Here is a 72,089-nt window from a genome sequence, read left to right as displayed (position 1 = left end):
TTCTTTTGGCATCGAAGGTCCCCGAGTCCTGCGGCGGAAGTACATGCACCTCGGCCCTCCTCGCCTCGGGGGAACCCCCCGGTGTTTATGAATCAAATATTTGATTTGGAAGCACTCCGGTCCTCGCCGTTGCCAACCACCGTCCAACAATAGAAAAAGGTCACAGTGAAGCCGGCTTATCAGTGCGACTACAAGGCCTGTCCACTTGCAGCCTGCTGGACCCGGGTCCTGCTGCTGCTGCTGCTGCTGCTGGTGGTGGTGGAACGGGAGAGAAAGAGGAGGGAGAGGGGGAGAATGGATGAAGGGGAAAAATGAAGGAGTAAAACATGGGGAGGAGGGTGAGGGGGAGCGTTCAGCAAAGCTGTCGCCTGGACATATTGTGCTTTGATGGGTTGGCTTTCATTTTTACTGCCGTTTTTCTTTGCTGTGGAGGAGCAGTATTAAAGTCTTCAATCTTTAGCTGATATTACAAGACTCACGGCAGATTGTGATAAACAGCACGCCGTCTTCCCGGGCCCTTCCTCTCTGAACATCTGTTGGAACATCGCACGGTGACAAAAGCAATGTAATTATAACGTACCACCTAAACCTACAAACCACACAGCACCTCACGGGCTCTTTGAAAATGGGTGTCGCTTTGGCAGATGTACTGTCAGGCAGGCAGAGGAAGTGTGTGTGTGTGTGTGTGGGGGAGGGAGGATGCACATAGCTGTGTGGGTGTGTGTGTGTTTTTTGGAGCTTACAACATTTCCAAATAACTGCAGTTGAGTCTTTTTACATGTTGTGCCATGAAATTACAGCTCTGTCCTCCACAATCAAGTGGGCTGAATCACATGCAGGTTGACGTTACACAATGGAACATACCGATATTTCGACACCTGTCCTTGATGTTGCTTTGCATTCCATAGCATCAGGTAGGGAACTTCAGGAAAGTGGCACTTACACGATAACCATCACATTCAACAGTCACCTACAATAGAGGGCAGCCTGAGCTGTCCTGCTGGAAATGGAGGGAGATCGCCTCCACGTTGGGCCTGATTTGAAAATTCAAGATTTAACCTAAATCTGAAAGGGGGTCTTCAATGGGGAACAGCATCCCCTTCCCATCAAGTGAAAGTGAGTGAAACACAAACTGAGAACAGCTTAGAATCCTTCAAATGAAAAGTGCCCACAGACAGGCTCTAAAAACATGAGCTTGAACTGTAAAACGTGTGCGAATGAGTGCGTCACTCATATCTGGGCTTTACTGGGCAGAATGATGTATGTGCAGAGTTTGACACGCTGAAAGACTCTCACCTTAAATCTGGAGTTAACACGCGTATGCCGCAGCAGGGTTTTGCTCCAGTATGCACAAGTCTTTTATAATGAATTAATATAACAAGTTTTTTATATTTATCTTGTTTATTCTATATTGTCTATGTATATAAGTACAAAGAGAGTCAAATTCCATGTATGTGTAAACACACATGGCCAAAAAAGCTGTTTCTAATTCTGATGTGGAACTTGAAGCCTGCAGGGCAAAAATAAATACATAATAATGGACTTGACAATGTGCTTTTCACACATGCACTGCAACCCTAAAATGATCGAGACGTTACTCCTGTATGTGAGAACCCTAATGTCTGAATCCCAACAATAGAGTACATAATAGATCGTAATTTTGTCCGTCGAAGTCACAGCGCACGAGTCGGTGTGTTGATGATGTTTCCGTCATGCGGCTAGAGAGAAAGCTTTGGAAAACAAACAATCGAGGAAGAAGAAGAAGAAGAAGAAGAAGAAGAAGAAGAAGAAGAAGAAGAAGAAGAAGAAGGGTCGTTTGGTGCTGCACTGTCTCTCGGTGCTTTAATCACATCACATACAGTGAAGCAATATTCAACTTCCGTGAAACCGCACACCTCCGTACGGTAACGTCCGTCCTGTCTCGCGCTGACGACACACGTTGTAGAACTTGGTGTGCTTTTACGTTTACCCGCCCGCTACGGCGAAACACAATAGCTCTTGGTTAACGTTGCACAACCCAGTGCCCTGAGTCAGCCCATGGTGCAATAGTGGAGATCATGGCTTTCATCACTTCTTCCAACAGCAGGAAGGTGTGTGCCAACATTTACAGTCCCAAGTAGATGATAAGTCTGCGTCCCCTCCTTCAGGCCACAACTCTTTCTTGCCGGGGCTCAGAGGTCAACATGTAAATGCACAATGTAATCTGCAGACCAACAGCCCCGCCCTCGGCACAGTCATCAAGGTAATTGCCGAGCGTCTGATAGTTGGCGTCTGAATGCGCATTTCAGTCGATCGTACACCGCGCCAGCAGTTATTGCCGCATACCTCGTCTGGGCCTGCTGTTTGCGATGGGAACAACCCCGTGATTAAATTCAAGCCACACATTCTGCGACTTGGAAACGCCACGCGGAGGACGGGTTACCGTCAAGGTTGTCGGCCCGGTGGCTGCAGGCCAAGACTGGGAGACAGATGGAGAAATGCTGGGAGAAGGGCAAAGACAGAAAGGGAGAGGAGGAGGAGAAGAAGAAAGACAGCGCAGGGCGAAAAAAGAGACGTACGAGACCCCCGCAGTGAATGAGACTGCCTACTTATCAGCCGTGAGCGTGATGTGCAAACAGAGGCCTTTCAGGGCTGCCAGGCACACAATAGCTTTGTTTGCTATGCAATAGAAACCAGTTGTTCGCTGCTGAGTCAATATTTACTGCCTAATGGAATGTGTGCTCTGCTACTACCCCAGCTCGACAACACCAGATTGGAAGAGGGACTCATTACCTCCCCTTCTCTGTCTTTCACCCCCTGCCACCCTGTGTCCCTCTTCGTCCTTCCCTCCCTCTTCTTTATCTCACCCTTCCTATCGTCTCGTCCGTCTACTTCCTTTACTCCCCATTCATCCCCACAGTCATTCCCTCCCACTTTTCTGTCAATCCCACGTCATATCTCTTGCATCGGCACCTCCCCTCTGAGTAACCAGAGTAGTGGAAACTCCATATAAGGTTTTTTAGGACTGATTGAGAAACCTGCGCTGAAACAAAAACAGGACATCCTGTATGTTCTCGTTGTCGTAGTAAAAGAAACGAGAGGAGTAGGTGAACAAAACAAATAGCAGGAGTGGACAATCTCCTGTTCATGGAGGCTAAAATCCCACCAAGGCCGCGGCTCTAGCAGCGAGAGAGAGATAGCTCAGCGATGAGATCACTGTGCTGACAGAATGATCCCTTTGTGCTGGAGCCCGATGGTAGGCAGTAAACGCATCACATGTGGTATTTACACCGGGCTGCTGATAAACCGCAGCTGATAACAATTTTCTTAAAGGTGCATGCAGGCAATTGCAGAAAAAAAAGAAGAAAAAAGTCAACAGTCTTTCTGCTCCCGCTTTGCATTCGATTCTGAGTCTTGCCCTGCCACCCACACACACACACACACACACACACACACACACACACACACGCACACCTTTGGCCAGGTATGGAGGGATAACTGGAGGCATGACACACTTGTGACACACTCCTTTTTTCTTTCTTTTTTCAATCGCCACTCCGACAATCCATCCCTTTCAGTCATGCTTCAGTATCATTTCCTTACAGCCCCGAGGATTACTGAGGAGAGGACAGTTGTGGAAGTAATGGTGGTGTGTGTAGGTGTGCGTGTGCGTGTGCGTGTGTGTGTGTGTGTGTGTGTGTGTGTGTGTGTGGGAGGCGAGGTAAGGGGGGGTTTCCATAGTGACACCAAGGCAATGAAAAGATTGGACCAGTGGAGTGTGCAATGGGTGCCAGTGTGTGTGTGTGTGTGTGTGTGTGTGTGTGTGTGTAGTTGAAGTCCAGCTCTATAGCTCTAGGTTGAGACACAGAGGAACCATTCATGATCTACTATCTGGCCCCCGATGGCCTTCACTCCTAAATCAGAGCCAGCATGCAGAGCTCAGGTCCCGGCAGGGATTTTTCTTTTTGCACCCAAATCCAAAAGCACTGCGTTGTATAAAAGAAGAAGAAAAAAATGGTATTATTCGAAAAGTGTTTCATGTATTCTGTCATCTTTCCACTCCTACTCATTACAGTCCTTTCAATATCCGTCCCACAACTTCCCCGATGTGCCGAGGTCGTATTTAATGTCGCTGTCATAAAGGAGAGAAATCGATGGCTCGGGGTTGTGTTTGTTAATGGTTTCACGCCGGGCCGAGGGATAAACAATTAGGATGAGACATATTCATCGTCTCTAATTATCCTTTCTGAGCGCAGATTAAATGTTTCAATAAGTTTGGCTCCTAACAAGCCGAATCCTCTCCACATCGGGGTTTTACATCTGTCTGCATTCTGAAACAGAATCACTTAGCTGCAGCTGTTATCAACTCGCATTGCGCCCCGAGCGGGATTCATCAATACTATTTAACCAGGGCAGTTAGCGCCTCGTCTAATCGCATTTTACAGCTACTTTCCAGTGAACCTGACCCCACACTGGGTCCATCGACGGGGGCACTGATTGTGCTTCGGTGTGGTCAAAGTACATTTAGCGATAATTTATCAAATGAAATGACGTTTTTTGTGTAAAGATCCCCCCTTGTCTGCGCTGAGCATACATTACAAGAGGAATGATTTTCAAAGGAGCCTTGATTGTGCGCAGCCTATGGTAATGAAATCGGTGGTCCTTCATAGAACTGACAGTTAATGAAGACTATAATGTGGGCGCAGACGTCCTGAAAGAAACCGCCTCAAATTAGAGCTGGAATTCCAAATCTGGTGTAATACCTTGAAGAGTAATTTAAAGATAAGACAATTTCTCATTTGGCATGTGAAATAATTAATTATCTCCTTCGTAGAAATATCTTAACAAGGCTACTTAGTATGCATATACAATTTTCGATTTGTAAAATCAAATTAGCATTATTAACTTATAGTGTGTTAGATTGCATCTATTCTCTTTCAAAAAAGGTCCCTCGGAGTTGAATTGATAATTAAGTAATGAAATGAAAATGTACGATCTAATCAATGGCAGTCTGTATTAGCGGTAGCAGCAGTAGTCCTCCTAAGGTTTCAGGGAGACGAGGAGGCGGCGGCTCGAGACCCTGGAAATGACATAAGCCCTGAAGAATTGAGTTACAATGGCGATTTATTCGCTTGGAGGCCTATTGTATGGAGCTCAAGGCGGCTCGAACAAAGCCGGTTTGAACCTCACGGCTTCTTTTGATGGTCGCTTTTCATTATAGCGGTTGTCAATACATCGGAAAACCTACTTAGGCCGCTCAGGCACAGTGGAGCGTTGAGCTAGATGCAAAACACCTGCGTGCTCTCAGTGAGGGTGCGGACATGAGGATGCTAACCATCGTAGCGTTTAGCGTGCTATCGTGTGCTAGTTAGCGCTAAACTCAAAAATGTGGCTGAGGCTGATGGGAATTGTCATTAGTTTTGTATTGGAAAATGTAAATGATGAAAAGTAAGGGCCTCGCCAAAGCCAGAGGGAACCGTGAATGCTATGAACCATCTTCTGGGAACCATGAATGTCTTTGCAAAATTGCAGGACAATACATCCAGTAGACTTCAAGGGTTACATAGCCTAGGTGAAAGAACGTTGACAGCTGGTAGCACGGGAGGAAAAGTCATGGCATCACCAAAGTCAAAAGGATTCATCTTCTGGGAACCATGAATGTTTCAATGTTTACTCTAAATTGAAGGCCAATACATCGAGTAGATCTTGACATATTGCTCTGGATAAAGGGAGACTGCAACTGCTGGTGGCGCAGGAGGAAAATTCAGGGCATCACCAAAGTCAACAGGACTCATCTTCTGGGCACCAGGGATTTGTGTTCCAAATTTCATGGCAATCCATCAAACAGTTGTCAAGATATTTCAGTCCCGACCATCCTGTGACTTTGGCACCCTTGACCTGATACAGCGAGATCTGAAAAGCAAGGCTTACTTATTAGCATTTGTTTTATTGTAAAAACCAAGAGAGGGTTGCGTCCCCGCAGCTGGTTTCAGTCCTTGGTGGTTTTGTCCATATATTTAAATATTTGGCCTGATGCAAGCAGACACGGTGACATACAATAAAACGAGAAGCTGTGCTTCGGCTCCACTGCCTCATAGCGGGTTAAATGGAGCGGAGGGCAATGAGCAATCCTCACACAATCCCTCTCCTCCATGCCGCAGGTTGTTCTCCCTCCTCCAAACCCATCGCTTCCCGGCTTACAGCTCGAACCCCGTGGGGTCCCGACAGGCTGCGATGAAACACAAGTGGATGCGGCAGGTTGCCATGGGAACTTAATAACCCAGCGGTTGTAGTGAGAGAGGGAGTCAACTCCAGTACCCGGCGAAGCGTGCGTCTGAAGGCAATAAATTGAATGCTTTGGAGGGGAAGGAGACAGAGAGGGGGGGGGGGGGGGGGGGGGGGGGCAACAGGGACCGTGTGTTACTGCGAAATAACCTTTTAAGTCTGAATTAAATATTTTGTCATCTCTGAGCCGCCCCTCGCTCTCTAAAGCGCCTGCCGGGGGCCGGAGGTTAAACGGCTGTCTGCGTTGTCTCCAGGATGCGACCGAGGCCGCCTTCTGCTGCGTGTCACGACCGCTGACCGAGGGACGCCTGGCTGATTTTATTTCGCTTTTCTTTTTTTTTTTCTCCTTCTTCAACCTCACCTACAACTGTCATTGCTTTGACTGCCGGGCCATTACGCACACTCGTCTCCAGGGCGCAATTGATGTGCCCGTCGGCTGTCGGGGCTCAAAAGCCTCCAACACGCCGCCTGATTGCCAAGCATCCTCTATGCCGCGTAAATCTTTCATTAACCGCCAATCTATCATTAATTATCGGCTCCTGGCATTTATGGATAGGTGGGGAGATTGATAGCGGGGTGGGGTGTCGGGTTCAGAGCTGCTGTTGACTGTTTCTGCAGCCAATCCATAATGACTCCCGACAAGGAGGAGCCCTCTTAACTTTTATTTATAAGTGGGGGCCCTGTTCGCCACTCGCCAGAGGTGTTGTTCATCTTCCTAGCTAACCCGATAACATTAGTGCTCACGGCGGCTGGAAAACAGCTTTATCTTCATTCTCGCGTCTCTCGCGGTCCGTCTCCATATGTTTACGGACAGCTCGATGATCATCTCTCTTTAGCTCCACGGGCTCTTCGGTTGTTGTTGTTTTTTTTTTCCCAGCTCCCTTAAAAGAAACAAATGAATTCCCCTCTGAGGCTTAAGCGCTAAACCAACCAATATGTGTGTGTGTGTCTGTGTGTGTTGACCGTCCACTTAAAGATGAGGTATCTGCTTTTGATTCAGCGGCCGGTTGACAGCTCCGTGGCCCAGAGAGCCTTCTGTTATCTGGCTTTGCATGGGATTAGCTGTCAGCTACCTGCTGCAGTAAACAAACAAATAGAACCGGCCTAATTATAAGGGCAGTGTCCGCGACATCCCTACGCTGGCACGGCGCTCAATAAAACCAGGCCCCGTGCGAGTCTATAAATCATCGGGAAAACCTTGGCCTAAATGTGCCAGCGAGACATCTTTCTTTCTCTCTTTACACCCTAATTCTCTTCCCCCCGTCGCCCCTGCTCTCCCCGGACCTAACACTATTTACAGCTTCTCAGATGCTTAAGCCACCAAAATGTAGCGTCGTTTTATCTTTAGACAAGTCGATAAGGCAGCGTATTGGTTTTCTGCTAAAAGCCACGGATTGTGCTGCACGTATTGAATCATCAGCCGGGCAGTTCAGACTACAGCACAGGGAGGCGCATCCACACACACACACACACACACACACACACACACAGAGTCCTCAGTTTGCTTCATTCTCTGACACACAAAGATATAAAAATCTTGGGTAACACAATGTAGCAGGAGAGGGGGAGCGAGCGAGGAGAGATGGGAACGGAGACATGGAAGGGGGCGGGGCGGGGTGAGACGGGGGAACAGGAATAGACGTGGAATGAACACCCCTCCAGAGTGCTTCATCCTGCGTTGTCACGCTCTGTTATCCCGGCAGTCGACTTGATATTTAGTGACAAAGACTAGATTAGAGGGCGGCCTCCCTATCGCTGCCGTCCCCACTTCCTCCACCCCGCTCCACCTTCCTCCTCCCCGAGCTGCCGAGGGTGAGCCGCATCGAGGCGGAGGCAGAGTCGGCGGCGCTCGAGGTCTTCCAAAGTGCAGAAGGTCAAAGCCACGGCCAGAAGAGGAGGAGGAGGAGGAGGAGGAGGGGAACCGGGCCTGCAGACGGACGGACTGGTCACGCTGGTCACACTGGTCATTATTCCAGTCACATGTCACGGTGGAATGGGAGAACTCAGCAGGTTCCATTAAAACCCCACGCTCGGCCGCGCAGGCAGTCGACCGGCGGCTCTGTGGATTGTGGGGAAAGCTGAATAGGGGGTTATTGGAGGTGGCTGACAGAGGATGACCTCTGTGTGTGTTTTTGGCCTCTGTGTTGTTCCGCTGAGAGCTCACAGAAAAAAGGGGGCCGGCCTGGACTGAAGCTCGGTCTATCGGTTTATCACGGGGTCCTCACGCCGGTCAGAAACAGCCCTCGAGTGACAGCCATCGTGGACGTTTGGACCGAGCGAGCGGCTCGCTTCTTGTTTCTTGATTCACGCTCGCGCTTCACGGCGTTCAGACGAACAGTGTCTCCCAAAAGATGATCAGCCTCCACAGACCTCTCTCTCTCTCCGTGTCACTCCGCTGGCAGCGCTCTCCTGCGGAGAGTTCCCCGTGTTAACCGAAAGGGGAGACAAGTATTGAGCTCTCGGCAGAGACACAATAACAGAATTAGGATTCATGTAGCGTGGCTTTACAGGTACTCTTCCAAATGACTCCGCGGAGCCCTTCAGGCTACTGTCAGCCCGAAAACCCTCACTGGAGACGTACAGCTAATGTGCCCTTGGTGTTCCACAGCACAGGAGCAGATGGTTATGATATGGATTACGCTGACAGTAAGTCAATAAGACCCAGATCCTGGGTTCGCGCCGGATTAGCCAATTGTTTCTGGGCCTCCTTTTATGATTTTGTTTTTGCTGATTTGCTCGCGCCTCTCTGCGCTTTCAGCTCCGTTTGAAGCCGCGCTCTGCGTTCTCCTCTTCGGCGTGAAGGTGTAAGCGAGACGTGAAACTTTAGGAATAATTGTGAAACGATGCTCCGAGGCTTGTCGAGCGAGCAGAGGACGCTCGCTCTCAATCGTGTTTATTGCTCCCACGCCATATGTTACACGTCCGCATGCTTTACTCTGATATATGATGCGCGGGGACCAGCTTTGGTTACAATTAACTGATGCTCCATCCAACCGGAGTGCAGCAATTAAACACCGTCCAATCAAATTTGCGTGACAACCCGGCGCCTTTCATCCCAGCAGGGGTCCAGACGGCTCCTCGCAGCCCACCTGCCCCCAGCGCCGTCTCAGAGATGGTCTTGAATAGCTAATGAGGCAGCGCCGCTGCAGCGTTGGGACACTCAACGCCAAACCAATACGGTGAAAATTCTGCTTGATCTCGTCATCAAGCCTCGCTGGGGTTTTTTGTTTTTTCCATGTGTCAGCATTCTCTCTTTTGATCCCTCGTCAGCGCAGACATAGGAGCGTTTTTGGTTTGTTTTAACTGTTTCACTGGAGTTTGCAGGCACCTGCTGTGCACATCGCGCTTTTCAACTGCAGTCCCACGCAGGGAGCCGGGGGAGGGGGGACATCAAAATGTTTAGAGGTTTTTTTTTGTAAACGGCGGACTCGTCTGCGCTCATCCGTTGTCATGTTGTTGAGAGAATATTCAGGAGGTGATCGGCGGAGCAGCTACACGGCTTTGAGCTGCAGGAAGCGCACTTCAAAGAATGTGTCTCAGCTGCAAGGCTCTTTGCTTACACCTTTTTTTGGGTTTTGTTAAAACGCAATCCATTTTTAGCGATTGTTCCAGCTTTTGTTCGTGCAAAAGCAAGGAGAGGGGGGTTATTTTACCACAGCTGTGATAGAAATATACATATATATATTTATAAATTAAACAAAAGCATTGAGTGCAGACAGACCGAACTCTGTTCGGTCCTGATGCGAGTGGAGAGGAGAAGTGTTGAGTACTCTCACAGCTGGAAAACAATACCACAACAAATAATGCATGAGGGGCCAGCAGAGGGGGAGCACACCGCAGCCGACACAAATAGGAATTATTCATTATACATGCACTGCTCACCGAGTATGTGTGCGCAAGCGGGCGAGCTCAAGCCGGTTAATGCGCGGTGTTTTCCATAAGTCAGGTGGGGCGCCTCACCTTTGGCGCCTGAGAAAAACTGTCTGAACCCACCTCTCTTTAGCTTTCCCTTTCTATCTCTTCTCCTCCAGATTATATTATGAGAACGGAATTTGCTCACAGTCGACAAGTCGAAATGCTCTTTCTTTAGACGTCTTCTGGCCTTGATGGGCCAAAAAAGGAAGAAAAAAAAGCGTACGTTGGGCCTCAAACCGAAGCGCTCATCAGTCATGACATGCCATTAGTGTTCAAAAGGCCAATTACGAAAAACCTACAAGGCACTCAGAGTCACTGCTAAACGCCAGACTTCGATTGCAGCTTGACCTCACCGCGATTTGCGTGCGCAGCTGAGCACCAAATAATAGATGGAGGATCTTTAGCATAATTACGCCCTTAATGGACGGCGAAGCCACGTTGTCAAAAAAATTGGTATGCGGGGGGCCTCGGCGGCGTTTGAGGCGGAGATGGCAGAGCACATTTGTCTCCACGTCAAAGGGAGACAAGGGGGGTTGACATGTTGGGACGGCACCACCCTCTGTAAGATCATCTCCCATCAGGCAATGCTGTGCTTTCTCGTCTAATTGCAGTGAATCCCCCCACCCGCCCACCCCCTTAATCATAGCACTGCCATTCTGTTGACAGAGCCGGATGAACTTCTGGCGGCCATATTAGCAGCAATATTGACCAACTCCTCCAAGGTGACCGCCAATAACGGCGGTCAGCTCCAGTCTGCTGCATTTAGCAAAAGCTTTTTTTTTTTTTTCTGTGAAGTCAGCCCCATTAAGTCAGGGATAATTGTGTGTGTGTTCTCCATGGTGAATATTTGATCTGCTGTTTGCCCTTTGCTGGCCACACAGTGCAGAATAATGGCCCTCTTTGAGCGGCGCGAGGCAAAACCTTGGGCTCCTTCGGCCCAGGAAGGGTCCAACCCAATTACTCTATCAATTATTAATTCATCATAAAGGTCGTCCCTTTGCTCCATTATCCACACCAGTCTGAGCATGCCAATGTCACGAGTGTTAACAGGGCCTTCAGGTCAAAGAAACCACCCAGACACAGACGGACGCTGCAGAACGCTTAGGAATTAAATGTGTGTATAATTAATGAGGGCCGGGAAATTTTAATATTTTAGAATGGGGTAACGTTGTATTAAAAGGTTACAATGAGAATTTCATTGACCTTAGCCTACTCTTCCGGCTGTTTTGAAACCTCATCACACTCTTTGGAGAGAACCCAATTTCTATTTTAGAGCTGACAGGCAGTCAGATAGCTTCGACTGGCTCGCCACGAGCACTCGTGGAAAACTGAAACCAGAAAATACAAACAAACTGCGTGTAGCTCTTTGATATTGGTTGGATTCACATGTAATGCCTACTTTTGTCACTTTGTCACAGATCTGTTGACATTTCTGGAAAGTTGTTCACCAAGTAGCAGAGCTGTGAATTTGACTGGATTAGGCCTGCATCGAAAATAGCCCCCTTTAATAAATAAATAAAAAATGCTTAAAAAGTCCTTGGAACTCAAATGAACCACAAAGCGCTGTCTTATTATTTGACCAGATGTTTGTTCAAACTAAATGTAACCAGGATCTTCGTGCTTTGTCTGAATGGGATCATTTGAACTGTCTTGCGAGGCTAATTTTGGAGCCTACAAGCTACTAGATTACAAAAAAACAGATCTCAGAGGAAAAGAAAGTTCCAAATGGTGAACTTATATACGTGCATGACTAGTTGTAAGACGGACGACATTGATTACGTCATTTATTTATGTTTAATTGCTATGAATACTGCTTAAGAAACACTCGAGGGCCCTTGAATTTGGTTACGTAAAGTCTGTATGGTTCCCAGTCACTCCAAATTAAAGTAATCACAACGAAGCTGACGTGACGTCAGCCTTTCACGACAGATCCCCACTAGTTTAGTTCTGTGACTTTATGCCTTTCATCTCATACAGGCGCACAGGGCATCAGTCCATCAAAGTCAGCGGCCCCTCGCTGAAGGGACCACATGGGCAGATCGATGTCCTGTGTGGTTGCACGTCACTGCCGCTCCAATGTTGAACGTGTCGACTGGTTTGACCTTTTTAGCTAATGGTGCTGGCCGGCGCTCCTTAGCAAAGGTCGCCGGCTGCGTTGCAACCAATCACCGCTCAGCGCATTAACCGGCTGCGTTGCCGGTGGATGAACGAAACAAACCGCGGAGGATCAGAGCAGAGCGCGCAGTATTTGGGCCGCGCCGCAAATAATAATGTGGTCAGCGACGGGGTTAATCAGTCCCGTGGTGAATTTGATAGCGTGGCACGACGTGACCTTTTAGCGGGCCCCCGAAACGCGTCGAGGAACCATTACAACATCAATATCTATGATAATAACACCAAAGTGTGTTATCACCCTCTCCATCTGAAAAGCACCACCTGTACTGTTTGTGCTGTCGACGCCGACGGCTTTTTCACACGTTTTGGTGCAAACGCAGGTTTTCAATTACGATGCAAAGCAGTCCACTTTTGGTAGATTATAAATTGTCACGGCTGTCTTCATTAAATTACAATATTTGTCATATTAGCATTAAGTGCATAATTGAATACGATTATCTGTAATTATTCCCATAAATTACATTTAGGCCACTGATCACCAAGGACATAAACACATGAAAGTGTCTGTGGTATTTTTTATTTTTCCCTCCACATTGCCTGTTTAGAAGCACATCCCCAATACACAGAAAGCATTAATATTCTATTCCCACAACTCCCATCTGTTGAAGAGTTTACTAAACTCCTTTCAAAACTTTCCTCGTCTGTTGACAGTGTAACACATTAATATGTTGCTGCAGAAGATGCGGAGCAATTATGAAGAAGGGGGAGCACAAATCTGTCGACAGCTTAAATACCAAATGTTATTTTTATGATTACCCCTTCTTGAGCAATGTGAACATGAGGGTGTAAGTAACATTTATGATATCATAATTCAACGGCGAGCATACTCGTGTCGAGGGTGAAGATGATGCCGGGGACAAAAGATGTGTGTGATAATCACTGCTTTGACAACAGAGACAGAAACCTGCACGTCTCTTTCAAGTCATGCGCGTCTGCTCGTTTGGAAACGGGAGACGGGGGCATCGTCATGCCGCGTGTCAGATCGTCATGGCAACATGGTAAAAGAAAAAAGGCAACCAAAAAAAAGAAAATGAAATGTGCCAGATCTTTTTTGTGGTCTTGGTGAGGTGATGGAGCGGCCTGCCAGCCACCGGCGGGGGAAACAAAAGTGTGAAGGCGAGCGTGCACGTTTGTGTGTGTGTGTGTGTGTGCGTGTGTGTGTGTGTGTGTGTGTGTGTGTGCGTGTGTGTGTGCGTGCGCTTGAAACTGCTGACTGGAAAAATGTGGGTTTCTTCAAGAGCTCACAAAGCCATGAAAGCATGTGATGACAGAGTCTGGTGAACACACTCAATCACTCATGTGGGAACACACGCCCCCCACCCCCTCCACACACACTAACACACACACACAAATGCACACTCACTGAAGGCTGTCACAGCAGATGGAGTCACTTAAATTTTGTTACAAGTACCTGCCTGGAATATGATTGTTGGAATCTGTGATATGATCGTGGAGCCGATGGGTTTTGTAGACAAACTGTGTTCTCAGATTATATTGCAGTGATTATAAAAAAAAAGTGTTTCTGTTAACATACGCAACAAAAGCCGTGAGTACAAAAGGCTCACGGACGTGTTTCTGCACATATTATTAAGTCTATTAGGGCAAATTCATCAGCGCCTTTTGTGGCTATTTCTTTCACTTGGATGAGAATAAATGTTAGTACTCTGTTTGTGTCTTGGTCGGCTGAGTATTCCTCGGCGATGGGTTGGCTGAGAGTGCCACTTTACATGAAAAGCCCTGAGAATCCAGTGAGTGGCATGTCGCAGGAGCCATTTTTAATAATCGAATCCCCCCGTGGCTCGAGTAAGAAACACGTGTGCCTGTTCCTGTTCTCATTAGGCTGCACACTACAGGGCCCTGCTCGGTGTTGTTTCCTGTACAGCCCATTACTGCCGCCTGCCCCCGGGGTTGGAAGTCGAAGCCCGAGACAAACAGCGAGCCGTGTGCGGTAAAATGCACCCGGGAGATTAGCGCGGCGAGGAAATCGGGTTGTGTGTAAGAGGGGTGAACTTAAGGTTGAGTCAACCTGAGGCCACATTAGGCTGTTGTGGAAAGGCGATTTCCAGCCCGGGCTTTTATTGTCGGGGGCAGGGGGCAAAAACGGGTGGGGGGTGGTAATGGTATAGGGGAAGAAAATTGTATGTAATTTGATAAAGAAAATACAGAAAAACATTATTTTAAAATATCATACACTTTACCCGAGAGGACTGCACAGTATGGGGACATTATTTTGCGCGACAACATGGAGGAAGCGATCGCAAAGTCCAAACACGATCAATGTTTTCAACAAGATTCAGGCTGGACACAAAGTCGGTTTTCGCCTTTTTGTCGTATTCATTCAAATGCATGTTTAGCACCAAGTCTACAGCTGTTGGCTGCAGCTGCGTAGCATTTATACCATGACTTTGGTAGACATAGGCGCCAAATTAAATTCAAGTGACCAACGCAGGTCTACCTTCCAACTCGTCTGACACTTTCGACAAACCCCATGTATTAAGACAGAGACAGCAGTGTTTCCCCTAGCATTATATTAGGGCCCACTTGAAGGTCGAGTTCACTTTGTTTATTTGAATTTTCTCTACAGCGCCAGATCACAACATAAGTCATTTAAGGTTGTTCTTTTATTAAACAAACTAAACTGCCGTATGTTATTTATGTCATCTACACGACGGCGTGTCATTACTGTGTACTTTTGGTATTGCGCAACTCCCACTAGCGGACGGAGAGCGTTGAAAAATATGTTGCGTGAAAAGCAGAATGCTATATCTGCGTTTGAGACGCTCGGTGGTGAAGATGGCAACAGTTAATGTAATTTGCAGGTCAAGACAAACATCCGCAACAGGCTGCAAGGAGCCCCTCTGCAGCTCGATAAAAGGGCCACACGTTTCTTACTGGCTCTGGAAATGTTCTTCCAAAAGCCCCGAAAAATACACTGCAGTGACAAAACCTGCACCCTTTGTGGTTGTCATTCAAAGAAATGGACACCATGTTTCCTCAGTTTTTCTCAAACTGGGGCGGTATTACAGAAGGCTGCACAAGAGGAAATGCAACGTACACGAACTAAGTCATTAATAAGTACATCGCAAAATGCCTGTACCTTTGGGTAACTGTTTACGTTACGCTGTTAACAGGTTGCGCTTTGCAAATGTGCGACTCACCGATGCTTGGCATCTTGCCAAAAGCTGATTTCCGTGAGGTCCCCCCGCCCCCTAAGTTATAAACCGAGAAGAAACACTGGACATTCATAGTGTGAAGCTCAGGAGCCCTGACTAAGCGTCATATTTGGTGACTTGAAGTGACTTCAGGGCGCTTTCACAAGTCACAGTTCGTTTGGCTCGTCCAAGTCATTGATACGTTTGGTTTGTTGCCAGTTTAGTCCGGTTCGGTTTCACGGCGCACACATTAAGCGCACGAGGGGGTCGCTTGGAAACGGTCGGAGCTTTTGTCTTTCGGTCTGCATCAAAACTGAACGAACCTCTCCAGAGTTTGATTAAAACGGACCACGTGTTGGTGCCCAAAAGCGAACAAGTGAGATGTTTTGGTGCCGGATTGGAGATGTACATTGTATTTAAAACAGTTCTGTGGAGCACATTGGTATCTGAATGGTTACGACTCGTGCCTCTAAAGAGCAATGTCAAGGGCGAGAATTCCGGCCTTGAGGCCTTTGTTGCATCATACCTCTCTCTCTCTCTCTCTCTCTCTCTCTCTCTCTCTCTCTCTCTCTCTCTCTCTCTCTCTCTCTCCTCCATTTCTAGAAGGTCCTTTGTTAAACAAAGGCAAAAATGATGTAGAAAAAAAATTTGAGCACGTCAGTGTTAAACTAGTGTTAAACTATAGCTGTAACAGCTTTGGCTGTACAAATGATTGTGCACTTGTTATAGCCACAGGTTTTACTTCACAGATGAAACTCTGCTCTGTCCGATCCTTCCATTGGTTTCCCCCGTGGGTGCTCACTAGTGTCCGTGTGCCTGAGCACCAACACGGTATCTGCCTCTACGTCAGCCGGACGATGTCGACCTGCAGGGAAGAGGTTGACGTGGAGAGAGAGACAGAAAATCAACAAGTCCAATCTGCCCCATGCTTTTTTTTCCTCTCTTCCTGTCCACCAGCAGTACTTCCCATCCATGCGATTGTAGAAAAGGCCGGTCCGTCTGTCTGGCGGGACTCAAGCCCGACTGCGCCTTGTGTTGTGCCAATTGCAATTTAGCAGGTGTTGGTCGGGGACGTCTCACACTGATACTGTCAGTCACCGTGTTTTCCAATTACCATAGCCCGCCTACCAACATGATTGCCTGATTGGCAGCGTTATTTCCGTGGCAATTATTCTGATTCTGATTATGTCAATCATCTGGCTCCCTGCTCCACGTGGCATCGAGTCACGGTAGCAGGAGCCGCTCGCTTTCCTCCGCGTGCGTCTGATGGCTGTTTGAGGTGCATTCTCTCTTTTTACAGTAGAAAAACTTTTTAAAAATTCATGCTCTGTTCGCCTCTAGCGCTATTACCTTTTGAGCTGGGTAGCTCATTCTAAGTTTCTAACGGCCTGTATATGGTCCCCGTAATGATCATTTTCGCTCTCTGTCAGTAATAATTGTGAGGTTAGTTCTATTTTAGTGCAAGCTCAGGGCTTCTGGTTTTATCTCGCTCCTTCTTGTATTATTCATGTCATCCTCGTGTCTTTGACTTTTCCTACAGCGCCCTCCATTTAAAGCGCAATTACTACTATTACCACCTCTCCACTCCTCCGCTGAAAAAAAAGAAAAAGGCATTTTCTTCATTATCATCGTCACGGCCACCATCATCATCTATTTACTACATGATTCAATTAGTGAGCCATCAGATAAAAGGTCACGACTGTAATCAGTCCTTTGAGAACTTGTTTTTCTTTTTTCTCCCTGCTCTCTCCTTTTTTCTTCCTTTGCACCTTTCCACTGCGCCCGGCGTTACATCTAAGGTCGGCTAATGACCTTGCACTTTTGAACCGTGCGGCTGCGAGGGTTTCATTTGCTCAGAATCGGCGGAAAAATGCAGTGAGCGGCCTGGCTTCATTTGCGCACCAGGGGATCGCGTTTTACTGATTTCTAAAACGTTAGTTTACTGCGGCCCGCTGCAGAGTAAACGCGCAACATCCGAGCTCATGTAGGTCCACATGCTAATGCACCCGGTGATGGCTGCTTAATCTGGCGCGCTGCATCTGCTGAATGGCATCGCGGTTTGATATTTGCTGTGCACAGGTATGCACAGATTGCTTTTAAAACCATTAGTAATCCAATCCCGGACACACGATTTGCATCCAGATACTGTAGCTGCAGCGTAGGCCTTATAGTGCGGACTGCACGGCTATCGCCTTGATTTGCATCCCCCACGGACGTTTTGCTTCCTGGAATCCGCCCTCATGTTGTCGACTGAGCAGAACTGTGGTTTTCCAACTAATTTGATTTGATTGTGGCCTTAACTGACATTTATCCCTTCCAGAAATGTGGCTGCTCCAGTCAGCCCACCCTCTTGGTCCAAACCATCTAAACAGCTATTGAATGGATTGCCTTTCAAATGGTGTTTAGAAATGCATGTTTCCCAGGAGATGAAGCCTAAAGGCTTTAGAGACCACCTGACTTTTCCCTCACCGTCTCCATAAGGGTTGACATTTTGTTTTTTTTACTGACTTGACAACTTGTTAAAGGAATTTGCCATGAACGTTGGAGCCCGAGGGGATGAATCCTCACCACGTTGGCGATCCCTTGGCTTTCATCTCGTGCTGCCAGTAGGTCAAACTTCTTTCATATCCAGTAAAAGTCTCAACATCCACAGGATGGATCGGCACAACATTTTGTGCGGACGTGCATGGTTCCCTGGTGGTGTATCCTAATGACTTTGGTGATCCCTTGTGGTTCTTGAGTGAAATGTCATGTCACGAGCATTGGAGGAATATCCACAACATTTGGTACGAGTTACGGGTTCAGTCCTCCAAGCCTCCGCACACGGAGGGCTTTTTATACGATGCATTTGACTTTCTCCCGCGTCAGCTGTTAAAGATAGAGAACCTTCGGTATCGTTCGAAAACGTGATGCATCGAGCACACACATCAACAATGACCTATATGTGAATGAAAGCAGACAGACTGCGCCCTCTCACACACCTGCACGGGTACACACACTCGTAATCACCTTAAACATCAACGTCTTATCTTCCCTGAGCTCGCATAGCGTACGCCGGCCTGATCAAAGAGGAAAACATTAGGCTGTGTGTGTGTGTGTGTGTGTGTGTGTGTGTGTGTGTGTGTGAGAGAGAGAGAGAGCGAGAGAGAGTTCATCTCAGCAGCTGCTCTGTCAGCAAACTCTCAGTCCGGGGGGGGGGGTCCACACAGCATGGCTAAAGAACTCATCAACAACCCCAGGCGCTGTGCTTGGTGTGTGGGATGATGCGCTGCAGACTCAGCCTCTCGGCCCCCCGTCCCCTCCACACAAACACACATCATCATCATCATCATGGACCCGACTGTACACACATTAACATGCTTACTGTCTGAATTCATCCAGCAAATGTGCTTGTTACACATGAGGACAGGTTTTTTATTTTTAAGGAAGGGGGGGTTAAGATCGGGGTGTGCGGCAGCTCGTTACTAGAAACTGGAATTTGATTTGTTATGAATGCAGAGCACACAGCTCAAAAGCTCTCGGGGTAGTTAGTCTCCGGCTATGGGCTTAATGAGTTGTGTGTGTGTGTGTGTGAGTGTGTGTCTGTGCGCCAAATGTTTGCTCTGCACTTGTCAAAGTGCAAAAGTGCGAAGCGCTCGCATGACGGCCGCCGGGCCCGGAGGCGGTCGGCCCGACTCACTCGCGGAGGCTAATTCCATGCTAACAAGTCGGCGATGCCACATGCTCGTCCTCGCCCGCAGCCTGGTGGGGCAATCTCAAAGCAAACCAATTAGCCGGGCTCAACCACCACACCCCCACCTCCTCGAAAAGTCACTCGGAACTTTCTTTTTCTTTTTTCTCTCTCCCCTTTGGAATGAATGAGGAGTGCATTATTAAGCCTGTATCGCTGACATGAAAGACGTCCAGCGAGGAACGTCAAACACACGAGGCCTAAGCCGCCCTGCCAATTAGCTAAAATAGCTATTTAGTGACAAATCTTCTCAGCCGCGGATGAAACGCCCGTCTAATGCACAAGCGAGGAGATGAATGCGCTCCTGATTGGGCGCGTTAGCGGTGGGATTCTTTGTGCAAAACTTTGTCCGTCGCGAGCGCGCAGAAAGCGGCGAGCATGAAGGTGTCAGGACTCGCTCCGTGAACCGACTTGACACTGTGCAGTATTGCAGCAGTTCCACTGCGGGAGCAGCTAATTGGATGGTAATTAATGGAATGGAGGCCGATAAATACCTTTGTGAGCGGGCTTGTCAAGGACATGGAAGTGACGGGAGGGAGCGCGCACAAGAGAGAGAGGGGGGGGGAGGAGGAGGAGGAGAGAGCTACAGGACAGACACCTTTTCTTCATCGTGACAGCTAATCCTCATCCCTTCATCCCTCCCCTCAATTCCTAAATGAAACTACCCCTCCCTCCTCCTCCACCCCATTCCACTCCTCTCGCTTCCTCCCCTTATCAGCCCCCTGCCTATTCTGCCCCTGCCCCAACTTCACTTGTTTCCATGGAAACACAGGATAAAAAATAAAAAAAGAGTTACTCCCCGATTAAATCAAAGATTTTCTGAAGTGCAGAAAATAATACAAGCGCTTTTGATTCGCGTTTCCTCGAGTTCAGGATGATACCCTATTTTTTTTCTCCTTCCAGATAGCGCCCATGTGTGTGTGTATATGTGTGTATGTGTGTGTGTGTGTGTGTGTGTCCCTTTATTCACTATAAGAAGAGAAGAAGAAACCGACACGCCGCTCAGCTTATTACTGGAGCAAACTAGACCTGTCTGTCTCTATGGGACCAATGAAGTTGACAGCTTTTCTTTGTTTTTTCCCTCTTTATTTCGTGGCTTTGTAGGTGTCCCACGAATCTGTCAGCCGGCAGCGTGGAGGTCCAGAGGAGGACTTTGAGCTGGAGAGAATTCTTCCACGTCTGGAGAAGAACAACACCTGAACAAGGGGATGCTGTAGGATACTGCCGTCTGATAAGGTGGCCTCTCTGTAGGCTTCTGTAAACTGTGTTGTCTCTCGCCGCTGTCTCTTTGATCCTGATTGCCGCTCCAGTGCACTACAATGCGTGGCTGGAAGCGGCAGCTCACTTATCTTAAGTAAACAGGGGCTTTCTGCTTTGGTGCCGAGCTTACTAGCCGGCAGGCAAATGAGAAGAGCAAATGACTTCACTCATCCCGGCACTTACCAGTAACACCAGTTGGCTGGAAGTTCATATTATATTTACAAAGACGACGACATCACCGTACGGGTAATGCAGAAGATGTAGCAGCAGCAGAACTGTTGGTTAAAGTATGATTGTAGTTATTCTAATGCATTGTGTAAGAAATATAAACTATGATCACACTGCAGCTGAAATGCCTTTCAGGTTTTGGTAGAAACTGTGTCTACGCCTCGAGCCTCGGGGGGCAGACTGATGCCATTGTTCCGGCAGCCCATGAAACCCCAATATTTAAAAGAAAAAGTCCCATTGGACCGAAAAGCCTGTTTGTCTGCCAGACAGTTACCCCGAAAACAAACTCCCACTGCTTCGAAAATACACACTGTCCCCACAACAAACAGAAGCACGTGGCTAATTATTATGCAGAGTGACTTCATCACCTTCCCAGGAGCATGAACCAAAACCGGTTATTTAGCATTTTCACTCTACATGTTTAACGTCTTCTTTGAATCTCTTGTGAGTAAAGCCATATGAATCTACAGCGTTCAAAAAGAGTTTGTGTTCCTCTTGGCCAAGTGGAAGCTAGTTAGCTTAGCCTGCTCGAGTCATGTGAAATCAACACCTGCTGAGCTGCTGATTAAATATGGACCGGCACATAGTCGCTCAAACCTGATTTGCGGGAGAAGTGTGAACACACAAGTAGCGATACGTGCTCCATTTCATCTGAATATCTTTGTTTGAAAATGTCCTCACCGTCTACTCCAGCGCCTTTTCGGAAAGGACAAAAAAAAAGCTGCATGTACCAAAGAAAATGAAAATAGATCATCAAACCGGTCTCCTTAGAAGCTGAAGGAAAAGACGCGCCGGCACGAGACGATGAAAACGCAGACGACGAGCGTCAGGGGACGAAGGAAAGCAGCTCTGTGCTTAAAGGACATCATCACCGATGACAACAGAAGAAGACAACACAGAACAAGTTGGATCGGTACGGAAAGGCCGGAAAATATTAAAGGGGACTGTCATAAAATATTGTTCTGGGTTATACAATGACTGTACCTCAGTGCTACTCCAGGAGTCACGGAGAAATGAACAGGACGTGCATTCTGTATGGAATCAAGTGATTTAAAGCTGCAGTAGCAGGCTGTTGATTTGCACTTCTTGTCTTCTGTGTGTCTCTTTGAACCTGTCACACACACACACACACACACACACACACACTCCCAAAGGCTGACCCGGCCAGAACCGGTAACCGCTAACTCTTCTGACTTTGTTTGCGGTCAACCCGAGTGGTGAAATGGAACACGCCATTAGAAACACGTGATGAGCTAATCCCAGCCGACCTCCGATGCGGCGGCTGCAGGAGAGTGCTCTTCGCACGTCGACACTGGAGCCCCTCTCTCCACGGAGACGACTGTCGGGCGTCCCTCTTGCTCAGCGCCGACTCCGTGACAAGCGATCCGCTGTGACACCTCCGGCACGTAAAGCTTTTACCAGCAGCAGACTGAGCGTGTCCCTCCTTCACACATGGCCGATTCCTGAAGGAGATAAAAGTGCCAGTTATACCTGACTGGGGGCCAGGCATGTATGTGAACGCGCACACACACACACACACACACACTGACGAGAAAGTTGTGGCTTAATCCCGGGAGAGAAGCCGGGGTCTGGACATCAGCCTTTACAAGAGGAGAAAAAGCACGCTCCATCAATCCACAAGAGGACCGGTTGAGCCGGAGCCGTCCACCTCGCTCTGCGTCAAACCTGTCGGCTGGAATCCGTCTTCCCTGAACAACAAGTTTAATGGACATTTTTTTGTTTTAGCTGAGTAGATTTTTTTAAACTTCAATAAGGGCGCGATTAAATGCTCCAGGACTTATACATTTTTTAATGCATCCATTTTTTATGCATGTTAACAGGGTTGTATAACTGGCTCTCTCTCTCTATTGTACTCCGGTCGCTCGGAGCAATGGCTCGCTGCAGGGAGAAAGGATTTTGCAGATGGGGTTACATTATTCTGCCGATGCCGAACCCTTCCCCCCCCCCAATACTGTACAGTGGTGCAGTGCTCCCACCCAACAGAGTATGATTTACGAGGTACACGCTCACCAAATTGCACCTAATGAATTGCATTGCCGCCGACTGCGTTTAACACCCCCTTCATTTTTACTGCCTTTGTTAAACACGGGTTAACTGCCACAGGAATACCAATCAATGCCGAAATGGTTAATGAGTAAAAGGTGTGAAATGGAGAATATGAAAGATTGATTTGCCCTGAGTGGGATTTATAGTGTGTGTGTGTGTGTGTGTGTGTGTGTGTGTGTGTGTGTGTGTGTGTGTGTGTGTGTGTGTGTTCTCACATGGGGCCTAAAGATGAAGCCCGTGCTGCTGCCCTCGTGGAGGTTCATGTTCCGTGTGTGAGGACGTCCCACACATCTGTCCGCATGTCTCAGATCTGCCTCGACCTCCTTCTCCCCCACCGAGACGAATCGAGGGGCATCAATTTAAAAAGTCGAGCACACACCTGCATCGAATCGTCAAATTCGGCCATGCTTGGATGGTCTTGGAGGAGGAGGGGTTTCCGTAGATACCCAATCGCTCTTGTTAACGTGTCACGGCTTTTTAAATGGATCGACAAACGGCCCACCTGGGAGTCATGGGAAAGAGGACGGGAGCAGGAGGGGGAGGGGGAGTTTTTGAAAGAAAGAAGAAGAAAAAAAAAGCGGAACGCGGCCCATCCGCGCGCCCGTCGTTATTTTCACAAGTCTTTACGACTCAATTTAGCGGATGGGGAAATAAAACAAGCATGGTGTCGGAGCTCCTGGGGCTGAGATGAGTTGGTGGGGCTCCCCGAGCTGTCAGGGGGCTCGGCGTGGCGGGGAGGGGGTTCGGGGATCAGAGGGAGGGGGAGGGTGGGTGTTGGGGGAGGGAGAGCCCTAATCAAGCAAGTTTATTCAGATCGACGTCAGTCTTTAACTTGGCTTCACATCTCAGCCACTGGAAGTCTGAGCATCGCTTCCCTGTTGTTTACGCCGGGTTCTGCATGGAACTCTGAGGAACTCACCGAGTCTCCCGTTCTGTCCTCTTTACAAAAGTGATGGACACGCGTTTCTTTGGTTTTTCGTGTTGCATTCAGGTGGCTGAGTCGCTCCACGCGGCGATATTGTCTCTCCCAATTGACCAATTGGGAGAGGGTCGGTAATTAAAATTCTGTTCAGCGTGACAACGCTGTTTCATGCCTGGTTTTTTTCTTTTCTTGCCCAACGTGGGATGAATGCGGGATGAGCGCTGTGCGCCGAAAGTGCGCTACTTGCTAGCTTAAAGCGCACGGCTGGAAAACAGGTGCGAAGCTTATCAGCAACACCGGTGCATTTGTTACCGTTGGTAATCGCAGCTTTTTAAATGTTTAATGTGAGTTTTAAAAGAAGAAGAATAAGAAGGAAAAAAAAGGCCTTTGTATTCACTCCGTCCCTCGCTGACTTCTGCAAACTTGTGTTTGAGAACATGCATTTGTGTGTGTGTAGTACACACTTGCACAGCGTGTCTTCTTGTGCTGATTCTGTGATGTGTTTACTCATTGAAAAGAGGGTTGGAGAGGGGTAGGGAGGGGGGCCACACAGAGCCTCATGGGACGCCGTCCACGGGGCTTGTCAACTACTGTCACTCATCTCCCGCCCCCTCAACCATCCGCACATCTCACACTCCCCCGCTTCGACCGCAAAACAAAGACAGCGGCAGCCGCAGCAGCTGCATCCAAAGGGACCATCGCTCCACCACTGTTTAACCTCCACTGCAGCTTCTTTCTGTCTCCCTCGCTTCCCTTTGCCGTGCTATGTCTCTCTCTCTCTGTCTCTCTTTCTCTCTCCCTCCCCCCTGCTCCTCTCCGGCTCTCCTTCATCAAAGCATTTCTGGCTATTTTGTTTCCCAGCTCTACAGAGAGTTATTGCTCATGACAACGATCACGGTCGTTTATTTTCTCTCCGCAGCCCCGGCCTCTGTATGCACGCCGGGCTCGTATTACCCTATGATATTCAAGCGCTCTCTATTAAATATGCATGAACCCTGGAGATGAAAATTAATTTTGGGAATGTTCTCTCCCCCGTTCTCCCCTCGCTCTCCCTCTTGAATGTTCAAATATGCCTTCATCTGCCTTTGTGTCAAGCCGCGAGTTCATTATTTCATCCACCACCAGCACCACCACTGCTGGTGCTGGTGGTGGTGGTGGTGATGATGCTGGTGATGCTGGTGATGCTGGTGGTGGTGGCGGCATTGCGGTTGTCGGTAGGCGAAAGGGGCGACGAAAAAAAACAAAAAAAACGGCCACAGCGCACAGTGCAGGGAGCAAGTTCTTCACCGGTTTGCCAAGTTTGGAGCAAGTTTGCCCTGAGCTCTTATCCCCTCCCTCCATGAATATTTAGGACCGTAGAACGGGGGGAAATAATACATTGCATTATGCATGTATGAAGCGATGGAAATCTGCAGTAGGACGCTGCACCACTTCTTCTGCAACGTGATCCTCTTCGCTTGCCGTGACCCCGCGACCCCTCGGAGCCCCAGACTCCGTAAGACTCGGTGAATTGCAGCAGCTCCTCGGTGAAGACTGAAGAGTGGAAGAGCGTGAAAAACATCAAACGCATTGGCAGACTCAAGCGGGCTGGTTGAGCAGGTTGTGTAGGAGGGGACGCCGACACGAGTTGAAGGATAAAACAAGAACACGCTTTAAGAAATAAAAGATGTTTTCCTCTGAATTGCCTTTCCAGGATGTTGTTGACTCACCGACGAACAACCAGAACAAGCATTTTAGTCCAATTGATTTCAGGCTGGAACATCTGCAATTGAATATCGGCCTGTTAAATAACTGCCGTGTGAGTAAAGAATGCAGCTTTGCAAAGAGGGTGTCATCACAATTTGAGGAAAAGGTTTATGTGCTTTCTTGTCGATTGATAGCGCTCTCATGTCTGTCAGGTAGATGTGTAGTTGGAGCCAGTAGCCGGCTTTGGTAGCTTAGCATTAAGACTGGAAACGAGGGTAAAGCCCGGTCCAGGTAACAAAAAAACAGCTGCCAGCACCTCTAAAGCTCACTATTTGGCATGTTAGTCCGTACAAAATCTGTTATGTGCTATCCTTTGTCAATGAAAATATAGAGATTTTGTTCGACGTGAACAAAATCTCTTTTTTCATCAACTAAATCATATGCCGATTTAGTCTCAGTTATTGTTTGATGGTGGCTTTGTTCTGTCCCGTCCTCCTCGTGGAAACCCCTCCGTCCCAAAAGGCTGTTTCCGAATCTGTTGCTTACAAAATGACCAGCGTGCACTATTGTATTTTAGTGATTCAATGTGACACCAGAAGGTTCCTGTCGCCTGGAAAAGCTGACCGTTGAGCTGAGGGGGGGGAAGCTTTGGGGCGGCTCCACATCAGCCCCCTCTGGCCTGCATTCACTCACGCTGCCGCCATCTGCATAACTGCATATTTCATGAGCTTTGGTCAATGCCCAATCCATACTGTATAGGCCTCTGTGTGTGTGTATGTGTGTGTGTGTAACCTTGCATGTAATTTCCCGTTCTGGCACCACATATTATGTCTCAGCGTGTCTTGCATTAATGTGTTTGTGTGGCTCCATGTGAGGGCATGTTTTATACGCGTGTGTTTGTGGTCTCTTCTGTTTGGAACACAATCTGTAATGGACTCATCCAGGTCAGCGATTAAGTGGTCCCTCTTTCGCTTTGCTACGAATTAGCACTCTCACCCGAATCTCTTCATCACCTTCATGGTCCCTACTAGTGGCACCTTGTTTAAGCCCGGTCAATATTAGCAAAGAGGGATGTGGTGGTAGTTGGTAAGATTGCCACTGCAGTTCTTATCAGGTAAAGTGGTTTTTGATTAGTGTTAATGGCTGCGCCTAAATAGCCTTCAGCTTTTCCACTGGCCACACCTGTTATATGTGTGTGTATGTATGTGTGTGTGTGTGTGTGTGTGCTGCTCCGCTCAAGGGCACGCCAGCAATTCATCAAGTTGAAGAAGCTATACCCTCCGTGCAGTGACAAACAGGTTTTATGTCTGAGCCTGCTCCCTAAACTATGACCTTTGCACCATCTGGGTTGCTTCTAGTTATTTCCAGAATGCTGCTGTGTCTCCCTGCAGCCTCTCAGCTATGTGCACAGCGAGAATGAGACTTTTCTTGTTGTGCTTGTACGCCAGACGCGATGCAGACAGAGTCCCAGGTGCCACCGTCTCTCTCTCTCTCTCGCGCGCTTGCTCGACCACACACTACGCAGGCTGACACACTGAGCTCTGAACCGTTTCCTTTACAGGAACTTCTCTACTCCTACCAACCAAAAAATGTTATTGACTAAATAAACCGGACTGAAACCGCCTCTTGTCATCGGACTAAGGTCCGTCTGTTCGGTCCAAACGAGGTTTAGCACCTGTATTGTTTGGTTCGGATGAAACTGAAAAGGCCAGTGTGTAAGATTTAGTGGCATCTCGTGCTGACATTGCCAATTGCAACCAACCGAATACCTCCCTCTCCAAGTATGTCTTTGAACTACGGTGGACTTCAGGTCACATAAAAACCAAAGCAGTGATGAGAAGTGAAGCCAACGAGGAATTGCCAAAAATGGCAGTTCTTGAATTGTCCGCTTGAGGCTGTCTCCAAAGTAGAACCCATCTCCATAGACGCCAATGGGAAAGGCCCAACTTTACAGTAGAAATAAACAGCCTGGTACGAAAGTTGGTCCCCAAAGATGATTTCCCTGTCCGTTACAACTGTAGGCGAGCGCTGCCAGAGCTGTCTGCTCTGCTGCGTCACCGATCCACCTATTCGCCCATTCTGGGAGTTCGGCTGTGACGTCACTGCACTTACAAAACATGAAACGTCATAAAGTGCCCTCTTGGGTTCCCTTCCAGTGGAGAAAACATGATGAAGTGCCCTTTAGGCCACCCTTTCAGTGGAGAAAACATGATGAAGTGCCCTCTAGGCCACCCTTCCAGTAGAGAAAACATGATGAAGGGCCCTCTAGGCCACCCTTCCAGTGGAGAAAACATGAAGTGCCCTTTAGGCCACCCTTCCAGTGGAGAAAACATGATGAAGGGCCCTCTAGGCCACCCTTCCAGTGGAGAAAACATGAAGTGCCCTTTAGGCCACCCTTCCAGTGAAGAAAACATGATGAAGTACCTTCTAGGCCACCCTTCCATTGGAGAAAACATGATGAAGTGCCTTCTAGGCCACCCTTCCATTCGAGAAAACATGATGAAGTGCCCTCTAGGCCACCCTTCCAGTGGAGAAAACATGATGAAGTGCCCTCTAGGCCACCCTTCCAGTGGAGAAAACATGAAGTGCCCTTTAGGCCACCCTTCCAGTGGAGAAAACATGATGAAGGGCCCTCTAGGCCACCCTTCCAGTGGAGAAAACATGAAGTGCCCTTTAGGCCACCCTTCCAGTGAAGAAAACATGATGAAGTACCTTCTAGGCCACCCTTCCATTGGAGAAAACATGATGAAGTGCCTTCTAGGCCACCCTTCCATTCGAGAAAACATGATGAAGTGCCCTCTAGGCCACCCTTCCAGTGGAGAAAACATGATGAAGTGCCCTCTAGGCCACCCTTCCAGTGGAGAAAACATGATGAAGTGCCCTCTAGGCCACCCTTCCAGTAGAGAAAACATGATGAAGTGCCCTTTAGGCCACCCTTCCAGTGGAGAAAACATGATGAAGTGCCCTCTAGGCCACCCTTCCAGTGGAGAAAACATGATGAAGTGCCCTTTAGGCCACCCTTCCAGTGGAGAAAACATGATGAAGTGCCCTCTAGGGTATCCTTCCAGTGGATTAAACATGATACATTGTCCGAGACCAGCGATGGGACCGGGAGAAATATATACCAGGTGTGGAGTTCATCAATAGAGAAGAAGAGGGAGAAGAGAGACGCCAACCGAAATGATGAAGAGCTGACCACCGGCCCACAGCTGCTACTTTCATATAATGTTGAAGCCACTTGATTACTGTACACTGTGCCTGTTGGGGAATAGCTTCAGATATAAAGCATGAAACAGTGTGCGTTACAGCTCACAGCCACACACACACACACATTCAATAGAACCAAGCCCGGCATCTGGTGCAACAGACAGCCTTGCATGTTAATGCAGAGTTAATATTATTATTATGAACTGCGAGTGACTTCGCATGTTAGTGAGCGCTCTGTCAAATTAATGTCAGTTCCATTAATGCCGCCGTCTATTTGGTGTCACAAGTATACGCTCGCTTCAGACTCCCCCCTGCTCAGGCACACAAAGAACACACACACACACACACACACACACACACACACAACCAGACCTCATGAAAAGATTCACACGCCTGCATCTCCGCAGTAGATACATATTTACACACACACACACACATCGTTTCTCTGCAGAAGAGATGGGCGAGGGGAGGAAAATGAATGTCCTGACTCATTCATCACATCGCCCCAAAAGTACAGATGAATCCAGTGATGAAAATCTGTCCTGAGAAATGTCAGGAAGATATTAACTCCAATACATCAAAGTGGAGCTGCAGTCTCTAAGCTGACTGCCAGCCTTTGGTGATGCGGGGGTGTGGATGAGGGGTGCCGGTGCAAAATCTAACCAAGGCCGCTCAGAGACGGGTGAATAAAGACACAAGTGGCTTCCGTCCGAAGAGCAACATCCGTAACTGATGCAGAGCCAATTTCATTAGCGCGCAAATGCCATTCTTCAGATGCGTCTGATCTCAATGGAGTGTGAGAGTGAGGGGCAAAGAAAAGACGGAGGGGAAATTGCCTTTTCATGTAGATTCCCGCTAATCGCTTCTTCCCCAACAAACTACGGCAGACTCGTAGTAATAAGTAAGTTCGGGCTCAGTGGACAGATGGAGTGAAAGCAGCACAGAGGCTAAGAGCTTTCCATGCCTCCATGGGTGTCTTTAATTGTCTCCACTTGGCCTGCTGGATTGTGGGAAGTCTAGATTGGAGTGCGACTCGCTGGGTTTGTTTTAAGCAAAAGCTTCTCTCTCGTGTGTGTGTGTGTGTGTGTGTGTGTGTGTGTGTGTGTGTGTGTGTGTGTGTGAGGTGGATCAAATCCCTTATCCAATGTCTGGAAGCGGGTCACGTGACCCACTCGTTTCTTTGGGAACCAGCTCCTGCAAAGTGTACGTTTTCAGCCAGCAGGGACTGCAGTATCTGAAATCTATAACTTCTGCTGGTCTGCGCTTTTCTCCCCATCCTCTCTACTGGAATGCATTATGTGTTCATTTGTTTTTTGCATGGATTTATTTATTCATAAATATTCATTCTGAATGTCGTATACGGCACGCGCGCGTGTGTGTGTGTGTGCGTGATTCATTTGAAAATAAATAAAAAAATATTGCTTTTCCAATCTCCAGCCAGCCAGAGGAGTATATTGGCTCTCGTCGCTATTGTTATCACCTTTTATAGTAATCTTATTTTAGCTTTGCTGCTCTCCACCAGTTATTAGAACGCCAGGAAATCCAAACCATTGAGGTTCATTAGAAGGGAAATTGGACAGTGTGGAACTCCATGAGAGGAGAATGTGCTTTTTAATCTGAAAAAGGTCAATGTGCGCCAGCTATTCTGGAGATTCACTGCGAGCTTGTAATTGGGGGCTTTGTCTGAAGACAATGTAGAATTAAATGAAGACAAAGTTACCGCGCGTGTGCTTGGCCTTTGATGAGAATAGGGGAGTGAAGACCCTTCGTTTGCAACCTTTAATCAGCCCAATGAGACGAGATCCACACGTGACCCTGGAGGAGGAATGAGTGTGTGTGGCGGGGGAGAGAAAAATGAAATGGTAATTAGTATTGATTACCTATGAGCACATGGTCCTCTCGCCTTCTTAAATCAACCCAAATTATTGGATTTACTAATTTCATGCCCAGAGAGAACGTGAACATGCCTCCACAATGAACCGTGTGTCCCGAGGAAATTACAGTGATGGGAGGCATCTTCTTTTTGTGTGTGTGTGTGTGTGTGTGTGTGTGTGTGTGTGTGTGTGTGTGAGGCTGAATTAACCGCACCGGTTTAAAGTCGAGGATGGTAATTATTCCAGGAGGGTCCGTGGGGAGGAAAGGTGATTCAGGTAGCTTTAGCTTCAAATTACATTTCACGTCACTGCGCTGTCGCTAAGCGATGGCCTCAGCCCGACCATATATGCATGTAATTACTCGCCGTTCAGACAGAAGAATAATAAATAAATAAATAAAAAAGGTCCATTTAGGCTGGAAAAAGCAGCCCAATTACGTGTATACACAATTAATACACCCATGGGAAATTGAAATTTTCTTTTAAATGATAAGATTAATTCCTAATTACGGCTACAGACGCACAGGCGCGCGCACGAGGCGCGGCGCGTGCGCTTCATCTGCTTTCAGAGAAAGAGAAGCCACCATGCAGTGTTGTGGAGAGCAGCAGTGGACAGCAAGTGATGGAGGGAATCCGTGTCATCGTGCACCCGATGAACCCGGCGGCCGGGGCGACGCGGCGGTGCACTGCCGCCACCTGCTGGCCGCCGGGGGGAACACGGGGGAGGCAGCAGCAGCAGCAGCAGTGCAGGCTGGGAGTCTGTTTTTAAACCTCGTTTTTAAAGGGGTCCGCTTCACCGCCACCACCATGCGTTACGTTTCCTCACTTCGGTCCACGACAGCTTTACATTTGTTTAAAAAAAGGTGTTTCAGTCCCTCCAGGATCTTCATATTTAAATACACGTCACTTTAACATACACTTCACATTCTGTTTGTCTGAGCACTTTATTTTATACTTGATTGTATATCCACTGCACTGTTGTTGTCGTTGATTGTTGATTGTTGATTGTCTCGTCTAATGTCTAATGTATGCACCTTCCGCCAAGAAATATTCCTTGTTTGTGTAAACATTCCTGGTAAATAAACGGTTTCTGATTCTGGTTTCTCTACTGGGTTTATAGAAGTAGGTCATTACCTAATAGAATAGCAAACTTTTTCCTTTTAAACATACTAACATGGACTCTTGTCTCTCCGCGGTCCTTTTGTCTCTGTAGCCGTCTGCTTGAGTCTCACACTAGAAACAGTCACTTCTAACAGGGGCTCTGGTCCAGTGGCCCCTGGCCCCTTGAGGCCCCTGAGCCTGGGCTCTGGTCCAGTGGCCCCTGGCCCCTTGAGGCCCCTGAGCCTGGGCTCTGCTCCAGTGGCCCCTGGCCCCTTGAGGCCCCTGAGCCTGGGCTCTGCAGGTCTGTACATCCCTCCATAGCCACTAACCTGCTGCTGGTCAGTCATTAAAAACCTTCTTTGTTCTCCTTCTTCAGTAGAATTGGAGAATTTATTCAAATTCTGGTGAAGATCAAGACATCTATTATATTTCCATTAGATGGAATGGTGCAGCCAAAACATTTCTTATATTAAATGATATATTTCACTGAGCGTTAACATTATTCTCCGGCCGCAGTACGTTCATTTGCTCCTGTCTGGACCGATCGTGATCCTCTTCAAACCGCCTACCAGCCGGTCCAGACCGCTGCTTTTGAAGCTTTTGACAAAGTTCTCCTCACGTTGTTCAACCTTTTCATTTTCTCTCCACTGGCTTCCCACTGAAAAGTGGATTCCTGTGCTGGCGTCGGCCTGCATTCAAGAGCTCGGCATCAGCAGCAGGTCTGAGGTCCTGATCGGGGATTATTGGTTGTTCCTCACTCCGGGCCCGGGACACAAAGATGAAGAAGACGAAGCCGAAGAAGAAGACTGGGCTTTAGAACTCACTCTATCCCTTTGGATTTAAGATCTGAGGACACTTCTAGAAAGCAGCATCAAGACTCATTTGTTTAGACTTGTGTGTTTTCAGTGTCTTCTGTGTTTTTACCTTGAAATCTGCTCTTTTTTGTGTATTTATTTACTTTTACTGTGAAGCTCTTGGTGTGATATAAATTACCTTGGTATTGTTATGATATACATATAGCTGGAAGAACGAGGGAGAGGGTGATAATTTTAGACTGGATGTATTTTTCTAACTTTAAAGCCCATTAAAAGAGAAATAACAGCAGAAATGTGGACGTGAAGCAGATAAATGAAGAAATGCAGCGACACTGATCATTAGGTTACACTTAAAGTCTTTTATTCTGTGGGAAACAATAGTCTCCCACACATCCAACTTGTTAGTGCGAGATGACAGACAGCCACCCAGTACAGCACTGCCTACAGTTAATAATAATATATCCATGATGACGAGCAAAACAAATGAAACAATGTTAAAAAGATAAATATTAGTTTCAGTGTAAAGCACAGCATGCAGCTCTCTTGACTTGCAGCAGTAGAACTGTATTGCATCAGTTTCACATAAATATGCTGAACCTCACACTGGGTCTAGGCAGGCAGGACACACACACGCGCGCGCGCGCGCACACACACACACACACACACACACACACACACACACACACACACACACACACACACAGGTTTTTACAGCAGATACATAGTGTCTATTCTGTCCTCCTGCTCAGAGCCCGACTACGCAACCGGAGACAGAGAAAGTGCAATTTTAAAAACAACGGTGACACTAAACATCTATGGCGACGAGGACACGCGAGATGCATGGCGGGACGGCTGTGAGTGTGATTTGATATAAGGAGCGCTGCAGAGGCTAAGTTACGCTTCAGGACATTGAAGGAAATGACACAGACAGGAAATGAACACAGTATGTGGCCAAACAGAGACGGCTGTCGACGTCGTTACAGAAGCTTCTTTCTTTCTTTCTTTCTTAACGACACGCGCACACAGAGCGCCTCGCGGACCTTCGGTCTCTTCCTCCCCGTCACTCCTCCTCCTCCTCCTCCTCCTCCTCCTCCCCGTGTCCGCCAGCCTTCACATGGCGACCGAAGCGTCCGACTCCTTGGGCCGGTTGCGCACGACGTGCTCCAGCTGTCCGGAGTCCGACACGTCGTAGCTCGTCTTGTACTTCGCCAGGATCTTCATCAGAGGACGCAGCTTCAGCCACCACTGCTCCTTGGGGATCCTGTGACTGCAGACAGACCAGCAGATCTCAGCACTGTGGCTTTTTGTGTCACTAATACAGAAATGTTCTAATTCTAAAGGTCGCTGCTGGTCCCATGTGGCACAAATCTAATATATTCTAATGAATGAGGGGGAGGAAAAGATCAATTCCCATCTGGACCACAGGAGAGACTTTAAGATAAGAAAAATAGCATTTTTAGCATTTAGCTTTAACATGAACCACCACACTAGGAAGAAGAAGAAGGATTGTGTGCGTTTAAGTCCTCGTGGCTTGATACGTACACAAAGTCGGTCTCGCCCTTGAGTTGCACAACGGGCTGGAAGACCAGCGCGCGGCGCCGCATCCCCAGCAGGCAGCAGGAGTCCTCGGTGTTAGCGAACACTCGGCCTGCGGGGAAACACAGCAGCAGTTAGAGGAGGGGAACGCGCTCTGAAAGCGTCGCAGACGTACAGAAGCATGGAACGGAGGGTCGGCAGTGAGCGGGAGAGGTTACGTCGGGCGATGGTGGCTTCTCTTCCTGCTAGTGGCGAGCGTGAACACAACAGCGCTGCGTGGATCTGCGGCAGGATGGAAATGGGGATGGGACTGGAGGTTTGAACACAAAAAGCAACTGAGGCGACATAAAGCGTCATAGGTGAAGGAGTAAAAGAAGTGGAGCAAAGCAGGAAACGGTGTCCATCACTTTCCAATCTTATAAATCCAGACGTGAAGAGGAAATAGTGCCTCGACCGCCTGAGTGGATCTATAAGAACGATGGAAAAGACGAGACGGGGACATGGAGCTAAGTATAAAGATGGAGATGGTCATGGAGCCAGCAGAAAAAAATGATTTACCTTCATCTTATGTCATCCATGTGTATAAGAAATAGACATAAAAAAAACAAAAGAGGAGTTTTAACTTTAATTGTAGCCTTTGTACACATTCAATGTGCTTTTAAAGACAAATAATCGCTCAGAAGTTTCACACGTTCCTTCTGTAAGAACATTCAAGTCAATTTCTCATCAAGTAGTTACGCTGATGGATGCAGAGGATCAATAAATGATTCCTTAAAAATACGTGAGAATATCAAGGCGGTGACTCCATGACGGATGTGGGTAAAGGTCCGCTTCACGGCGGTCTCGGCTCTGTAGGGAGGGAGGGGTCATCTACCACGAGACGCTTCCCCGACGCTGAACGTGGACTCACCGTGTCTGAACGTCTCCAGCAGCTTCTTGGTGACCCACTGCATCGCCTTGGCGGAGATCTTGGTCCCGAAGTTGCGGTCGAACGGAGACGGAGCTCCTCCCTTTCCAAAGCATTCAAAATGTTTCATGTTGTGCAAAATGAGGATGACACTTCTTTTTCTTTTCGTGTTTTGAAGCGTGCACATTTACAGTCAAGAAAAAGGAAATGATAAAAAAAATATGAATATGCATGAAGAGTCTAAGACTGTATTTAAACCCAGAACCACCAAACTTAGTTTTTCCTTCTTTTTTTTTTATATATATATTAAAACATTCTTAGTTGTGCTATGTTTAAAATCTACTTTTCCTCCTGTACCCCGTTACTTGCTGCCGGCACAACCCACTTCCTCCCTCTTGGGGATCGGCGAAGTTTTGTTTGATCCCGTTCTATCCGCGAAAAAATCTCAAGACACAACAAAGCCCACCCATGTAAAACGGGGACATGCATATTCATGATAGAAATAATATAATCCATTAAATGTCCCAGAGCCTGGTGGAGTCGTCGCCTACCTGCTGCATGTGTCCCAGCACATTCTTCCTGGAGTCGAACACGCCCCTCCCTTCTTCAGAGTACAGCTGGTAGATAAAGTCTGTGGTGTAGTTGTCGTTACAGTTCTCATTCCTACACACACACACACACACACACACGCAGTTAAAGAAGTCCACATGCACAGAGGGCACACACACACACACACACACACCAATGCTTTTCGATATAAAACGGTGTTACCTGAGGACCAGTCCTCTTTGAATGCTGGTCTTCATTTTCTCAGTCAGATGCTCGACGTTGGCCTGTGGGAACACGCAGGAAGTGTGAGTGACCAGCGGGCGGCGCTGTAACGCAGAGGCCGCCCGGACGCCGAGTTACCTGCAGGTCTCTGATGTCAAACGGCTCCTCGTAGATGTAGGCGGCGTCGGCGCCGGCCGCCAGCCCTCCCACGCTGGCCAGGTATCCGCAGTAGCCGCCCATGGTCTCGATGATGAACACGCGCCTCTTGGTCCCGCTGGCCGACTGCTTGATGCGGTCGCAAGTCTGACGCGTGCACACAAGCTCACCAAGTCAGCACACATTGGGCGAGCAGTACGAGCCGAGTTAAATTCAATGTTTTAGCGGAACAAACAGTCAGTAAAACGTTCCACGTGCTGCAGTCAGCGTGCTCATTTCTCAATCTGCACATTTAAACAATGCAGGGAGATTCAGGCTAACACGGTGCGTTCCCCAGTTAGACTGGAGTCCTGCGTGAGGACGAGAGCAGATCAAACTTCAGATCTCCTTTGCAGTTCAAATGTTAAGCACTTGGTTAGAATGATATTTAGAGAGGGAAAAAACATCTCAGCCCAAAGCTGCTACTCAGTTTGATATCAGGTGACTGTGATGTCAGAAACAGCTCCACAACTACAGCAATGTTAAAGGGGCTTTCCAGGGATTTATATTGCATGTCCATCACGTTGGAGGACGACTCACAAGAGACAGACTCACTAAAGCGATGGTTCAAATCAAGGCAGCAGAGGCCGAGATATTCTGATTTGTAGTCTCAAGTGTGGCTCAAGCTAAAAAAAAACACCTGGATCCTACATTTCCCATAATGCCCAAAACTCCTCGTGACGAGGATGGAGCGCCCCTTTAAAATGTAGTGGGAGTGTCTGGGTTAAAGTTAATCGTATGCCTGTAATGCTAGAACTACAGACAGGGTGAACTTTGAGTTCAGCTAAAAATAAGTTACATCATGTTAATGACTACAGAAATCTATAGAGCTGCGTTACTGCTGTAATCAGCGGCCCGTTAACTCCACTGATGCGTGATGCAATGTGTCCTTTTCGTCTGGCGCGGGGGTCAAAGCGGTCAAAGTCGTGCCGGCGGCGGGGTCGGCTGCCTTACCTCCACGATGGCATTGAGGGCCGTGTCCGCCCCGATACTGAGGTCTGTGCCCGGCACATTGTTACTTATGGTGGCGGGCAGCATACACATCGGGATGCAAAACTCCTCGTGGGTCGCGCGCACCTCGCACAGCTGCAGCAGACTCTCAAAGGCCTGAAGCGGCAAGCGGGTGAGAACGCGTTAGGAGAACGCGTTAGGAACCCGCAGAAGGACGGCCACCGGGAGAGAGAGAGAGAGAGGTGAGAATATCACTCTCTCTCTCTCTCTCTCTCTCGGTGTTGCTAGAGCGTACCCGGCCATTTCGGCTCTTTCCGTGTGATAGCGGCAATGGCTTCCCTTTGGCAGAGGGGACGGGAGGACGGTAGTGTGAACAGAGAGACGGAGAAGAGAAGGGGAGACGGGAACATGTACAAAAAAAGAATGAAGGGAGGAAAGGACATTGTCAGAGGGAAGTGGTGGAGCCGATACAGCAGAGGGAGGAAAGACAATGGAGGACAAAAGGTGGGACAGAGGTCTGTGTGCAGCCCGGAGGGTTATGTGAGCAGGCAAGACGAGCACCGGTCGAGTCTGCATACACGGGAGGATGAAGAAGATGGTGGCAGAGATCCAGGCGCGGAGATGTCATCCTCTTTAATATTTGCGCTGAAGTCATGTTGATGCTAATTGGAGTTATCGTGGCGCTTTAAACAAAAACAGCAAGAGCAATGATGTATTTAATAAAGTCAGTGTGGGAGCTTCGTTATCATTTAAAGCAGATACACTACGAGGTGTTAGTTTGTGCTCTGCAGCTAATTAGACAACATCCAACCTGCATGCCGTTACCGCTCATCTTGATGATGATGATGATGATGATAATGGGAACACGCACACAGACTTGATGCACACAGACTCAGTGGAGTCAGAGCAAACATGCATGCCTCCATGTTGCCACTCACTGACTCACCTGATAGGGAAAGGGGGTGCTGCTCTGTGACTTTACCGGGCATGCTGGAGGCGTGCTTTTTTTGTTTGTTTAGTTTTTTGGGGGATGTTCACAAATTTGTCCTCCAAATACTCCACTGACAGGCCGGTAAGACGACTGAGTGAGCGGTTTCTCCCTTTTTTTCTCCCCCCTGTGAGGGCGTAAAGCGAGTGAGACATTCTGGCCGCCGGCCCCCATCACTTACAGCAGTGATGGCGTTCAGAGCCGTGTCAGCGCCGATGCTGAGGTCTGAGCCCGGCACATTGTTGGAGACAGTGGACGGGACCATGACCATGGGCACGCAGAACTCGTCATATTTCCCACGCGCCGTTAACAATTCCAGCAGCGAGAGGAAGGCCTGCAGGGCAGAGCCAAGGGCTTTAGTGTCTGCAAAGGGCTGGCAGGGTGGGAAGAGAGGTGCTACTTGCCACAAGGGGAGGGAGAAAGACAAAAGTGGATGTGCCAAGGGGAGGAGCCAGGTCTATCACAACGGACAGCAGCGAAACAGACAGGTACACCGCCAACAACATCTCTCTCTGACACACACACACATATATATACTTATACACATGAAACTCATTTACTTGCATAAATCACAGGAAAATAAAGATGGTGCGCATCTAAACGGGGGTGCGTGAAATTACTGGAGAGAAAAGAAAAGCGGTGCTCTGTGTTTCCAATTGAAACCAAATCCTCTTGTTATTCATATTTCAGTCAGCGCCAGTGAACCAGCTTGATGCTACAATTCAGAGGCGTGGTTACGCACACGACTATGAAAGGAGCCTTATGGTGGTGCGCCCACATAAAAAAGGGATGAGACTTGATGGAGGGGATCAACGTCAGTGTTCACGGTCATATACCGTACACCAGGACATCTGACAATATCATCAGCGTCGCGTGTGTGAGAAAGTTCATAATGTAGCTGGTTATGAAAGATAACATTGGCTCTACCGTCGTGCATTTTCTAAAAAAGTCAAGAGGCAAAAAGCTTCTGGAAAGTGAGAATGTAGCCTAATTATTAGCAAAAAGACTGCTAGCGGGGACAAGACAAAAGTTTTAAACGTACCTCGAATCCACCAACAATTAGCAGAGCGTTGATGTTGTGCTCTCGCATCTGCTCGGCTATTTTATCAACAAGCTTTGCAGGAAGTGTTCTGACGGAGAGAACATTCATTTATGAGGCGTGACTATACAAACATTTGAACAGTCACAGTGTGTGTGTGTGTGTGTGTGTGTGTGTGTGTGGTCCCTTACCTTTTGGTACCCAACAGAGAGCCACCTTGTCCCGTCCATCCTCCGACATCAGCCCATTTAATCTCCCTAATCTGAGGAGAGACAAGACAACAGGTGGAATCTCACTCCATCCCATTTAAAATACTTCCTTCCTTCAGCATTTAAAAGCTTTGCCTAAGATTATGTGATACTGTTGTTGGTCTGTTTACCCTAAAAACACCTACAACGTCCTGTGTTATTATGTTTTATGTGTCTTTATGGGGTCAGAAAGGAGAGTTCACTCTTTCTGGCTACTCTCTCTCTATACTTTGAGATAGATAGAGATATATATATATATATATATATATATATATATATATATATATATATATATATATATATATATATATATATATATATATATATATAACAAAGGAGTTGGAGCGGTGAAAACAGAGAGATGTGTTGCAGAGAGTCCCAGAGCACTGAGGTAGAGAAATCCATTACTCCCGCTGGTCTAATCTTCTCAGGGTCAGTTGGCGCAGCCGGGTTTTGTGACTGCTGGCCAGGGCGCACTCATGGGATGTTTAACTCCGCGGTTATATTGGGCACATTTCGATAAAGATAAATGATCGCTGTTCTTCGAATGAGGATTTTATGTTTTTCTTTCACTGGGAAAAAGTCAGCGGAGGATATGGGAGCGGAGAGAAGAAACCAGTTCCACCAGTCACACAGGGGGAGGAAAGCAGCCGCTCAAATTACAGCACGGTTTGAATTAAATCCACCTAAAGACTCAAATATCTACTGTCTACTGTTTTAACTCTCTTTCAAAAAGTCACGACTTCCTCTACAGTTAGATCAGGTGAGAATCCTCCCACTGACTAAACTGTGTTTTACAGTCTGTGTCGTCTGTTGCCCTCTGTGGACATATTGTGGTATTGCATCTATTCTGACTGAGCAGGCAGAGGAGGACAATAGGTTTACATTAATCTGGACAGATTATTCTCCTAACAATGATTGTGTACGTTCTTCGCCAACTCTCTTTAGAGTTGTTGATTAGAATATGAAAGCAGGACACACAATATGTGATCATGACATTAAATCTCCGTTGTGACTGCTAAATATCCTATTAATCAGAAGTCATGAGATTGCAAAGTGGTGTACGCAGACAACAGGTAGCAGTATATCGGTGGTATATCCCCACCTGTCCTTTGGAGAACCCCTCAAACCCGTCACTGACGGCGAACATCTTGTGGCCCTCGGAGATGCCCACCCTGACGGCTGAACGCACGGCGGCATTCATGCCCGCCGCGGGGGCGCCGACATTCAACACCGCCACGTTGAAGTTGCTCTGAGGGGCAGAAAAACACACGAGAAAACGAACATCAAATGTGTGTGTGTGTCGTCGTACGAAACAAAGCGAGCGCGTCGCCAGAGTTGTTGGAGGGACAGTCGATAGAGCGCTGCAGAGCGAATCGATGAGTGGTTCCTGCCTCTGCTCCCGGCGACACGCTGTGCCGACAGCGGTTGTTATCGCAGAGTGCAGCGGGGGCCCGACCCCCGAGGAGAGCTGCACAGCACGCAGCCTGCCGCGCCGCCTGCACACCTCGCTGATCTTTAGCCGGCCTCCTACTGGCGGGGAGGAACTAGTCATCCCTTAGCGGGGGAGCCAGGTGTCATTTGATAACAGGAGCCTTATGTGAAGCGCGGTACAGCAACTACAGGCTGCACAGCAAGAAGAAGGTGGAAACTGTTTATTGTGAGCTGGTCGTCATTATTACCAAATCTGATGGATAGCGGCATGACTGGCATTATTAAATGACGAGGAACACTCACATTATTTGACCAGACAGGAATAATCATTAGACGAGGTCAAGGGCACCTCTAAAAATAGCAGCAGCACGATGCGTCATGTCTGTGTAGCTGAGTCATTATTTGTAGGGCATCTCAGTGGCTATGGAGACCGAATCAACTCTGGTAAAAAAAACAACCTGCACTCCAGGCATGGTTTGGGACTGCTACAGTATGTGTGACACAAAAAAACAGAAAAACAACTCCTGCCTAGTGTGTGTCTCTATGTGTGTGTGTGTGTGTGTAATTCCTGCTTGTGTTCGGAAAACAGAGCCGCCGACACTGTCACCGCCAAAAGCCCCGAAGGCAACGTCGAGGTTTCGGGAGGTGACTTACAATTGGCAGTTCGGATTCCGGTTTACGATGAGCCAGCAGTTTGTACGTCTTCAGGTTGTTTTCAAAACTCCTGCGGTAAATAAAACGTGACACGTGACAACATTGTTAAAACAACAGGGGACATTTCCAGCACCCCTGACATGACGATGCACAAAACAGGCTGAAATACTGAGGGTTGACATTTTCTGCATCGTTATTTCCAGACGGTTGGCTGTATCTCTGTGTATAAACAACAGACTGCTGGTGTTCTAAATAGCACCATGACCCACTTCCTCCGTACGACGCCTGTCTACAGTAAGCATCGTCAAACTGATGTCTTGATCTTGAGTGAAGTGGTGGTTTTGGTCATACCTGCCCCGCAGCTTAACAGCCTCCTCAAACCGCTTCCCGTCCATGGCCCTCTGGACCTCTTGAGTCTGAGCAAAAGAGAGGATTATTGTCACTGTTTGAAGTCTGCATTATGTCATACAGCGGGCTCCCTGTATGTACAAAAGCAGAGGCACTTTGTGTCATTTAAATCCGCTGAGATTAAATATCTGTAGGCATTCATTTCTTTCTTAAAGAGACAGAGCGTTGCGAGAAGTTCCAGCTCGAAACAGAGAACACATGTAACCTTGCTTTGACCTACACTCCTGGAACTACTTCACAAAACCTGAAACTAATAGAATACATTCCCTGTAGTTCATTCAAAATCTGAACATGGTGTGCGAGCACAAGAAAGCCTCTTTGTTGCCGTTACATCACCACTCGGCAGGCAGTTATCGCCCACCCTGCCAAACGCTCCAGATAATCATTAACCCGAGACAACTGCCTCTCAAACAATAAAACTCTCTTGTGAACATTCATGCCACTTCAGGCCCGGTGGGCTGGCATCATTACTTCATGCCCCCCTTGACCCGGCCTCTCTGAGTCCAGCCCAGTCATCTCCCTCTGTTTGTGTGTGCTTTGCAGCTCCTCAGCTTCTGTACTTTTGTAAATACGTGCTTGCGTGTGTGTGCGTTTTGAGTGTGTATCATGTTTCCAGCCCGGTGGGGTGCCTACCATCTGTACACACTCCATCAGAGGGAGGCGCACCGACTGGTTACCGCACAGAGAGACCACACAGGCTGGCGTGTTCGCTGTGGTCTCCAGAAGTGCAAGGACGGCCTCCACACCCATCCGACTGGCCTGTGGGAGCAAGCAAACACACACACACACACACACACACACACACACACACACATATATAATGGTTTCTTTACAGACACATTGTTCCCTAAATCCAGTGATTTCTTTTTCTTTTCTTCTCCACACTGGACACAACATTCTCCACCATATCTTTTTTCTCTGCCTCAATTTTTTTGTTTTTGCCCGTTTGTGGTAAACATGAAGAGATTCGTCACTCTGTGATGCAGCGCTACGTGTGCTGAGCCATAAATCTGATAATGTGCTTAACCTAAAACCTGGAGGCCATTTCTCCTCAGACACACAGGATTACACAGGAAGGACTCTCGACAGCTGGACTATTCCTACCAAAACACCTTGAATAGAGCATGCAGCAAACATGTACGATAGTTCAAAAAGTGTGTAGAAAATATTATAACTTGGAAAAGGTCAACTGTAAATTGTTGTCAAATAAAGACAGATAAATTCCATCTGACAAAAAGAATCATGTGTATAATCGATTCATGATTTGTCTATAGATGATCAGAAAACAACATATTTCCCGTTAAAACTTCCCAAAGTCTCATGTGATTTATTTAGATAGCATGTTTTATTCCACCAACAATCCAAAACCCAAACATTAATAATAATAATACATTAATAATCGAATCCCGAAATTTCAGAAGCTGGAACCAGCACATGACAAATGACTAAAACGATGAATCCAGGATCACAAAGTAGTGGGACGTACCAGGATGCGGTCAAAAGCCGACGGGGTCCCTCCTCTCTGCACATGGCCCAGGATGGTCACCCGCGTGTCGAAGCCCAAGCATTTGACGACGAGCTAGGAGGATACAATGTGCAGGTATTAGCAAATAAAAGAACATAATAGGATATATGTTCTTTGTTCTGACGCTACTGTAAATGTGACTTATGGACGATTCATGTTAGGTGATACAAATGTAACTCATGCATATTAGTAACGTGGCTAAACAATGAAATTCTGTCTGGAAAGAGGACCATACTGTGAAACAAATGCACGACATTTAACCATTGCGCGAACGGGCACATCACAAACACGGTAGAAAAGCTGAAGAAGGGGAAACAGCAAAGCACAAGCAAGCCATTCTAATTTTTCAGTCATGTTTTTTAGTTGTTGTTTTTTTTTTTGCGGGGGAGCTCTTAGCTTATACCGAGCATAACAGAAGACTCCCGAATGCAGGAGGGTGCTAAACCAAAAGCTCAGGTTCTGTACAAGAAAAAGAAGAAAGAAAAAAAATGCTGGAAAATGTTTGCCTTCAAACGAAGAACAGTTAGTGCAGGGTGATTCAAATAAATGAAATAAAACAATACAACTATGTGCGTGGCAGTTAGAAATCTTGACTTGACAATAGTGTGAGGCTTAGTGAGGGTGTCCGCTCAAGGTTTTTGCAGCAGTGGTAGTAGTATGGTGACAGCCATCTTACCAGACTAGAGTGTGTCTGACAGAGCACTCCAGAAACACAGCAACAGAGGCAGCAGTACAGTAGTAGTCACACAGGAGGCAGTCCAAGCGGGCACTTGCCACACAGCTCTGTACTTACATCCTTGATAAAGTCAGTGGTAATGGGCCTGTTGCTACGATCAATCGCCCCTTCGGCTACAATTATGATATTCAGCCTTTTCATCCCTGCTCGGTTCTACAGGGAGGGGTGGTGGAGAAACAACATGACAGAAAAACTGAGACTGTGGCTGCGACGTGGGCTTTCAGAAGCACGAGGGCCGGGCCAGCGTGTCGTGCCAGCTCGCGTTGGCACTTTGTAATCAAAGTGCCGACGTTGTTGCTGATCCTCGTTGCATTATTGTGGCCTCGGCACGCAGCATCGTGGTTCTCTGATTAGGAGCGGGAGCAGCCGGATAGAGATTCGGACGGCAAACCATAAAAGAGAGCCTTTCGGCTATTTGCGGACCTCCGTCTGTCGGGCCTCCGTGCTTCTGGTTTCCCCTTTCTTTGCACTCAGGTACTCACATCCTTGACTATACCAGAGGTTATAGGCTTCCCATGCCTGTCAATGGCTCCCTCTGCCACTATGATTATGTTCAGCCTTGTGCCCCTGGAACGGGTCTGAATCATAGAACAACGGTTTCCAAAGCAGAAATAAAAACACAATGAGACGCCAGACGGCGGAGACTAAACGCCGTCCTTCACATCGGTCTTCTCTGATATCAAAAACTAAATAAGTCAGGATTCACTTCTTGTGGAAAGAAAAAAAGGACAAATTGTGCAGAACAATATCAGCATCGTCATGTCAAACAACAAGGGAGCATCATATAGCACTCGACACCGGTACGAAAAGGTTGGCTGGGTTCACTGTGGGGAACAAACAAGATCGTGTTACCGCAGACAGTTTTTGACACATCTTGTCCTCCCAGCCGTCCGCTGGGGGCATCTCAGGGATCAACACCCAGTCGGCTCCACAAGCCAGGGCGCTCACCAAGGCCAGGTAGCTGGGGGGGAAACGCCGTGTGTAAACAGAGGCGATAACAGTATTGTGATTTGGGATCTTCTGTGAAGTTTATCAAATGCTTTCTTACCCACAATGTCTGCCCATGACCTCCAACACAAATGTTCTCTGGTGACTGAAAGATCAGAACAGAACAAAAATGACTTAGCAGTGCATTTGAATGGTACATCACTCGACCGTTGTAGTCAAGATAGCCGGCAGTACTGCAAAATCTTGTATGGGAAGTGGTGAAACATAAGTATTCATGCTGTGGCAATGGGCTGCTCAGTCACAGTAGTTACAGAGTGTCCTATTTAGGACTTCAAATGAGCTACTGGACTACTAAATCACCAGACACAAAGATAGCTGCTCTATCTCGCCCTCACCTCTGTGCCGTTGTCATAATTGCGTCCACCACTTCGATGATTCTGTGCAGCGCGGAGTCGGTGCCGATGGTCATGTCGGTGCCGCAGAAGTCGTTATCAATGGAGCCGACCATCCCCACGATGTGGAGGGCCGAGTACTTCTGGACGGCGTCGGCCTCGATCGAGCCTGAGGGGATCGGAACGTTAGGGTTGAACCAGCGGCGTGTTTCCAGTCAGTCGGGCGCTCACAGCGTGTTGTCAAAATATAAGAGAGGCAATGAACCTCAAGAGTTCTTTACTGTGAGAATCTTCACTGATTTACAATACAAATAAGTCAGTTTGATATAGAAAACGTTTTCACAGCAGACAGAATAATAATGGATATAAATAAAACCCCGGAGTGACAGGGTGTGAGTGTAAAGCAAAGAGGGTTCATCTTTCCTCTGTACCTTGCTCCACCAGCTCCGACAGCAGCCCGCTCCATTCCTCCCTGAAGAGGTTGGCGCCCGTCAGACTGCCGTCTCCACCGATCACGCACAGGTTGGTGATGCCCTGCTTCACCAGGTTGAGGGCGGCCTTCAGGCGGCCCTCGTGGCTGCGAAACTCCTTACAGCGGGCGCTGCCGATCACAGTCCCACCCTGATGGCGGGGAGTGAGCACATTTCTTTAGCTCCAATACTCTTTGTTCCGTGTACCGTAACACACCAAGAGTAATGGTGCTCAGTGGAACACACACTGGCTGCTCTCAAGACCATAAAACAGCCTTCTGTTTGAGCTCTATGACTTCCAATTTCCTCTTGAATGGCCTTGCTCTCTGTGAGCCAATATTTACTTTAATATTTTCATCTTAGAATGTCTAGCCCTCAAACAGAAGTCCACATGTTTCTCGAGCCCGTGCAGAAAGTGCATTAGATGCTGCCTCTGATCGCTACTCACCACTTGTAGCATACTGGAGACACTTTCCCATGAGGCTTCCTCTATGTTCTCCCCACCGTCCACCATACCCTGATATCCCTGATTAAAAAAAAGAAAAGAAAAAAGATTCTTCAGAAATGAATACACAAGATTACCAAAGAGATAATCCAAAACAACTAACAGATGAGCGATGTGGACTCCAAACTGCATTATTAGGTCATCCTCACTCAGAATTAAATAAATATTACAAGCTAACGCTACACCATAGAAAAGTACAAATGTGTAAGTGTGAAACTGGTTTAAAGTGTGTCCATCATGATCACACAGTGTTCTGCAGGATCGTGCGGGGCAGCACAGAGCACTGTGTATCTGAGTGGGCGTTTCACACGGGGCATCTGCTATAGCCTCAAGTCAGTTATGTAACGGCACTCTGAGCGAGGGGATCCATGACACGTACAGATGTGCAGGGATCGCGCAGGATGAGCAAAGCTCCTCTGACATCTGCTATGTGAGAACAAACTTCCGTGTGCATAGATGCAGACCGGGCTCCTAGTGTTGACAATATGCAACTCAAGTGCAGTCGTCCTGTTGTGAAATACATTCATCTAAAAGACTCGCTGTAAATGAGTCACTTAAAACAACAGATTTATACCTCTGCTCTGAAAATAAGTTGAATGATTACACATTATATTTAACGTGTACAGGTGATGTGGCTGCAAGTTATATATTTCCCTACTTCGGACCCCCTTCTATCGCATACATTAAACTATGAGCAGTGAACAATGATCATTACAAAGTTTGGGCTCACCTCATGAATGAAATACACTTTTGCGCCCACATATAACCCCATTCGAACCACGGCACGTACAGCAGCATTCATCCCTGGAAAAAAAGAATATTTCATTTCAAAAAGTAATCCTAAAGTAAAACAACGAGTCAATAGTTAAGCTTCACAGAGGGAGAACACACGTCAACTGTAGCAAATCATTGTAAAATCCTGATTTGCACGGCTGCTCGACAGTTACGTGGATATGCATTTCATCTGTCACAAAGAACGGCAGCAGAACAACTTCTCTCTAAGTGTTTATGCGTCTTAAACGTGGAAGACGTTTGTGCGTTAGCGTATTAGAGTGCAGCTTAGCTGTGTTTATACTGTTATCTGTGGCCACAATGTTTTCCCTCTCTCCACAGCACACTGCCATTTTTGGTCAGACCGTTTCCCAGCTCCTCCCACAGCCTCCCAGATATTTGTGGTTCGTCCAAAGTGAACTTGGCAAACCAATAAGGCTGTGACTTGAATGTCAATGACAGGTTAGCATAAACATGACAGTGGGAATACTGGTTCACGCTTTACCCACAGCGGGCCGACGGGAACTTGGCTGACTGGGCATAAACGACAAAAGAAAGGACTGAGTTTCCTCTCTGCACAAACCCAGTGAACACCGAGCAGTGCTGTTACTAAGCAACACAGAGGTTTAAGGCCAGTGGGGCAGCGGAGAAGACAGCAAAGAAAGTGAAATGTACATGAGAGCTATACTGGGAAGTAAAAACCCTTCAAAAAGGCGTGTTTTCGCCTACATTCCTACGGTCACAGCACCATTAGAAAAGACGGCGCTGTCCGCTGTGACGGCCCCTGACCTACTGTCTCATTACATAACCACGATCAAATGAACGACCTGGTTTAATCGCAGTGAGGAAGACCGAAGAGGCTTAGAGACTGAGAAGCAGACAGAGAAAGAATGCGAGCGAGACAGGCAGAGATGAAATGTAAAGATTATCTAGGAAAAGTCTTTTTTTTCTGTTTCATGTCAAGCTCGGAGGTCTTTATCAAAGCCAGAAGTCGTTGACTTTGGCCCTCCCGTTCTGCAGAAGCGACACTTTTTCTTCTTGCAGAGTGAATGAAAAGACCAAGCCAAGTCTACACAATGCCCTCTGACACTGACATTCAGTTCCTGTCATGCATGCATGCGACGGCCTCACTGCTTTGCTCTGGCGCCAACTCCATGCACTTTTTTTCTCCACATTTTTTCTGTGTGTACATGTGCGTGCGTGTGTGTGTGTGTGTGTGTGTGTAATGGGTGAATTCTAATATTAAAGCCACCCACCAAGGATCGATCCATTGCTCCCGAGCCGGGGAGAGTGAGAACGTACAGCACTTGGCTGGCAATTATTGTAAAATGCAAAAAGAACTGCTCTGCTGTTCTTGTTGAAAGTGAATCAAGTCAAGTGCCGGCTGAATCAACATCTCTGCAGTCCTTGTTCACGAGAGACCTTTACACAGGTCACAGCAGGAGAAGCACAGGTGTAAATAATAAGTGTTGTATGGTTGAATTCCATTCATCTGCTTTGGTATTTATTGTGCATGCTGGCTCAGGGTCAGGACAGTAATAGAGCAGAGCCATCGTTATTGTTATTAGTAACACCTGTGCTTTTCCTACTAGGACACAAACAAACAAATGCCCGCTGCGAAAGAAGCACAATAATATCTTGGCAGTCCAAATCGGTTGTACGTCAACTGTTCATAACTGTTGGTTTTCCATCGTTTTACAGTCACATCAATACAATAACAAGACATGTATTCCTTCCCAATTTAGACAACCCACTTTATGATTTATTTCTTAGGATAAATGGTGTTTAACTACGTTAAATATCTGAAAAGTCAATGTTGTGACGGGTTTAATTAAGTTTACTTATTACATAATCATAGTATAACTGATCAGAATGGCTCTGTCTGTCTAGAGGAAGCTCTTACCTAAAACATATATACAATAACAAGTTATAATATTAACAGCAGTACATTCTGCTGTATAATGTGTCTCTTACATGTTATGACATTGTGATAAAGGGCCCTCTAGTTAGCTCTTATGTAAGAACCTGTGTGCCTAAAAAAAAAAATCATATCAGGGCTTAAACAGAAAAGCAATGTTTAATAAACTATCGTTACACGCCTAAATAATTGCACTTGCACTTGTACATCGTGACAGGCGTGCAGCGTTTTAGACGAACGAGGGCACGAGCCGGTGAGCACGTGACCAGGGTTTCCTGATGACGCATGCCCCGTCGGACGAAGTGATGCAGCTCCTCACGTACACAGGATACGGGCTTTCCGCCACTGACCCGCAAACGTGTCTGCGAACGAACTGCGGCCTCAAAGTCTCATCTCATCTCACCTACATGATGAGGCTGTTGTTTGTCCCTCCCCTCCCCCCGTTGTCACATCTCAACCTGCACCACCCGCAATGCAGTGGCCGTCACTTTTACGGCGGTCTGCTTCATCCAAGTTTATTCGACTGAGTTCATTCATTAAATGGTGACATTAGCTCGTCAGTTATATTGCAATAGGGACCGACGGCGCGGGGGCTCGACCTCGGCCACCAAACGCGCCAGCGAAGCCCCGGCAGAGGGGGATGCTGTCGGCCGGTCGGCGTTAGCCTCCAGGGGGTTAGCAGCAGGAAACGTCCCGTTAGCATGCTAAGTGGGTGAACGGGTCGTTACTGTTTCCTCACTGTATGTTATACGTTAAGCTCGTCACGCTCGCGTGAAGAAACGCGTCGCCGCTGCCATGAAGACGCGGGTCTCGCGCTCCCGCTGTTACACACATCTAGCGCGGCATCAAACTGTCGCGCGACAGTTTACCTTGAGCATCCCCTCCGCTCGTCAGCACCGCGATGGCTTTGCCCGCTCCCGACAGGTTCTCGAAGAATATCTTCTTGCTTTCTGGCTTCGCCATTTTCTCACGGCGGTATCCGGGGGGGTATATCCCAGTCCAGAGGAGGAAACGACAACACAACGGGGCCGCAACAGCGTGAAAGTGTCGCTAAAGTGATGAAGTGATGAAGGACAACGCTCGTCCGCCCCCCTGCCTGTGCGTGTGCCCGCTGCGCTCTCCTTCTCCTGTTCCGCATCTATTCGTCGATTTGCATCGAGTGACCGTGAGAAGGGTGATTGACGTGGCCGTGAGCCAATCAGGGCTCTGGCTTTGTGAAGCCGTCCTTCCAATGGAGAGGAACGTAGAGGATGTGTAGGCGGGGCAGACAGCAGGAGGATGCCGATGTGCATCCCCGTGTCCTCGGGGATCGTGTGGAGGGGTCAACACACCTGCACTCCGTTTATTCCACTAAGTGCCTCTTAAGCAGTACAACATACTTTTACTGGAACTAGCCGGAGAGAGGACACCTCCCATTGCAAATAGTCAAATCATGGAACAGTTACATGCATAAACTTTATTACAATGGACATTGTTATCAATTATTTACACATCCATTTTTAAGTAAAGTAATGATCACACAGCCTACAATAAACCTTTATTCCGTGTAAAAAGTGTGTAAAAAAGCGACCTATTGTATACAAAATGTGATATAACAGATTATTATTATTATTAGTAGTAGTAGTAGTAATATTGTTATTGGTTTTATTTGTGCTGTTTTAGTTACTCAATATAATTGACCTTGGACATGTTGACTAGTAGTAATTTTTTGCATATCAGTTTTTCTGTGTTTCTACTGTGGGATGTTAATTCTCTTTTTCTTCTTCTTGTCCAGTTTGCTGATCCAGTGACCCACGAGCACCACACAGTGTGTCCTCTTCACTCACCTTATCCCAGACTGCAGCACAGATGTAGTTTGAAGGAGAGAAAAAAACAGCTTGACTCTTTTTTGTTCTCAAAAATATAATATTTGTTGATTTCCTTGTCATTTCTCATTGAGGGCCACAATTCACCAACCTCGGCTGATAACTGTGTCACTGAAACAGCTCACGGTAGCTATATATATATATATATATATATATATATATATATATATATATATATATATATATATATATATATATATATATATATATATATATATATATATATAGATAGATAGATAGATAGATAGATAGATATAGTGCACAATATATATAGTGCACAATACATTTACTCAAGATCCCTGCTGACAAACATGAAGCACGCAATTAACTTGGGTATCTGTACTAAATTAAGATGTTGTCTTTATGTCGCCATCTAGTGGCAGGAACAAAACATGACAGGCACAAAGTCATTACACTTGGGTGCATCAACCAAAGCCAAAATACACTTGTCTAGACTTAAAGAGAAATATCATCTTCAAGAGCTTTGGCCTTTTCCAATACATTTTATGTATATTATGTTGTAGCAAAATGACGAGGAGAGACGTTGATTTGGAGTTGCACCCCAGCGGGAAGTGTTTTAATGACCACAAGGCACATTCAACGAGACCAGAGTTCAGACCTTTCAGCATGAGCTTTATAGTGTAATTCAGCGTCCCAGATCACGTTCCATCAATCAGACCAATCGGTTGAAACAAAAACCGTCCGGCTTTCCAAATATGGTGCGTTCTATGCTCTTTTGGTGTGACCTTCGGTTGGGTCTAGATAACCTTTTGCAGAACACACAATTGTGGGTCTGCCCTTCACATATCTCAACAGCTATTCATCTGCATTCTCATCTACAGTCCATCGGGTTCCAAATCGCACACTTTCTCTTTTCTACGTTTAGTACTGCAGCTGCCCTTATGACGTATGAGCTAACTATGCTATACGCTGTAGTTGCTCCTCACCGACTGCATGATGGGAACGCCTGAGCAAAGAGCTGATTGGCTCTTAGTTTGGACAACAAACACCCTGTATTGTAGACTGTTGTAGAGCATCTTATTGTTTTCATAGTTGTGACCTTTAATGCGATATTTTGGCTATTTGTGTCATGTTGTGCAATGAAAGTTGTTAATAAACAGATCTTGTGGAGTTGATCAAAACCCCTCACCCAGAATTAAAAGAAAGAAACGAAAGCTCTGTGTTTTCACCAATATTCCACCAGGGGGCATTTTAACTTTTACAAATATATTTCAGCTCTCATGCTTTCAGATATACAACAGTTTTTTATTTTTTTAAGTTGCCGTTTAGCAGCTGTTCATTATTGCACTCTATTTCATTTTCATATATATTATTACACATTTTAGTTTTGTCCATCAACTTTGACTGTTTTTATTCACCAAACACTGAGTCCGCCTCCCTTGTAAACCGGAGCAGGGTTTACCGCCTAGACTGTTCTTCTTTTTTGTAATGGCCAATCATAACCCTTAATATTCCCGAAATTCCAGCCAGATCTTATGTTTAAAAGTCGCCATGGAACAAAACAAAAACACTATATGAGCAAATTCCAATAAATGTATTTAATTTAAAAGAAAGTCAGAAGGATAAACTAATCCGACAACTTTGTTAACTCAGCATATGTAGGCTTTCCGGTACAACAATAATATTATAACAATGCATATTGTGTAAATCTATCTTCACTATATGAGCCAGTGCCCCGCCGCTCTCCAAGGTGCTGATCCTGCTGCTGGGAGCTGCTGTGTGGGTTTCCTTATTATCCATTGAGACAAATGAATGTTCATCAAAGTATACAACCTATTAGGCCACATAAAGTAAACACGTAGAATCAGCATATATTATGGATTATTATCTTTGTCATAAGCTGCCGTCAGTCAGAGTTTAGGTGTGGAGATCATGTGTCCAGCGTGCTTTGATTGGACAGAGGTCCCACCACGTGACTTATATGGTTTTGTCTTTCTAAAGCTGATTCATTTGCGTCAAACATTTGTGCGTTGTCATGTAAAAACCTGCTCATGAACCCTGTAAACGATTTGTCTACATTCTCCTTAAATGAAACTTCACTTTTGCTTGTGCTTCATTTTTTTTGTGGGTATTTTATCTCTTATACCTCTGGGAGAAGGAGCTGCTTCCTTTACGTTTGCCCCCCTGGCGTTCGCAGCAATTATATGGCTTCACTCCATGGGGTTGCTGAGAGGATGGCTTTGCTGGAAACTTCAGAGTCGACTGCTGCCAGCTGGAAACTCGAGGAGAGCCTCTTCATTTTGCATTGCATGTGCTCGTCAATTATTTTTTCTTTCTTTTTTTGGCCTCTCAGCTTCTTGCTTCACACAACATTAAAGCTCTATCTTTTAATGATGTCATCCGCCTCCGTACAGTATATATATATATATATATATATATATGCCATCTGAGAAGGGTTTCATGGAAGTTTCCCTCCACGTTACAAATTTAACTTTTGTCATCGAGATTTATGCAGCAGTGACATCTTTGAATGCGCGTTTACAGGATCATACTGTAAATACCCATCACAGTATTAAGTGACAGGTAGAATAAGCTTCTGATTAAACCGCACTCAGAAGAGTGAGAGACAGTATCTCTCACGTAGGAGTCGTAAACAGAGCTCTGCTGGAGACAGCAAATAGAAACCACGCCTTTGTCTCTGCCTGCACCTAATTGAGAATGATTACATTTTCTCAAGTGCCATATTCACACACACACACACACACACACACACACACACACACACACACACACACACACACACACACACACACACACACACACACACACAATTAATTAACTGAATTTAAAGCTACAGGACAATTCAGTTAAATAAATTTTTTAGAAAATTAAGTAATTTATTTTTAGTGCAACATTTTTTATGTATTTGTTTTTGATCCAGCCTTTATTTTATTTGAAATGAGAGAATATTATTTATCATTAGACTATAAATGATTTATAGTTAATCCAGTTCAATTTGAAATCTGTAATAATCAATATTGTTTAGATATTATTCAATTGAACTCTCTTTATTTGATTTGACCATCAGTTATTGACTACATACAAAGTTATCCCCACTGTTGAGCCTCTTCTTTATACATATGGCACTAAATCATATCGTAAATGAGACATAATTATTATGATGCTCTGGACCTTTACATGAGGACATGCTCTCTAAATGGACCTCGCTGAACTTTATTTGAATGTCCCTCTATACCGCTCTAGACTGTGAAAGGATGTTTTTAAGATTCATGCACTTCTGCACAGGTGCATGAAAGTCTTGAGTTTGAGTTATTGCTTCTATAAGTGGCCGTGTTTATTGGGAAAACCCTTTTTTTGGGGGGGGGTCTCCATCGTTGTTGCTAAGCAGCCACTGCTGAGGTGTTTGTGGTCTGCTCTTCTCAAAGTCTTAACCTTTGGATTATCTGTGGAAAGTGAATTCAGTGTCGCTGTATCGGCTGATGACTGTGGAAAAAATGCACATAGAACATAGACACAATTTGTAAATGGAGGAATTTAAAATGACTACAAATAGGTTTACACACATGTATGTAGTCAGATATGGGAATCTCATTTTCATGGCAATCCATCCTTCAGTATGGACCAAAGCATTACCAATCATAGAGCCCTGCAGGGAAGAGAAGACCCTCCATTATTCTGTATGTAAATACGTATCAGCTGATGGGTGGTACCCAATACTGTATGCCAACCACATACATATCAATACAACACCGATCCTAATACATTATGAGGCATTATGACGCCCACACGGCTGACTGGTCCCCATGACACCATCTCAAATCCCAGCGGTCTTCCGTCCCTTAAAGGCAGACCTCGTCTCTGTCGAATTACATTTCCTGTTTGCAAACACCAAAAACCTCATCCCTTATTGCATTGCTCATGTTGCTAGCGGTGTCCTCGGGGAAATCAGGTCCCAATTTGAGCAGGTTTGTGCAATATAGGCTCACATTGATTGTTTGCTTATTGGCTGGAGGTTGTCCCTCAGATTGGGTCTTTCTGTTGGGATACGTTTGAGCTGACGATGTGTCCTGCAGGGCGGCGGCTCAGTCTGTCTTCGTCCCAAGAGATGAACTGCTGCCTCGTGGCTGAACTGCGTTGTTAATGCAAATTAATTGCAAAGTCTTAGCTGCTCGTCAATTGAAAAATGGAAGCACGTCAATGGTGTGAATGATAAACTACTGTGGTTTTAAAGAGTATTGCTCACGCACAACAAAGTGTGTTTCTAGGTATGAGTGCATGTTTCTTCGGCCTCCATTGTTTACGATCTTGTGAGTTGGCACGACAAACAAAAGCTGCTCAGGGTTCTTCTCCGACATCAGTTTTTAGCCGTCAGATGGATCCAACAGTAGCGCTTAAAATTAAGTGTTCTGCTTGATTTTAATTATCATTTTAAAACAGACATTTTCTTGCCAGGCTCCCAGCCTAATGTTGTGTTCCAACACATTTAAAAAAAAATACACATACAGTGTGGTTTATTTCTCAGTCCCCCCTGAACACAAGTGTTATTCCCTCACCTCTTGTCTTTATACGGAGCACGTCTCAGTACTGGTGACAGATGTTGTGACGTCTCATGACCCACAAATATAATACAATGTTAAAATATGCATTTTTTTTATTCCTATTCACCATTGCCTGTATAGTCTCCCTGCAACCACAGAAGAAGAAGTCTGCTACCAAGATGCTGGCCTGGCTTAGTTTTCTTTGTTGCTCCAAAAAAAAGTACGACGTAATGTTTACAGGCAACTTACGTTCCTTCTTAAAGTGATATCAGGTTGGTGCAGTCTGTCAGGATACCTTTTGGGAAATGGACCTGTTCCACCTCGAAATGTCACATGGATACCCCCCAAAAAATGAAATGAGGTGGTATTTTGTTTGTTGAAATGCATTTGTGAACTCTGACATTAATCAATCTTTTGTTTTTATTTACTATACCTCACCACTTCTCCCCCTTTACTTTAACGTTTGCATTTTCTATGATTTTTTAATGATGTAGTAAATAATCAAACTGTAAAGTGATCAATATGCGACTTAAAGCGCGACCTAAAACAACGATACTGCCAATAATATACACTTATTGCACCCTCCACAAAGCCCTGTAAGCATTTCTGCACACCTCGTCTGCGCGTCTCGTCTTCTCCAGTTTAGATTACAGTTTATTTCGGTCCTCCGCATTAAAGCGGGATCATGTAAAGTACACAGTGGACAGACTCTGTGAGCTAATGGTGTGTAAAAAGTAGAGAGCCGTGAACAATATCCTCCATGAACTGAATATCATTGTGCCTGCCGTGCGTGTCTGGTGACGCGCTGCATCATTTAGGCTGATGCATGAGGCTCATTAAAACCGTGTACGTGGAGGCGCTTGGCGGCAGACTCCGATGATGAATGTGTATTTAACCACTCTGATGAATGAAAAATAAGCATTACTTATCTGTTATTTCTTTCTATCTTTAACAGGCAGATTAACTTGACAGTATTGTTACCTTCTCTGAGGGTTAATAGAGGTCACATTTGGGGTCAAGAACATATATTTTCAACAGAAAATCAAAGCGGAGAACAGGGGAAAAGAAGAGATGAGAAAAGTGGGGAAGCGAACACAAAGAGATGGTTTCTAATGTCAGCAGAGGTGTCAAAAGTATTCACATTCATTACTCAAGTAGAAGTATAGATACTAGGGTTTAAAAATACTTCTGTAAAAGTTAAAGTATCAACTCAAGCTTTTTACTTAAGTGTAAAAGTACTGGTTTAAAAACTACTTAAAAGTATAAAAGTAAAAGTAATGTAAGGGGAATGTTTTTTTTCCATTAAGAACAAACTCTTAAATCTCAGTGGCCTATAGTGCACTACCCCACCTCCCCCAAAACAATCATTTTTATAAAGGCCATAATGACTATAATGTTTTAAAATGTTATGTTGAAAAATGTGGGATGCACTAGGCTACCCGTTTCAGCTGCATATATGTCTATTTAAAATGATCACATTTTATTACAATGCAAATACATTGAAGTACCATATGTGTACTACTGAGCATTAACATGTGTTTCATGGAGCGGAAGATAGGATAACTAGTTGCCTATAAGTATTGTAATAGTGGCGACGACTCCAACACAAACACTTAAAGCTGTGGTTCTCAAACTTTTTCTGTAAATAACATAATTGTGTGACTCATCTGTGCTTTTATAAATAACAGAATAAAGAAAATTGCAATCACTTTCAAGTAAATCAGATTGCCCCATCAGACAATGTTTTATGTATGTTCTATCTGTGCAAAAAATTACTCATGTTTAGTTACTACTAAATAGCTCATTGTGGAAAACAATAAGCGTTAAAAAAAAATTGCCAAACAAAACAGAATGAGTGCAGATATGTGAAGCATCACGTTGTATCAGTATTAGTGGAGCAGTGACCTGCTTTCCTCGACACATATGTTATAAACGGGGTTGTAGATTTGATACGGCCTCTCTCAATTCATGCTCAATATTGAGCTTAGATCTGTTTTTTTATTTTGAGAAACGCAACAGCAGGAAAAGACGAGCTCACGAAGCTCAAGGCGTCGCGTCAAATCGCGCAAGTGCAACCTGTTAACGCCGTACCGTAACCATTTACCCGAAAGTACAGGCATTTGTCCATGTATTTATTAATGACTTAGTTGTATATCCGTGTACTTTGTACTTTTGTAATATGTGAAGCCAGCAGCTCATTGTTGGGAGAAGACACGAGCACCGTGGCTCGTTTCACCAGGAGCACGAGAGCTGCTCCGGGTTCAGAGAGCTGCTCCGGGTTCAGAGAGCTGCTCCGGGTAGTGATGTGTCCTTCCGTGTCGAGGCTTCGATGCGCGTGTCGAGTAATCCAGATAGATTTTGGTGAAGCGCGTATCGAGGCTCGTGTCGATGACGTATGCGGTGACGTTCGAAGCCTCGCGAGCCGGCCGTACCACGTGACTGATTCAGAAAATAGTTTGTGGGTTTGCCGTGCGATTTGAAATATAAGAGGCAGAGAAACTCAATGGATTTCCCCCCTTCCTCTCTGTAACCAGCTTCATGTGTGCCTGTGAAAGGGTATTTTATAAAGCAGGCGAAATAGTCTCAAAAAGCCCAGCACAGTGGAAAAGTTCTTATTTTTAATTTATAAAAATTGGACACATCAACAAGCGGAGCTGAGGCTTGAAACACCGATCCTCTGACTGAAAGTCAGATATTCTAACCACTGACCCACAGTCACATCACAACCCTCTCCCAATTTGTTTCGAGTTTTGATTTTGACCCCGCCAATATATCATAAAGATAGACACAATATTAATAAGTTAATAATTGATGTATTGGCGTCACAAACATAATTTATTCCATTTAAAGCTTCACACACCAAAGACATGGTGTCGTTATGATCACTCTGCCTGTTTTACATCTATTGTCCACTTGGTGGCGCAGTAGAGCAGATGAAGCTCTATGAAGCTCCGGTACATGAGCGAACCAATTGGATGGAAAGCTTCAATGCTTCAGGAAGCTTCATCTCGCCATCACTAGCTCCGGGTTCATAGAGCTGCTCCGGGTTCATAGAGCTGCTCTGGGTTCATAGAGCTGCTCTGGGTTCATAGAGCTGCTCCGGGTTCATAGAGCTGCTCTGGGTTCATAGAGCTGCTCCGGGTTCATAGAGCTGCTCTGGGTTCAGAGAGCTGCTCCGGGTTCATAGAGCTGCTCTGGGTCCAGAGAGCTGCTCCGGTGCGAGGAGAACTCCGGTTGCTCCTCACATGAGAGCTGCTGTTGCATTTTCACCATGGGAGCGTTTAAAACGCAGATATAGCGGTTTACTTTTCATGCGACATATTTTTCGATGCTCTCTGTCCGCTGGTGTGTGCTCAGTGCTCACCTGTGTGCGCGCGCACGTATCTGTGGGCAACGGGGCGGAGAGGTTTTTTGTGTGTGTTTTTGAACGATGACAAGCCGGAGTGAAAACAAACCAAAATGAAATAGCAACGAGGCTATTTTTAAAATGTAGGGAGTAGAAAGTACAGATATTTGCGTGAAAATGTAAGGAGTAGAAGTAAAAAGTCGTCTGAAAAATAAATACTCCAGTATAGTAGTATAGATACCCAAAATTTCTACTTAAGGAAGGTAACGAAGTATTTGTACTTCGTTACTTGACACCTCTGAATGTCAGTAACGGCATAAAGGTTGCGAAATGATTTATTTTCCTCCCTGATTGCCACATGGGAACAAATGAGCGAGCTGCCAATCTGCTGAACTGATTCCGTGGGGCCTCAGGTTGCTGATTAATGAAATGTGGGAGGACAAAAAGACGTCTATGAGCCGTGCCACAGCCTACCCACAATCCTTCACTGCTTCTTCTGATTGGGCTAATCACCCCATTGTCCCTCAGCACTTTGAGTCTGGGGTTTTTAACGGCATGAGGAGAAGACTGACGGAAGGAAAACTGCTTTTCCTTTTTCTTAAAAAAATATATTTATATACTATATATAAATATATATATATCCCTCCACCATCTCCTCTTTCTCCCATATCAAATCTTGCACCATTACCTCCAGTTTCTCCATAACGCCTTATGTGTCATCCATCTAGCTCACTTTAATGGCAGCCTCATAATTATTTAGATGATTATGTGTTGCAAGCCATTTAGCATGCTCAATGACACATGTTTAATTTATTTGCTGCTGCAGCTCCTCATGGAGGAACAGAGGAAAGGAGTCTGAGACAGGGTGCTGGTGTTGGTGAGGTGGATGCCGGCAGTGGAGCAAATCAGCGGCGAAATAGTTTGATAAATTGCGGCTGTTGATATGATATGCAATGCCACATCAGAGAGCTAATGAGATACAAATAAGGTGTGCTTTGTGTGGCACTGCGAGGCAACGTTTGCTCGGGCTAATGGCGTGTGCCTTGGTTGACCAGTGAACCCGCATAACACGCCGCACCATTGAGCAAGCTATTAGGACATGATAATGGGCCGGATATCGACAATATCAATAGTGTTTTCATTCCCGTTGAACGGGCCTTGTTGCCAGTAGAGCTCAGGTATATTTAAAAAAAATAGAATTATTTGGCAGTAAAATATACTTTTTGGGGGGAATTCAAGGAGAAAAGTATGTGAAGAGGCATGAAGGCTTCGAGGTCACGTTGTCCACAGACTCCTGCAATGACATCATGTGACCACTAGAGAGGAGTATAACCTCATTGATGGCGCTGATTCGCTCATAAAGTGGGTTTTTTTTTGTCTGAAAAGATGCCAAATGCTTATGATAGGCGTGAGGCTTTTACATGTATAATAATCTGTTTAGTCTGTGTACAACTTGATTAGAAACTTAATTAGAGGAATAAGAATGGTAGAAAAAAAATCACAACTTTGGAAGACAACCAAGTTCCTGGATGCAACTTGTGTGATGTAGTAAATGTAACACCTCTGGTCCAAAACCACTGAGAATGGAGAAGGAGGAGGCCTCTCAGTAACGTCTGAAATATACATTTGTATTTCCAGCACAGCTTGCGGGACGTCGGTGTGCTGAAGTCTGTCACTGCTCTCCCGGACCGCTCAGTCATCTCCAGCATCTGCCCAGACTTCTCGTTCGGAGGAGCTTCTGGAGACAATCAGGGTTCTCTGCTTGTCAGCACCTGGTGCTCCTGTCTGCTTCTCTGCAACATGTCACTGTCACTGTCACACACACACACACACACACACACACACACACACACACACACACACACATCTGCACGCGCGTTCTTAGCGACGTGTATTCCAGATGTGGAAAGTGTTTGGTTTTTAATAATAATAATACCAGCTGTGGTAGAAAAAGGAGAAGTTCTAAAGCTTATCATTCCAGAAAATGCAATCTAAATCTCAAAATATTCAAAACAGCAGATACAGCCATCTGCTTTGGGGTTAAACACTGACCCAGAAAACGCTGAGAACATTTATCAATACTGCAGTGAGCCTTTTGTGTTTGTGTGGTTGATTGCATAAAATGTGTGGATATATATATATATATATATATATATATATATATATATATATAGAGAGAGAGAGAGAGAGAGAGAGAGAGAGAGAGAGAGAGAGAGAAACTATAAGCAGCTTTTATTTTTTGCTTACATGACTTTGTGCTGACGCTGCAACGAAGACGAGAAAAAAAAAGTAATACCGAAGTTGCTATTTGAGCTTTTTTTTTTTGCTGCTTTATAATGTGGTTTGCAATTCACATTGTTTGTTTCTCAAAATAGGACCGGAAACAAAACATGACAATGATTCTAACAGCCGCAACATTACCGTTATGATTCCACCCAGCAGCTGCCTGTAATGGCTGTGAGCAGCAGAGGTTTCCAGCTGCACTTGATGTCATGTGCTCAGCTATAATAGTTGATTTTTTTTTATGTGTCACTGTTTGTGTCATTTGTATTTAATTTAATTTGCATCATAACCATCCATATGTTTTAATTAGCTTGATCCACGAAGCACTTCTGTTCCCAGTTTTAAACGTGGTGGCACACTTTTAGATGCAGCATGCATCTAGTCCACAGCAAGCCTCATAGCAAAGTAGCAAAACTCAAAGCACAGGAGGAACTAATACTGTCAACTTTAATTATGTGAAAATTGCCCGCTGCATATTTACAGTACAGTGCAAAAGCTCCCATCACTCTGGTTATTACATTTCTAAAGCAAAACCTCATGTTGGGTGCAGTGTATGCAGTCAAAACTTCACTCATAAGAAACTTTGAAGAATTTGAGATTATTATTCATGACCCTGTGCTTTTCCTCTCAAAATAGCTGCAGTGAAAATGTTAATTGTTAAAAACACATGAAGGAAAGTCTGTGAGCACGGTGCCAAAAGACACCTCTATTAGTGTCAATTTCCAGTTTTATGCAATTTCCCATCAGTGTTAATGGTAGATGTTGTCGATTGAAGCAATAAATCCCGCTCTGTGTGCGACTGACCAGGAAAGCATTGCTTGCAAGCTTCTGATGCCCAAGGTTGCCATGGTACTGGTAAATGGACTTGTACTTGTTTAGCACTTCTCCAGTCTCTCGACCACTCGACATGTCACTACATGTCATTCGCCTTCACACACACACACACACACTGATGGCGGGCAGGGGGCTCCCATGCAAGGGGCCGCCTGCCTATCAGGACGATCTAACAGTCACACACATTGAAATGAATAACATTTCAGAGTGAAGTTTATAAAGAATGAAGAACACAGACGTCCGTCAGTATCAGTCATCCCTCCTGTCCTGGCTGCTTCGTCTCAGCCGAAACAATCGGTCGTAATGCCGCGCTTTGTGTTAATATGGCGGCGGTGGCCGACTGAATTAGGTTTCACTTTCGTTTACATGTTCACAGACATATTGATGAAGTATTGGGTTTTTACACATAATTACGTTTTCATTGCAACCAGCGTAGTTGATGTCAACTCGAGTATCCTTCACTTCAGCTGGTTCACTTTGCGAATCTGTGTCTTTGTTTGTGTCCATGTATGTTTGTCGCTGGAAGATCTAATATATGACATCAAAACGTTAAAAAAAAAAAAAAGTAATAAAAGCACCAGTAATGTCGGAGCTTATCAATACTACGATCTTTAATTATTTAGCACCGGGGCCGGTTTAATACCGGGTTTCGGAACGCATACCTACCTCTCAGATAACGTAAAATGCGAAAGGTTCTCACTGGAGCCAGTGTCCCTTCTGGGCTGCTGTAGAAACATGGCGGTGCAAGATGGTGGCCTTCGTGGAAGATGACCTGCTCCCTACGTAGATATAAATGACTAACTAATAATGATTAACTCAACTCTCTTGGTCAATGTAGCACATGCAATAACCATTGACGTAAAAGGTGGTGAATTTACCCTGAACACTAATGAGTGAGATACCTGACTGCAGTTCTACCTTTTGGATTATTTCCATTGTACAAGAGGACAATTCCATTGTCCTACCTCACCTCCATGAAACCACTCTTCTGTTCAATGAGCCTGGTTGGAAACTTTGACACAGAAGAAAAAGGCGATGAATAAGAAAAGATGTGCGGTGGGAGCCAAGGGGATCGATTGAGATTCAAACACAGCAATCCATTATGAGCGAGGCCGCTACAGGCTCCCGTTTCCCTTCAAAGTGCATTCACGCTTTGAAACAAACAAGTTCCACCTCCTCTTTTTGGCCAAGTTTGCCTCAGCGCCAACACCTTGAACAGGAAAAAGAGAAGAGAAGCAAAGACAGAAAAAAAGTTCATATTCTTCCGCTCCACTTTTGGCTTCGGCTTCACTGAATAACAGATTCCTAACCCTCTGTGGATAATTTTAACCTGCTGTGTCGACAGTCACTCTTGTTTTTCCACCAGAAATGGGACACAGTGGAGTCCCGTCTCTTCCTCATCACTATTAATTAATGATGAGATGATGATTCATAAGTTCCCTCACCTGACTGCTTATGGAGATGTGTTGAGTCTTTAGTTTAAAGTCTCTCAATCAGCAGCCAGGTCTGCAATCAACACCTGATTATAACACGCAAACATACAATAGTCCTTCTGCTCCCTTCCCCATCCTAAAACCATCCCCCCATTTATTTAATGGTGTTAAGGTCAGTCATGTGCTGTCACCGCATCCCTTCTTCATTCAGACTCCAGCCTCGCGCATTAAACCAAGTTAGAGACTGATAATCACAGCTAACTTGATGTTTTCTCAGCGATTGATTGGCCGGTCAGAGAGCAGGGAGGTCTCAGGTGAACTGACAAGACCGCCTCGTGAATCTTCCCCTCGCACTCGATGTCTGATGCTTCCATGTCGCTGCAAACAACAAACAGATGCGCGCGGCGGGGACAACTCTCGAATCACAGGAACACGTGGCACAAAGTCAGATTCTGGGACGTGCGAATGAGCGCCATTGGATCGCGCGTCGAATCCCAAAGAAAGACAAACAGAAGACTTGACTGGCATTGGGGGGAAAAGGCTCCCGTATTCAGCGGTAAGCTGACGACGCAAAGCGTGATTGAAAAGTCCTCAAAGAAGCAGAGGAAGCGTGGGCATGAAAAGGAATGTGACACCTCTTTTTTTTGCAAATGGCTCTCTGTACCTTTTGACAATGTTACCTGTTCACATTGGTTTCAAAGGATGTGGTATATCTCACATGAGCAGTCATGAGCAGGAGTTCTGTCTTGAGCTTGAAAGGCCGGAGTAGTTTGACATTACAGGACGTACACTTATTCACTTTGTTGCGTTGCCTGTATGGTAAGAATGAAGCCTGAGCCAGGAGGGAAATAGGTTATCTTAACGTAAAGATTAAAAGACTGGGGTAACAGCTAGCCCGGCTTTGTTCAAAAGCTCTAATTAACACGTTGCATGCAGAGCTACCAACTCTCACGGTTTCGCCGTGTGACACACGCTTTTGCATGTTTTCACACGCACTCACGCCACACAACCAATTTCTCACGGCAAAACAAAATTCTGATTTTGGGTCGAGGCGCGTTCGTTCCTTTTCAAACTCCCCGACGAGTCCTCGCGTCTCTACTCACTCATGGTGTCCACAGTTTCCACACCCAGCATGCAACACTACTGATCGCGATCTGTATTCACATTCATGGTTTGGATGTTGCTTGCAGATTTTCAGGATATTCTGCCATTAATTTAATCCAAAACACCGGCACTCCCGCAGAGTTGAAACGTACATTTTAGTTTTATTTTCGGAGTAACGTTATCACGTAGCCTCTTGACATGTTTCAAGACGCACAGACGGATGTATCCGGTCATTCTTCAAAATGAAACATTTTTCGATTATAATTCTTTTCATTCTTTCTGTGCGGCCCGGTACTAAGGGGATCTTGCGTCACTCGCTCGCAGACGAAGCCGCTTTTGAGTGTGATTCGACAGCAAGGCACCAACGCGTAAATCCTTTAAAAGGAGTACTGATATTGTTTTCATTACCATGTGACTGCACCTGGGCCGGCAGAGTAAGTTTAGGTTCTGTTACTTAACTTATTGTTTTGTTATGAACCTTCCAATTTCCTGATATTTGAGCCACCAACGTGTGTGGCTGTGTGCGCAGCAATGGGTGGTAAATTGTAAAATAAAATGTTGCTGGTGGGCAGGCTAGCGGTCCCCCCCCCCCCCCCCCGCTTCCATTGTTTACGCCAAGCTAAGCTAAGCTATGCTATATGCCTGCTCACTCCAGACCGGTCACCGGAGTAAACAAATCAGATCCCCGGCCCTATTTTTCAAGACTTTATTATACATTAAATGAGATATTTCAACAAAACTGTGTTAGCATTTGTGTTAGTTCATTTAAATGTCTAGGCATAAGCAAGACTTACAAAAAAATCAATCATTGTTGTTGAACCAATTTCATATAACAACTTTTGCCAAGAGGAAGCAAATAGGCACGTCGCATGAAAAATCCCTGGTCGTCAATGTGTCGCTTCATAAAGTTCCTGCTGTTACGCAGCAAAGCCTACGCCAACATTCAGGTACAAAGTTAGTCTATTAGTTGCCTCCATGTACTGCAAGTATCATGACCCGCAGTAAAAGTTTAGCGGGTAAACAGCAAATCAGACTAAACAACGAGAACGGCGATGACTTCACCGGAGAATTTGATAAAAATGCTGCATTAACCGTCCAGAACCATGATTGTGTTGCGCCGCGTATCAACAGCGGCCATTTGTTTAATGAGATAATAATATTGGTATATATCAGCAACGCAGCACATTATTTTCTGTGTTTTTAGGGCTTTGCGCATGACGCTCCCGAGTCCTGACTCGGGAAGCGGAGACGGGTCATTGTAATTTTACCCCTGAAAAGGATTATAGTGAAATACTGATTACCTGACAGAGGGAAATGAGACGACGGGCCAGTGTTAGTGGGTTTTTTTCCAAATCTGAATTGACAGGGCAGAGGTGGGTGGTTAAGTTCAATCCACTATTGCTGATGAGCAGGTTGATTTCTATTAACCTGCAGCCTGCGGATCAAACAGACTTTTCCATGCTGCTGCTGCGGGAGAGAGAGAGGGGGGGGAGGGAGAGAGAGACTCTGCCACCAAACTTTTATGACACAAAGTCTGCTTAATGGGCTGGAAGATTCTCCCCCATTTAGCCCTGTGCGGAAATAAAAGGAAGCCGGTCGGTGCTTAGGAAAAATGGCTACTTCCAGTTAAGTCCCCCAGTGGATTGGAAATTAGGAAATTATAAGCAGTGCGATCAATCACGGCCGAGTGTGCGCCCCGGCGTGAGACGCCCCAGTATTCTCCGGGATGGGTTGCTAGGGATGTAGAGTGACGTCGAAACTTCAGAGGAGCAATTATCGTAGGTGCACCACCGCCCCGTCCCATTAGTTCAACCATGCTTGGCGGAGCATGTGCAGGCCCACAAGACACAGATGAAATAGAGGCCTGAATGAGCCGCAGTGCATTGTGGTTGATTTAACCCTAGGACACTAACGTCGGGGGATTTTCACCCGAGCGATTGTGGTTTTGTTATTTTCATTGTGTTGCTTTTGTCTGAGTTGCGTGAGTCCTTGTGTAGCTTCAGGCTGCTCAAGGTGGGTGTGTCTTATTGAAGGTGGGCGTGTCTTATTGAAGGTGGGTGTGTCTTATTGAAGGTAGGTGTGTCTTATTGAAGGTGGGCGTGTCTTATTGAAGTTAGGTGGGTCTTATTGAAGGTGGGTGTGTCTTATGGAAGGTGGGTGTGTCTTATGGAAGGTAGGCGTGTCTCTGCTCAGACCCGGCGCTATGGGCGGGCCTTTGGGGGCCGGGCCCGCCCTCGGACTCGGCTGGGCCCGCCCTGGACGGACAAGCCTGTCAGTCACTTATCACACGTAAAAAAAAAAAGAGCGCAACTCTCTGTCGCCGGCGACAGGAGCTGTCACAGGAGGTAATATGCAAACATGATGCAAAACTAAGATTACCGTAACTCCTCGAATAGTTACGCCATCGACGTAATTCCAACGGATTCTGAACGCTAAGAAGCGTACATTACGGTAATGGTATAGAAAAACGGCGACGAGCTTGTCTGTGGGGGAGGGGTGGAAGAGAGCAGGGCAGAGCAGCAGCAGAGAGCAGGGAAGAGAGTTTGACTGGCTTTTCACTGCCTTTTGAGTGGTGTTTTCTTTGGAAATAATATGTTGTGGTTGTAAATAATGGTATTAGTATAGTTTCTGAGAGTTCTGCCACTTGCTGGCCCACCTAAACTCCTCACTAAAGGCCACTTTTCTGTCCACACAAACACAAAGAAGGACAGTGGGAAAAGGAGAGGCAGAAAGTCATTTTGGGGAGGAAACAGTGTACTAGCTGCCTCTAAAAGCCTGTCTGGATGTTTGAGGAGGGCAATAATGGGTTCTGTCTTCAGCTGGACAGGAACTGCTTCAGGGAGATGAACAAATCTCTGAAACGCCTGGACACGGACACATAAAAGCCTATAACATGGACATTGAATGCTCTGTGCAAACAAAACTGTTTGAGAATATGTAAAATAGGCTCTCAATTAAAAAAAGTCTCAATTGTTTAGTAGAGAAATATGATACAAATTCAAATACATTTCTTAACCTTTTACACAGTGTTTTAAGCCTTTATAACATATAATAATGACAAATACTTGCCAGATTTTTACATTTCTCCTGAAAAAAGGAGCAAAATCATTTTGATCGCAGACAGTCGATGGTCCACAAATGAAAGGCCAACCTGATTATGCTTTGGAGAAAGACTTAACAAAGAAGTTCAGGAGTGAATGGAGGGACACTGTCCTACGCAGATCTCACTTGGCAGCCAACCGTCGTCTCCCGCTCTACTTATGGTGAGTTATCTGGTTTCATCCAGCCTGCTGGCCCTATGGACGAGGCTACATGATTGGTTGTAGGCCTATGTGTTTGTTCTTTCTTGGAAAAACAAACAAACAAACATGTTCTGCAAAGCAATGTTTATCTTAATTTCTGTTGGAGGCTAGCTGTTGGTAGGCCCTTTTCGTCGTTGCTGCGCTCCGCTCTGTTTCGGACAAACACGGGACAGTGTGTTGTTGTTGAGTGTGTTGTTATCGTTATTGTTGTTGTTAATGTTGTTGCTGGATGTGTTAGCCTAATCATTTTAGACCTATTTTTTTTAAATGTCTTGTTGTGGCTGAATCTGCTATCTGCTGATCTTTCAAGACAATATATTGTGGGACTTATGTGTTGCTTGATTGCTGTGTTGATTGATTGCCATAGGCCTACGGTTCATGTCTAATTCTATTGGGTAGGCTGCCTGCTCAGCTGGCCTATTTATTAGCTTGTGAGATTCTAAATAATACCGTCTGTCACCTTTTTGTGCCGGAGTTCGATTATAGGTGAAAAGTTGAACTACTATGTTACCATAGGCTGTAAAAAAAAAGTGCCCCCCCCCAAAGCAACGTAAGGCTCCCGCCCCGCAAATCAGTGCCTGGCGCCGGGCCTGTCTCTGCTCCAATCCCTGTTTTTTTCAAGAGGCACGTGTTCGGATGATTTTCACCCGACGTTAGTGAGAAAAAATTACGGATGGGTTTTAACATTTTCTTCACAGAACAAGGCTCACATGTCCCAGGAACGGGTAGACCAAAGAACAAGTTCATAGCTCCATTATTTATATTTTTTATTCTGTTTTATTGACGATTCACTAATTTTTCTCCCAATTTTGAGCCTTTTTTTAGGGTCTCCCCATGATACCCGTTTTTGGTTTTATGAGAAGTTCTATAGAGTAAAATAAAGGAAGAGTACTTCAACTTGCCTTGTATTGTTGTATTTTAATATATTTGGAAAAGAAGTATATTTTATCAGGTACATTATATCGGGTGAAATATACCCAACGTTAGTGATAGTGTTACTATTTTTAACGTTAGTGTTCTTTAAGCACAGAGACAAACCCAATATGTCATAAAACCAAAGTAACCTCAGTGATATCCTTCACTTTATGTCCCAAATGTCCCAAACAAGTGACACTTGTGATTCTCGTTTGTCCAGTCAGACATGAAGCAATGAAGAAAAACAACAACAACAACAAAACAAGCCCAACATCCAGTGTTAAGAAAGAGTGGCGTTTGTCTCCCGGCCCCCACCACCCCTTTAGTTTGACAGCTGGAGCCCCGGCACACTAGCAGAACGGAGCCGGCGGCGGCAGCAGTGCGAGATCAGGAAGCCCCGGAAGGAGAGAGGCAGAACCGGGGCTGATGGGGGAAATATGCCAGCCACGGTAGCGTATAGCTCTGGGAGCGTTGGAGGGTAGATTACTGATGTGAAGCGATCGTGACAAACAAGATGCAAATTGTCATCATACACAATCACACTTTTCTCACGGCTGACAGACAAGAGATGTTTGATTGATAGTGAGAGTGAGTCAGAGAGGATTAGAGCGGAATTGTTTAGTTTAAAGCTGCAACATGGGACTTTTCCTGATTGAAGCGGATCAGAGACAACAACAGAGGATAAACAAAGAGCAATGAAGGCAAACGAAAGGCTACAGAGACAACGTGAGCGTTGCTTTTTCAGACTTTGTATTCCTCAAGTTCTCAGTTACTCCTTCTTCACGCCTGCTTTTCCCTCTGCAGCTTTAAACCCTAGACACGAACGTTGGGTGATTTTCACCCGAGCAATTGTTGTTACGTTATTTTCATTGTGTTGCTTTTGTCTGAGTTGCGTGGGTCCTTCTGTAGCTTCAGGCTATTCGGGTGATTTTCACCCGATGTTAGTGATAGTGTGACTTTTTTTCCCGGATGGGTTTTTACTAAGTTACATTAACTTTTAACATTAATTAACTTTTCCTTCACAGAACAAGACTCACATGTCCCAGGAACATGTGGACCAAATAACAAGTTCATAGCTCCTTTATTTATATTTTTAATCATGTTTTATTGACGATTCCCGGATTTTGAGCCTTTTTTCAGGGTCTCCCCGTGATACGTGTTTATCGTTTTATGAGAAGTTCTATAGGGGAAAATAAAAGAAGAGTACTTCAACTTGCCTTGTATTGTTGTATTTGAATATATTTCGAAGAGAAGTATATTTGATCAGGTACATTATATCCATATACGTTCGTGATAGTGTGACTATTTTTAACGCAAGTATTCTAGGGTTAAAGGGACAGCAGCGATTCGGGCAAAAACAGGCGAGACCATATGTGACCTGGAGAAACACATGCATTTCTTGTATGTGGCAACGTTCATCCCCCTCTGAAGGAATGTTATGTAGCCAGGAGATTAGATTTGAACATTCCACATTTCGGCGGTGGAGGTTGGGTGGGAGCCGAGAGGCGACGACTGCGGCTCAATTTGAGAGGCTGTCAGTCAGGCAGACACGCTCCTAAACATGCTTTAAGTCCCAATATCCTCTTAACTGAGTAATAACGTCCAAAACCAACAGCAAGAGGACACAGAAGAAGGGAAAGTTACCTATTGAGAATTTAACTTTTGTGGGAAAGTTTGTTTTCTAAAGAGTTCACTGAACGAAACTTGAATTATTTGTGGATTTTGACCTAAAGGTTCTGGAGCACCCAGCTAGTGCAACAACACCTCATCTACACAGAGTTCCCGGCTACATCTATGGTACTTGTGAGTTGGAATCGGGGATGGGAAAACATTGAAAATAAGCTGAATGGAATATTCAGCGTCTATTCAGATGATTTCTGGCCTTAAAAAAATCTGAACATTTTAAAATCCCGAGAACAAATTCAAGACAAAGACAGAAGTGTCTTTTCTTCGAGAGACCTTGGCCTCGGACAAAAGAAGGTTTCTGTCAAAATAAATGCTTTCATCTCCTGCCTGTTCAGCATTCATCCCACCATATGGATATACCTGATAACTTATGCGACTCCAGTTTGAGCAATAACAGGACTAAGTGTTGCAGGTCTCCTCCACACTGGGCCTGAGTAGTGGTGTGGGAAATACCTGCTTCGCCTGAGATGCCGTGCCCCTCCACCCATGCATGCCGCTGCGCCAACGGGTTGCAAGGCCGAACGTAAGAGCGCCCGATTCCTCACCGGCTGCTTTGGCCTTGTGGGCTCTTAGCTTTTCAGTGATTCGTTCCAATCATTGCCCGTCTTTTAGGCTCTTCGGACTAAATAATGGTCAGGCCATCCTGTCTTTAGGTTGGTGCAGCATCCTCTGTCAGGACATGATGAATCGCAGCCCGGATGGTTTATGAATTCACGTTTTGAGGGTTTTGGTGAGAGAAAGAGCATTAATGTTTGTGAAATGGGTCCTGTGATGATGGAAATAGGCCATGTGATGAAAGGTGTGGGCAAAGACAAAATCCTATATAAATTGTCTGAATGGGGAGGAGATGAGAGGTGAGGAAGACACAGAGGGAGTAATGGCCAGAGAGCTGAGAGATGTCTGGGCTGGCCATAACATCAGAGAGAGAGAGTGTGTGTGTGTGTGTGTGTGTGTGTGTGTGTGTGTGTGTGTGTGTGTGTGTGTGTGTGTGAGTGTGTGAGAGAGAGAGAGAGCTGCAGCCTGCACAGGGAGCTGCGGCGCCGTGTGCTGATCATTCATGATGGCACCTCAGAGGCCATCCTGTAAGGAAGAAAAATGAAAACTATTAAAGGCTCGCTGGGCTATGTTGGCTTTGGTGTGTCAGCAATTATTAGCCAGGGACAGCAGTCTTTAGGTGCTCAGATATAGGAGAGTGGGAGACTGTGGCAGAGGAGGGAAGGACGCTGTGATCCCGTTACTTTCTGCACCTGAGGGGTTTTCTTTTATCAATGGATTTTTTTGTTTTTATATGTGTGGCACTGAAGTTGCTGTATTCCAGAAAATATTTCCGTGTATATGTTTCTCTCTTCTTCTGGCTCCATCTTTGGAGTTATGCAGCCAAAGACACTGTGGTACGTTGGCACTGAACCTGCCAGAGACCAGCTGTCAGTCAAACAGAGTGGGCGGCACTGTGACCTCTTTTCCTTGTTTTTTTCCCCAGTAGATCACAGATCAAGAGCTTCCATACTTTTCTCTTTATTGCTCTGTTCATCCACAATGTTATCACTTGCACACTTTGGCAGCATTTCTTCACTGGTTTATTCCAGAAGTATTTTCAACTAATTTCATATGGGAAATGCTGCGGTCATACTGAATTTGCATGCGTTTCTTTATCTTAAATGTGAGTCCGTCCTCTTGATTCGCCTTGTGACCTCACAAGGCTCGCCTGGTAGCTCCGACAGACCTCAGGAGCGTTGTATTTCACTGTGGTTCATTTTCTTGGTCAAATTCTATGGAATTCCTGGAGTTGTTTGACTCTTCTTCCTCCGTAGTCCTCCTCGCTCCCCCACCTTCTTCCTCACATGACCCGCCGGATGGTTTGTTACACAGAACCATCTGATATTATTGATCATGTTGGAAAATGTTTGGAAAAAGGGCCTTCTTCTCTCTTCTTCCGATATAACTGACGCTGATACAAACAGTTGCCTCACACAGACAGCTGCCAGTAGCGTCATCCTGTGGACGACAAAC

General features: G+C 46.0%; 1 protein-coding gene across 2 annotated transcripts; it reads right to left on the bottom strand.

The window, feature by feature from the left end:
- Positions 1-32,795: 32,795 nt before the first annotated feature.
- On the bottom strand, positions 32,796-49,754 carry pfkpa (phosphofructokinase, platelet a; the record flags this gene model as incomplete). Of its 2 annotated transcripts, XM_079234411.1 has the most annotated exons (23): positions 32,796-33,662; positions 33,938-34,043; positions 34,842-34,941; positions 35,390-35,501; positions 35,610-35,671; positions 35,748-35,912; positions 36,759-36,911; positions 37,925-38,077; positions 38,786-38,873; positions 38,974-39,044; positions 40,136-40,282; positions 41,119-41,188; positions 41,470-41,534; positions 42,160-42,285; positions 43,013-43,105; positions 43,845-43,940; positions 44,640-44,748; positions 44,836-44,880; positions 45,131-45,296; positions 45,559-45,748; positions 46,046-46,123; positions 46,833-46,906; positions 49,661-49,754. In XM_079234411.1, the coding sequence occupies 23 exons, from the start codon at positions 49,752-49,754 to the stop codon at positions 33,506-33,508; spliced, it is 2,520 nt and encodes an 839-aa protein (XP_079090537.1). In that variant the 3' UTR covers positions 32,796-33,505. The 2 variants fall into 2 exon arrangements, with proteins under 2 accessions (XP_079090537.1, XP_079090536.1); XM_079234410.1 differs by lacking the exon at positions 36,759-36,911.
- Positions 49,755-72,089: the final 22,335 nt, after the last annotated feature.

The sequence above is a fragment of the Taurulus bubalis genome (genome assembly GCF_910589615.1).
Source record: "Taurulus bubalis genome assembly, chromosome: 18".
Classification (NCBI taxonomy): Eukaryota; Metazoa; Chordata; class Actinopteri; order Perciformes; family Cottidae; genus Taurulus; species Taurulus bubalis.
The sequence above is the reverse complement of the archived record's forward strand: the minus strand, read 5'-3'. Positions and strand labels throughout refer to the sequence as shown.